The 72,089-nt window shown below is 38.6% G+C and overlaps 1 protein-coding gene, 1 long non-coding RNA gene and 1 other non-coding gene across 6 annotated transcripts; 1 reads left to right on the forward strand and 2 right to left on the reverse strand.

Moving 5' to 3' along the window:
- Window positions 1-277: 277 nt before the first annotated feature.
- On the reverse strand, window positions 278-30,062 carry LOC105067588 (caspase-13). Of its 3 annotated transcripts, none has more exons than XM_010953176.3 (10): window positions 29,919-30,062; window positions 28,992-29,258; window positions 26,844-26,906; window positions 23,910-24,025; window positions 23,065-23,238; window positions 22,433-22,667; window positions 21,336-21,479; window positions 18,881-18,990; window positions 18,304-18,407; window positions 17,806-17,905 (listed from the first exon to the last, which is right to left on the reverse strand). In XM_010953176.3, exons 1-9 carry the CDS (start codon window positions 29,923-29,925, stop codon window positions 18,309-18,311), a joined length of 1,215 nt encoding a protein of 404 aa, XP_010951478.1. In that variant the 5' UTR covers window positions 29,926-30,062; the 3' UTR covers window positions 17,806-17,905; window positions 18,304-18,308. The 3 variants fall into 3 exon arrangements, with proteins under 3 accessions (XP_010951479.1, XP_010951478.1, XP_074229061.1); XM_074372960.1 differs by lacking the exon at window positions 29,919-30,062 and adding an exon at window positions 29,468-29,618; XM_010953177.3 differs by lacking the exons at window positions 17,806-17,905; window positions 18,304-18,407; window positions 18,881-18,990; ... (5 more) ...; window positions 28,992-29,258; window positions 29,919-30,062 and adding exons at window positions 278-877; window positions 2,624-2,727; window positions 4,258-4,367; ... (4 more) ...; window positions 12,403-12,639; window positions 16,409-16,728.
- LOC123616335 (uncharacterized) lies at window positions 9,128-24,442 on the forward strand. Of its 2 annotated transcripts, none has more exons than XR_006724308.2 (5): window positions 9,128-9,954; window positions 14,868-15,009; window positions 16,341-16,417; window positions 21,186-21,274; window positions 22,122-24,442. It is a non-coding gene; the product is annotated as an uncharacterized LOC123616335 (long non-coding RNA). The 2 variants fall into 2 exon arrangements; XR_006724307.2 differs by having other exon boundaries at window positions 9,131-9,954; window positions 14,868-14,949.
- Window positions 30,063-44,183: 14,121 nt separating the features above from the next.
- LOC123616337 (U6 spliceosomal RNA) lies at window positions 44,184-44,290 on the reverse strand. The gene has a single exon (XR_006724313.1). It is a non-coding gene; the product is annotated as a U6 spliceosomal RNA (small nuclear RNA).
- Window positions 44,291-72,089: the final 27,799 nt, after the last annotated feature.

Here is a 72,089-nt window from a genome sequence, read left to right on the forward strand (position 1 = left end):
TGATTTATGTTTGACAACTGGAGCATCTTTAATTTTTTTAATTCAGTTCAGTGTGCACTAAAATATTTATTCAGCATTCTGTGTGTATGTAGCAAAAGTGGTATATCCCCTTACTTCGTAGCTCAGATGTGTATGTTGGCAAAATTCCTTTACCAACATTCATCCTTCCAGAAATTTTAACATTCATTCTTCCAATGCTGACACTCCCCATTCTCTCTGTTGTGCTTTTTCTAATGACATTTTTATTTATATACAAATACACTCAAGTTACACCATCTTAAACCAAAATCTCAATTTATTTTAAACAATAACCAAGTGTTTGTTAAATAATACAATTTTGCTGAAGCTTGGAAATCTAAAGAGATAATCATCAAGAAAATGAATTAACTTATAGGCAAGAAGAAAGAAAGATACATAGGTACAATTTGCTAAAATCATAATAACTTGCTGAAGAAAAATAAATGAGTTCATTATGATTTGGGCTAAAGGATAAATTAGAAAGCTTATTCTGGACCATTCTAGAGTCAGGATTTGATGGATGTGCAAAAAAGAAGCTGACCAGTTTATAGTTCTCATATCCAGATGGGCACCAACTTTTTTCACTCTGTTGCTGACACCAAATCATGGTCAGTTTCCTTCACTCAATAAAGTGCAAATATGATATGAGTCATAAAGCTAGAAAATCCAGTTTACTTCTTCCACTTCATTTCCGCTCATCTGCCATTTGAGTTGAAATTCTATTCTCTCTTAGAAGACCCCCAAAACACAGTTCACTTGTTTTCATTTTTACTGAAAGCCAGAAGTTAAACATGTGTAATGTACTGGTAATAAATGGTGCTTCTTGAAGTTGATAAAGGGCCAGACTGCCTGTGATTTTCTGAAGAAGAGAAAAAGAACAGAAGGTTAAAGTAGTAATCTCTGGAAGCTTTCAATCCGTACCTTATCATGATGCTTCTTTGATCTTATTCTGTACACTTTTGCTGTTTCCCTTGGCATCTATCTCTTAACCTTTATACTCTATCCACCAAAAAGTACTCAGAGGGATCTTTGCAAAATCTGCATTAGATTCTGTCATTTCTCTATTTAAAAGCATTTGAAGGATTTCCTACATGACTCAGGATAAAATATTTTAAAACATTTGCCTTTTGATCACCATGGCTCATGTGATCAAGCTTCCCACCATTTTTCTGAATGTTACTCTGCCATGTTCCCCACTCTCATTCTCCTTCAGCTCACTGCCTTCTTGCAGTTCTTTAAACATCTTAAACACATTTCTTCCTCAGGGCATTTGCACATCCTATCTCCTGTGCTGAGATACTTTTCCTGCATAGAATCACAGGCTCACTCTCCTGCTCTGCCTGTTCTCTGTTCTGGTTTCATCATTTCATCACTGTAAAACAGCCTTTCCTGAATAATGTATCTATAACAATACAGTATCCACCTTTTTGTGTCCCTTTGGCCTCTTTGTTTATTTTTCTCCTTAACTCTTACCACTCTCTGACATAAAATATATTTACTTGTTGTGTATTTAGAGTCTGTCTTCACTCTCTAGAGTATGAGCTTTCTGAGAGCAAGGATTCCATTAATTTTTTTCACTGGCATATTCCAAGTATCTAGAATAGAACCTGGAACATACAAAGTGCTTGATAAATATTAGTCAAATAAATAATTCAATCCCTAAATATGGGTCTGTTGGACGAATTAGGCACTAAAAGCTGTTCGTTTGAAGTATCTTTGCACTTATGCAACCAAGGTGTCAGAAACCAGGGGTAGCAGATGGTGGGTACATATTTAAAGTATTGAGATAGAGTTTACTATGATGTACAATTTAATTATGCTTCTGAGAGGGAAATTCACAATATTCTTATAAGATCATGTGATATAAAGCAGTTACCAGTGAGTAAAGTAATTGTTGGGTCAAAACTTGACATACTCATTCTAAAATATTTTGACCAAAAAGTTGTTTAAATGTTAACATGGGTGATTGAAAAGGTTTCTGGGTGGTAATTAAGAATCTGAGAACTGACACTGAATGTTCTGTGGGCTACACTGTGAGAAGAGTCAGAGAACCAGAGTTAGCACTGACACAAAATTTTCAGCCCAGGATGTGTTTGATATTGTATGGTTATGGTAGTCAGTGTCAGTAATGTGACACCTGTACTCAGAGGACCGCAGTCCTGCTTTCTCTGGAGTCTTCTCCTCTGGTTTCTGTATTTTTAGGATCTGAGGCAATATTTGGTAACTCAGTGTGTGTGTGTGTGTGTGTGTGTGAGAGAGAGAGAGAGAGATGAATATAAGTAATATAAGAAGTCTGAGTACCTTTCCATTTTAATAGTTGCTACCCTTGTCCTTCATTGTTTATTACTTCCTATCTTGGTTTGGCTTGCCTGACTGATTGATTGATTGACTGATTGATAATTATGGAGAAGGAGAGATATCCAAATGCATGTAAGTAGAGTAAAAAATAGCAACTAATCACCCAACTACATCAACAAGGAACACAAATCTGACCACGCGAGAAATGGGCTGTCATTGGCCATTGGACCTCCGACCTCATCCTTAATATATATTATATTAAATCTCCCATTTATTTTACCTGCCAGCAACAACGTTTGATACTTACTATTTTCAATTGCCAGGAAAGAGGTAGAAATATCTTGTCATAGACAGTCGTTCAATGGTGGGCATCTGGGCTTTAACATTTGGTTTTTCAAATGACTGTTGTACCTAGAGACAAAAAGAGGTTCTAGATGACACATACTTCGTATGCACTCTCAGAAAACATTCTGCACAATGAGCCAGAAAATTATTGGAATGAAAGATGTTCCTAATATTGATGGAACCAAGCTCATGGACGTTCGAACTCCCTGTCACTGCTACCTTACCTATTAGAAGTGACACTGAATGTCAGAATATGTTCTTTATCTCAGAATGGATGCATTTTATGCCTAATCCAATCTTTTCCAACTGCATTTCCTCTACTTTCCATATCTGATGACTGATTATCCATTGGTGTCCATTCTTGATAACTGGACCTCAGATTCTCTCTCTTCGACCTCCAGCAAGGCTTACTTCTCAACTCAAAAAGGCTTAAGCCCCAGGATTTTGTCCTTAAGGCCTGAACAATGAACAATTTTCACATCCCCACCAACAAGCTGACCTTGGAAATCTTTTGCCATAGACTGATCAGTAAGATCCTACTTACCCTAGATCCACTATTTCCAATATTTTTCTAAGAATTCTCTTGAAATTACAATGTCTAAATACTATTTATCCAATAGGACTAAGTTCCTACTCACAGAGACCCTGACTTCTGTTACTGTGTAATCTTCTCCAACTCCTTAAGGTATATCCCTCCTTTCCCATGGGAGTGCTACTCTTCTCTATGGTTTTAGTTTAAGAATAAACACCCTTCCCCACGTTCTTAATACTAATCCCCTCCTCTCTAAAAAAGAGAGAGGGCATCTACCCATTCATTCATGCATTTACTTAGTCAATGAATATTAATTCCCATGTGCCGGCATATTGTGGTGTTGAACAAATCCCTGCTTCATGAAACTTGCATTCAAGTGAGTAAATACAAGTAAAAAACAAACAACAAGAGTATATATTGGGTGGGTGGTGGTAAAAGCCATGGAGGAAGATGAACTAGGAAGGAAGTGGGAGATAAGGGATGTCCTGAGTTGGGGCAGGAGAAGCAAGTCTTTCTTTCTGGACCACTCCATTCAAAACATGTTTTCTCCTGTACCCTCTTGCATCTGTCCTGGGTCTTTTTCTTCATGGCTCCTATCACAGTCTGCATCACACACTTTTTGTTGTTGTTGACCTACTTGGTCAGTATCCATCTCTCACAAGCATGTTGGTTCTACACAGCCTTAGGTCACATATGTCTAATTTAACCCTGCATGACTGGGATCAAAGCCATTACCAATAGACCACCCAAAATATATATTTATTTCATAAATAAATCAATGAAACTTAATTCAAGATACTTCCAATTCTTTGAATTTTAAGGACTTATAGTCCATGACATACAAGTTCATATGTTATAATATTTTGTTCTATTTTGATCTTCTGCTGTGGGGCATTGACATCATTTTTTTTCCCCCTAAATCAGAATTTGAACACCTGAATTACAGAAACCAGGTACAACTCTTCTGTTTGTCTTGCAAAGTCTGTTACTGTCACCTGAAAGGCGAATGATAGTAGAGCCATCCTGAACAAAGTAATTGATTAGAAGAGGAAAGAGAAGCTTACCTTCCTGAATACTTCCTCTAGGTGACAGCGCCAAGCGTATTTTTGGAAGCATGTGATGAGTTGTGTAATGAAGAGAGAGCCCTTTGTGATATCTCTCCAGGATACATTATCTATGAAGATAAGGAGTGATAAGCCTTGAGTTGTGGCCTTCACCATTATTTTTTTCCACCTTTTTTTTTTTTTTTTTTTTTTGTCTTTTTAAGCATAGCTTGGGAAGTTTCTTGACGTGTTTAGGGGAAGAATCTTCCATGAACTCAATTTCCATGAAGACGTTCCATGAACTAAAGGGGCAGCTCATCAAAGCTGCAGAACATTACATAGTGATTACATTGTATTTTGGGGATTGACTTTCTAGTATGTCACTAATGTTTATTCACTTTGCTCTGAAAGGAGGCTTGAGAGATAACTGTAATTATCTCATTTTACAGAGGAAGGAATAGGAGCTCAGAAGGATGAAAAAATTCCCCATGTTCACACAAGCAGTTGTTTACAGATTGCATATCATGCTGTCTTTCACAACACAGTGAACAAAATAAAAGGACAGGTCTAGACTAAACTTTTGGAGGGGAGGAATATATTTTTGGCATAGATAGTGGTAATGGTTTCACAGGTATGTACTTATCTCCAAACTCGTTAAGATACATATATATTAAATACATACAGCTTTTTATATATTACTTATACCTTTATAAAGTGGTAAAAGGACTTAAAATAAAATTTGCAAATTAGAAACACTCCAATATAAGTCTTCTTAAGATGATTACCTAGAGGTCAAGGACTAAGCACTGCTCCCCTGTTATCAGGTCTGATAACCCCGTTGTATCATTTTCTTCCTCTTTTTAAAGGGCATCTCCCTTCTTGCTGGGGCACATTATGACACTACTCTAACTGGCATCCAGATGGGAAATACGGTAAAAAAAAAATGCCTTATAGATGATAATTTTTCAGAAAGAACAATCAGTCCCTAGGTCCATACAAATTCTACTCAAAACCTTAAATGAAGTTAATAGAAAACTGATCATTTGTTTTTAACTGTTGTAATGGTGAAGGGGTTTTCTTGTATTCAGTTGTTTTAATGTTTGCTATCCCTTTGGCTCTAAAATACAACCAATGTATAATCAAAGTCAATTTTTAAAAGTGGGAAAAAAAGTAGAATATTTTGACAGCACTCAAAATTTTTACTAAATCATTGCTGCATTGAGACTATCTTGATTTTCCAGAATCAAGCAGGGGTAGCTTCAGACCCACAGATCACTGTCAGCAACTGAGAGACACACGTACGTGGGGTGGAGGAGCAGAAAGCAATGAAGTCCTTCTCCACATGCGTCTTGTAAACGGCATCTTCCTCCAGGTTGTCAGGAGGCTCTGAAGAGCTGTCTGCCAAGCGTGCTGGAGGGGCGTCACTGACCCACAATTCTCCACGATTTGCTGTAGAGACATCAACCTTCTGTGCATTGTGCCTCCCTCAGCGTGATTATTACAACTGCCTACCTCATTCTTTTACAATGTTTATTCTAACTAGTTTCATACACACACACACACACACACGTGCGCGCGCGTGGTGGCATCTCCACCCCACCCGCATCTTGCCTCTCTCTAGTGCTGTTGAGCATTGTGCCAATTCATAGTGACAGCACCATGTCAGTAAATAGTGGCAGTGTGGTAAAACTGGAAGAACCCATTTGCCGAGAATAACAAAGGAGTTAAAGCCTTATCTGCATAATCTCAGAGCATAGTTATCACTTTATAGCTGAATTATTTCTGCTTTTCCTCTTTGAACGCTGCACCAAAAAGTGAAAAGGCAACTGGGAGTCAGAAAAAAAAAGAAAAGAAAAGAAAAGAAAAATTTAACTGCAACCCCAAGTTCCCTCATCTCCCTACTCACTTCCCTTTCAATAATGTATGAGGAAAAAACAACAACAACAAAAAAAACAGTGCTGCTGTTGCATAATAGTCCCACTTTCAAATGAAATTCTTTTCAAGCCAGAGATCGTCAAAATGTCTGTAAAACATTTACAAGTTTACAAGTAAAGCTGTCAATAAGAGAACTTCATTCCAAGGTCAGCATATTTGTGTTTAACTTTGATTTGAGGATTCTGGTCTCTTCACCACTTACCTTGGATTAAACTGAATGGAAATTTCTCAGCTGTCAAGACAAATTCTTATGATACCAGCCCCCTAGATGGAATTTCCTAATAATTCAGTTGAGTTTTTTTTTTTTGCACTGGATGGGGTCTAAGATGGTTTCTCCTAGAAATGAAATATACGTTACAGTCCTCTGTGTAAGTAACTTTATGGCCTCTGAACTTTTCATCTCAGGACTCACCACCTCTGCAGGCCTGGACAATGATGACCTTGGGTTTGTCCTTCAGACTGAGGCAGTTGCGGTTGTTGAAGATGCGGAAGATGGTATCGTAAGGCAGCACATCTGGTTTCTCATCACTGTGCGTCTTTCCGCAGATGCCATCCAGGATGCCGTGAGACATGAGCACCAAGAACATGCTGTCTGAAGACTTGTGCTCTGGGCGGGCAGCAAACCTCCGCAGCACTGATTCCATGTCCTGAAAAAGCCCACAGAGTCTTACTGTAGCAGGATAAGCATTAAACCTAACCTGACCTCCTCCTCTTTATCATGAGCAGTGTCAGAGACGTCTGTGAGTTCCAATCACGATGCATCACGCAGTGGTCGCTCTTTTATTTCTCTTTCTATAATGGATCAGTGGGTTCCACTTTTTGTTCTTGATGACATGATGTAGCCCGTCCTCTTGATATATTTTACCTTTGCTTATTGTCACTAATATATTTTCCCTTCCATCTCTGTTTTTTCTCTCAATACTTAATAAGAACCTTGAATAATAAATGTATCATAATCACCTCCCTTCTAAAACACTTCCCACTGTACTTAGAATAAAATAAAACTTCTGACATATGCATACTTCTTCCTGCTGCCCTCCTTCCTCCTTCTCTAGGCTCTAGTCACACTGGTTTTTCTGTACTTTTCACACACTAGTTTCATGTGCAGTTCACACTTCTCACTTGCAGTCATCCCTGCGTGGAATGTATTTCATTCATGTCTTTCCAGAGCTAGCATGTCTCTGATAGTCATATGACAGCTCCTATATTATCTCCTCAAATCTGTTCTCACTAGCCATCCCATCAAATGCTATTACTTCCCACACACCGGTTTGTTCTTACGTTTCCTTTTTTCCTTTTCACTTGCTTTTCACTTTCTGTTCAATCTTAGAGACACATAGACACATCAAATTTCCGAAATTTTCTGTTTTGTTATAGTTTGATCACCCCTGCCGAGTGAACCTACATCAGTGTGAGCTGGGACCCTTCAGTCTCATTTACAAACCCATCCCCAACGCCAGGAATTGCCCCTGGGACACAGTCAGGACTCAGTATTTACATGGTGAGTACACTCCTGGTAACATTCATTATTCTGGAGTTTTCTGGGGAACACTGGGGCTGAATCTCAGTCATCCCACGTTAGAACTAAGAACTGTGTGGGTACACATGCCAATCACTCTTCGTCCAGCTTTATGAAATTGAGGACATTTGGAGCTGTATGAGACAGAGATATCACCTCTCCTAATAATTTTGATTTATAGCACACATTCGCACACTTAGACACACACACACACACACACACACACACACACAGAAGTGAGATCTACAGTGGTTAAAGTATTTGCTTAACATTACAAAGCATGCTTGTTAGTAAGAAGCTATGCGTTGAATTTATGTGTGTTTGGGGTGCACAAGGTGCCCTTACCTTGGCGGTGAGCCTCTCTTCCACATCCACACTGTAGCCAAGGCCCTCAAGCAGCCCCTTCATTCCTGTGATGTCAAGGGCAGCCCCGTCCCTGACAGGAAGATGCTCAAACTCTGTATTGCATATAATGAGAGCCAGACGAGTTCGATCCTTCCTCTCCTTTATTGGATAGATCTGCAGAAAGTAGATATGCAGTGAGTTTGACTTCTCTCTTAGACCTTCATACACCAACCACTGTTGCTTTTAAGGACTCACATAGTTCCCTCTCCTCTCCTGTACTAGAAGACACCGCCTCCCCTCTTTTGGTAAGGAATTGAGTTGACAGCGGAAGGGTATATTGGAAGTGGATTACTTTTCAGGAGCCCAGACAGGATCCAGATCACATTTGTGATGGCTACGCAAGAATCTAGAAGAGACCAGAACAGTTCCTACCCTCGCCTTCTCCTCTTTCTTCTCCATCTAGTCAAAACTTTCCCAACACTCAAGGTTCAGATCAAATTTAATGAAACCCATGAGACATTTACCACTGGACCCAGCTGAAAATAAATACACCAATATTCTTTGCCTTGAGGAACACTATTATTTTGGTAGCATTTTTAACACATCAACTTCTAATGCTTTGCAGTCTTTAATTTTTTTCGTTAGAATGCAAACAATTATTACTCAGCCACATTATCTTATAAATATTTTGATTCTATGACTACAGCTAGAATTCTAATAATAGTCCCAAATATATATATGAAAACAAATAAATGAAAAAAAAGAGAGAGAGAGAGAGAGATCTGCATTTTATCATAAGATTGAAAGAGGATTGGAATCTGGGTGAGACCATGTGATTTCCTACTGTTCAAAGCATCTATGAAAAAGATTACCCCTGTCCCCACCCCTGCCACTCTGTAATTAGTGCTTTAAGAAATCGTGTAATTAGTGAAAACACTTGTTTTTGCTTTCTCTATTTTGTGTACAGAGCACAGCACCTCTCCAGCCCTTTCTTTGTACAGTTTCAGGAATTCCTCATGAGGGCAAAGCTTCAGGGTAGCTTCTTCTGACTCATCCGGTCCAGCCTCAATTTCTGCAGGAGCTGCAAGACACATCACACAATATGAATTGTGGTATCTGTCCCTGCGACCCTGTTATCACCTAAGAAAACTGCCAGAGAGGAGAAATCCTGGGAAAAAAGGGTTTTAACAAGTAGGGGTCATGGTTGTAGCTGACCTCTAGTATGAGCAGATAGATGTATTTTGACAGAGAAAGAGGGAGAAATCCTTGGTGTGAAAGCAGGTCCATGCAAAAATTGCAATAATAGATTCTGATAGTTCTGAGGAAAACACCTAAATAAATATGGGGCTAAATTTAGCATTTCTGTACTCAGCAAAACTAGTCTAATTTTTCCAATTGTTTTATGTGGACTTCCTATTGTCTCTGAGCAGGAGGACCTTGAGTAAATATTCATCAGAGTGCCATCTATTAGAAATACTGTTGAGTCACACGTACAGTTTTAAATTTTCTAGTATCCATATTAAATAAAAATAGATAAATTCAATTAATTTGATGATACATTTTGTTTAACATAATATACCCAAAATATTATCATCTCACCATGTGTTGCTAGCCACAATTCAAGCACTTAAAAGCCACCTATGCCCAGTAGCTTTTATGTTGGATAGCATATCATCCCGAGTGAACTCCTAATTCCCACAACATACACAAAATTCTCAGCCCATGTTTTACAATGGGAGGAAATAATTTTTGTTTCTGACTCACCCTGACCTAATCTCTTGAGAAATGAAGTATCTGAAACAGTTTCGTTTTACTTGAGTTTGTGCAAGAGACTGGGAAAGTCCAGAGTCTTCCCGCGGAGAAGGAAGAAAGAGGAAACCACAAACAGAAATCAGAAGAGAAGTTTTCTAAGACCTAAGGTAACCAGATTTTTGTCTATTAAAGAAATAAACCTTTATGTTGTTACATGAACCAACCACTACATTGTCTGATTTTATTTTATTTAAATTAGAAAAGCAGTATTATCCTGTATAAAATTTTCAGATTTTAAATGTTATGCTTTTTTTTTCCTACTTCACTCATTTGTTTCCATTAATTTTTAAATAATTTTTTCTGATAAATGTCTTTCTAAAAAGTATGCTAAAAATCTAAGCTCTGGGGATGCGGTGAATGGTAAGTCTTTAAGAGCACCAAACTTTCTGAACATTTACTTTTGTAGATTAAGCAGTGATACATACTCTCCCTTCAGACTCCAGAACATCCTTCCAATATGGAGATGTCTGAGGTCCCGGCGTAGTCCCTGGTCAGAGGGTATGTTTTGTTATCGAAAGTCTCCTGTTTCCAGGTCATTTACAGGCTTGGCGAACTCTCCAATTTAACAAATGTCATCTCCTCCTGACCATGATGTGTTTATGTGTAGATATAGAATTTACAGACAAAACTGAGAATTAGGATGTCTATCTTCTATCTAATAGTAAAATTAGCATGAAAATAAGTCCTTTCGTTACAACATAATAAATATTAGAGTGCAGTTCTGATGAGCTCGACAGCACAGCAAAAAGAAGTAAGAAAATGAGGAGTTTAGATAAAGAAATTAATATCTAAGTTGTATCCGTTACCTAATTAAATGCTCAGGAAGCTCTTTAAACTGAAACAAAAATGATGAGACTGATACTAGATAAGACAAGGCCGTCTCCCTTGGGAGGTAGAATTCGAGTGATCATCTCTTGAATATTTTTGTGCATATTAAATAGACAGACTGCTTATTAAAATAAACAAATAGATAGCTTGCATTCTTCCCATCCCCGACTCGGTTTCCTCAGCACTATACTAGAAAGCCTCAGAATTGTATCCATGACCAAGAGGACTGGCCAGGGCTTTTACGTAAGTGTGCCCAGCTTCCTGGCCTGCTGGGCCAGTGTTCTCTGGGTGGCCTGGGAGTCCTCTGGAGATTCCACGTAAAGATAGAGCCCCAGGGGGCTGCTGGATGCTTCATGAAAGGGCCCATACCTGCCTCCTGCCTGCCGCAGACTGCTGATGGGATAGGTTATTTCAGTTTAAGGTCCATTGTGATTCCTGGAGTTGCTAAAATCATTTTGAAGTTCCCATTAATTCAGTTCTGATTCCTACTTGCTGAATTATCCCTGATTTTGGTTTTAAATCCAAATTAGTTTCATCCCATGTCAAGTTTAAGAGACAGTAATGAACCTGCACAAGGACGCATCGCAGACATCTATCAGACGAGCATGTGCTTCCTCCATAGAGAAGGGCTTGTTGGAAAAGCTCACTTGAGCAAGTGAGGTCTCTATAGTTATGTTGCATTTTGTTCATCATTGCTTATTATTATTGATGAACTCTAGTATTCAAGACTGGGGTTTCAGGTTAAACTCTATAGCGAATTGAGCCCATCACTGGTGAACTTGGGTCTGAGGCTATTACAGACTCTAATAATGTTTATAATTCAATCCAAGTCAAAAGTTTTGAAAGATTTTAGTATATCGGACACCTGATGGATGTTCTCTTGATCACATTTTGTAACTCACACAAATAAGTAAGCACTGGAAAGATCTAAATATTATAAGCCAAATAATAATTACGGTAACTAATCTTCATTGGGTGAGTGTTTTCCATTTGTCTTCTCATTCTGTATTTATTGTGTGTCTGCTCTGTGCTTGGCACTCTGCTAAGAGCTATGACTCTTTGGTGAAGACACAGTTGTGCTCCGGATTGGGAAACTCAGTGGATTATAGTCCTGTCTAATGAGATGGGAAGGCGATCAAAGTGGAATAGATTTGATAAGGGAATCGAGTGTTTCATTTCCTATATCTTAGTTCTGTGAAGACAGGGGAATATTCAGGTGGAATTGTTGACCGCGTAGCTACAGCTAAAGGTATTTAGAGCTCGGAGGAGAGTTCTGAATGAGAGCTAAAATCTTGGGAATTGCTAGCTTACGCCTGCCATTTACAACCCTAGCCTTACAAAGATGGTGACAAAGTTCCTGAAGGTGTCCCCATGTCACAGATGCTCATGCTGATGCCTAGGGAGCGTTGAGCAACTCGGATGAAGTCACATAGTGTTGAGTGACAGACATCTGATTTCAGTTCAGGTACCCCTTACTGCAAAGTGTCTGCAGCCAGCTATTACGATGAGTTGAGTCCTATGAAGGACTCAGCTTCTCAGCTAATTGGAAACTGGATCCCTTCCCACAAATGACAAGGCGGCCTCTAATAAAACCAGAGATAGGTTTAGTGAAAATTGTACGTTAGTAATGAAAGGAGGAAGGGATTATGAAGAACAGCGGAGTGGCCTTAGAGTCAAGTAGATTCTGAAAAATTTAAGACATTCCTTGTAAATGAGTCCAGTCTTACCTTCTACACTGGTGGCATTTTTGTCTGTGTTAAGGAAGGTTTGGAGTAAGATTTGACCTGCCTCATGGCGTCTCTGTCGTATAGAATCCACCAAGAATTTTAAATCGTGAATCTTTTTCTTCTCCGCTTCCTCCAATTTCACATCATTTTTTTCCATGAAGTCCTCTACGAAGCCAGTGAGGAACTCTTTGCCCGCCGACTCCAGAAACTTCAGTGGATTTTTTTTGTGTTTGTGTTCTGTCAGAAATACAAAGTTTCCTTTGATTTGATCTTGTCTCAGTAAAAATTCAGAATTGAAAATAATCTGATGACTCACTTTTCAATATTGGTAGATTAATACGACACCAGGTTAATTTATTACCCTCTGGATAATCTGAATTTTTGTAGGGGAGTATTGAAGTCAAATTAAGAAGCATTTTATTGTAATACCACAGATATTATTTGAACAGATAGTGCATGGGAAGGCAGGATAAATCATCAATTCTTAATTAAATCACTAATGATAATTATACAGTCCATCTAGATGTAAAAATAATCTTGACACAAAACGACATATTCTAAAAAAAAAAAACGAAATGTGAAAAGACATTGAACAAGAACTTTGGCCCAGAAACACCAGCCTCATTGCTCATGTTATGGTGAAATATTCTCCCAATAAATATTTATTAAGCAACTATTATGAGAAAGAAACATGGAAATTACAAATCATAACGAAAACGTTACCAAATATCAGTCTGTTTAATAAGAGCTAACATCTCTTACACATTTACGATTAAAAAAGAAATACATACAAAGTAATGTAAATCATTATTATTATTGTTGCTTTTGTTATTATTTACAAGTCTCTGTACAAAATAGTTTACAAATATTAATATGCTGGACCCTCACAATAATTCAATGTGATGGTTAATATTTTCCTTATTGTAAAGCTCATTTAAATTAAATGTCCAGATCATACAAATTAGGATTCAAATCGTGCTCTTCCACCATATTCTATACAGTTAACCATAGCACAGCTTCAGTAATAATAGTTAATATTCATTGACTCCCCATCGTTCTCGAATGCTTCGCACAAATCGTCTCACTAAAATTCATTTCAAGCTCCGTATAACAGATAGACCAATATTTCTGTGATATAGTTAAGGAAACAGACACAGAGAAGTTAGTTAAGCATTTCATCCAGGTTATGTGAATAGTGCACATAGTTTAGTAAGGGGGCGGGAAGGAATTCAAACTCAGAACGCAGAGTCCCCACTTTCAAACTACATTGCATGTGACTTGGTGAAAAGTTACCTAAGAGAATGGACAGCGATCCAGGGACTCAGAAAAGACTCGGCTAATTCTTGCAGGTGACATCACAAAAGACCTCTTAGAAAAGGTGACAAAAAACACTGGTCTTACAGCAGAGTATAGAGCTAGAACAGAGGGTTTGAAGACTTACAGACAACATGCAGGTTAGTGTCTAAAGTATTCACTCTATCCGAGTCCTGGGTTTCTATTTTATTGATTTCTGCCCTCAACAAGGGTGAGTGTTGCCTGAATGAGTGGTATGGGGAGAAATATGGTGGAAAACAATAAAAGCAAATATTTACATGTTCTCATGGCTTCAATTATTCACTTTAAAATAATAAATTATTCCCAGGTTTATAGATTCAGCTCCAAGGTGGATCCTAAAATTGAGGCTCATGTATCCATCCCTTCTCAGTGTTCCACACACTCATTAAACTCATTTTGTAAAAATCCGAACTGCTCATTTTTTCATCCGTCTGCTGCATTCCCTATGCTGACAAATGATACCTTACCGTTAAGTACACCAACGCAGGAAAAGCTGGTGCTGCTAAACCTCTTCTTCCTTCTTTATATCTAATTTTCCATCTCACTTCAAATTATCTGCAAAATACTTGCAGAATCTGACCACTTCTCTCATTTCTAACTGCTCGTTACTCCAGTTTACGCCAACATCCTTTCTTCCTTAATGACTCTAAGAATCTGATAAATATACTCCTGTCCCCTTCGAAGCCAGTCTTTACAATGAAGCAGAGTCAGGGTTCTGAAATCTAGTTTTAACCATGAGATGTCTCAGCTTAATCTAATCGAGGTCTTCTCATTCAGCCCCATCCTTTCCAACTATACCCACCTTGCTCACTACATTTTAAACACTTTGCCCTTCTTTCAGCTTCTAGAAAGCCTAATAAAGGCTCTTAGGTGTGCAATTTCCCGCACACAGCATTCCTTTCATTCCCAACTGCTGACTGTTCACGTCTCAGATGACACGCCACTTCCTTTAGGGAATTGCCCGTGATGCTGAAGACAGAGTGTCAGAGGTCTGTGCCCTCAGGGAAGCTTGTTTCTCCCTAAGCTAGCACGTTTTCCCTTATTTGTGTTAATTAGTTAGCAATGGCAACTGAACTCATGAGTTTATGTTTATCGGGTCTCTTTACATTGTTTTGTCTACTGTTTTTCAGTTTCTCAAATCTGTTATCTAATGATGCCCTGATTTCAATTCAGTAACCACGGAGGTCATCCTGCCTGGCTGAAGAGGCAGTCGTGAGTGTGAATTTAATTTATTACTCCCCAGCCAAATGCTGTATTAGTATCATGAAGAAGGTAAGAAAACAGTCAATCTTTACATCATTTTAGGAGCTTAAATTAAATGTGTAAGGTGAGACATAAACCCTGGAAAGAATTCTACTACAGGGAAAATGAAAGAAATAAAGAACCACAACAGAAAGGAAGTATGAGTGGAGTGAATACAGTAAATATATTTTTTTAATGAAGCTGAAATCATGCTTCAGAAGGATTAATGGAAAGTGAATAAATATATTTTGAAAGGTAAGAAAATTGTCTGACAAGTTTAGACTTTTTTTTTTAAACGGCAATACAGAGCCATTGCATAGTCCTAATTAAGAAGATTGCACTAGTAGCTACTAGATTGTGAGAAATGAAAGATAGCCAACTGGTCATCATGCCTAATTATGACAATCTGAAGGCAAACCCAGACCAGCTACATAAGAATGATCTATAGATCTTTAAAGACTACGAACGCTTATGGTCTATTTATGGTTGGGTAATCTGGGATTAGGGAAGGGGAAATAACCCATTTTGTTTTGTCTGTTTTCGGTTTTGTTTTTTTTGTTAATGGAGGTGCCGGGGATTGAACCCAGTACCCTGATGCACACTAAGAATGTGCTCTACCACTGAGCTCTACCCACCCTCTAAGTTTGTTTAATGTCTACAGATTATCCAGATACGTTTTAAAATTTAGAAACCACTGATCTAGTTGACCCTTTTCCTTTTCAAATGAGTGAGATGAAGCCAGAGAAGTGCTGTGACATGCCTGAATACTAGCTGCATACACAGCTCATGACTCCATCCCTAATGCTTTTCAGCTTCTCTCTGTAAGCTGTGCGACCTGAAGGCGGCATGCAGGATGGACTGGAGCTTAAATCCCGGAGCAAGGGAGACCAGTTTAAAAACCGTGATAGCAGTCCAAGAAGTACTGCACTAGAGCACTTAGCACCAGGGCTGGAAAGGAGGGGAAAATGGGGAGTTATTTTATAGAGCCCAAGAGTACAATTCAGTAGAGGAGATGGCAAGGAAGGTGGGAATTCCAAGGCTCGCTGATCTGATTTGGGGACCAATGTTGATGGAATCAAGAGGAAGCTGAGAAGACTTCAGAGTACATTTAGACATTTTCAGAGTTTTCTCAAACACAAATAACTTACTCTGTTTGTCTTTACCAACCCCCTACTTTGATTCCCAGAAGCTGCAAAAAAGGAATTAACTTCCTCCTGGCTCTGAGATATCCGGAGACCATACTGTCTTAAGTGTCTCTAAGGTGGTGTCCCCCAATTCAAGCTACCCAGAGCTAAGAGGGAGACAGATTCAGCTTGCACGGGGTTGGCTCACTTCCCTTTTGATATCTCTGCCTGTTACAGAGCAATGGATACACTGTCTTCTGAGACCCAAGCTCCTGACCCCTGGCAAGAAAAGGACCCCTACTTACCAGCCATAGGTAACAGCCCGAGTCCCTTTCTGCTGTCTTGAGAGGAGCACAGGCTTGAAAATAAAAGTCACTGAACATTTCCTTAGTTGGGGGTGGGGTAGGGGGTGGGGCGAGGACTTCTAATCATAGGCTGGGAAAGTGTTGCTCAGAATTTCTGGGTTCACTGTCGGGAAGTCCCCTGTAGTCAGCAAGTGGATTTTCCAGCCCTTTGGGAAGAAACATTTCTTCCTTTTGGAAGGAAAAAATGAAATGACAAAACATTGTTTAACCTATGTTGGCACCTCTGACTGCTTTTTCCCTCTGTTTCGTTTTCTTTCCTGATGGCTCCACATCTCCTTTTCTCTGTCCTTCTCTTTCTGATCGCTCAGTATTTCTCCTCTGTTCACCTAAAAGTGCAAATCATGAAGGAGTTAAAACTAACAAGTCCCCTGTCGTTTCCGGATAAGGGCTTCCCAAAAAACTTATTTCCTGTTTTAACTGTGCTGATCACGGCAGTATCGTCCCCTCCCCACTTCCCTATTATCTTCAACTTGTATTGAAGTAAGTTCTGAACCTTCGGCTCCACTCCTTTCATGTTTTCACTTTAACTGCCTAAGCTTCCTTTTAAGATTTAATTTTTACCGAAGGTGAACAGACTATGAAAATAGTTTCAGGCTGCAGTAGAACTATTATGTGATAGTACAAAAGAGATATATCCAGAAGTACAGTTAGTGAAAGGAAAAAAAAAAAAAAAAAGGACTGTGGCATGCTCAACTTTGAAGGTGTTCAAAAGGTCAGAAACTCGCTTTCACTGTTAATGGGTTAGCGTTAGAAAAGGCTCATATTTGCCAAGTGAAACAGTAGTAAGTCTAACCTTGCTAAGTGAAAAATTTCACCCAAAATTCATTATCACTGCACTACACAGGGACATTATTTTGCCTACAGCTCACCCTGCCACTTATTCATAGGGTGTCAGGTTCTGTCTGCTAATTTGGTTTCATGTTTATTGACTGTCTTGTCTTCTCAATGAAACTGTAAACTATTAGGCATCTGGAGTTGAATCAAAATACTTTGTATTCCTGAAATGCCTTAAGGAAGGGCTAGAATTATGTAAACAGTAGTCATGGCTTTGTCAGTGGTAAACCTGGGGATTTCAGGTAAGTTACAGACCACATTACCTTTTCTGAATCTCTCCTGTTGAGCTTCAAATTCTTTGAAGTCAGGTATCTACTGTAATTTGCATCTCTGTCCCTAAAGCAGAAAGTTTAGCAAATCATTTCTAGAAAGAAAGAATGTTGCTATTAGCCAGTTCAGTTCATATGAAGTCTGAAGACTCGAAATCCATTGCTTGCTCCAAATTCCACCCTCTGCTTTCTCAGAGTGGTGAAGGGGGAAAAAAAAGAACACAACAGACAGCCTTTCATGTTTATTTCAGATTTATTGAAATGTTTAAAGAAATGTCTGCTTTCTGCATACATGATTCCAAAACAGGTACAGAATGACAGGAGTCCTGGCTTTCTGTAGGAAAAGGATACATAAAAAAAATAAAAAATAGAGTTCCACTAAAAGAAATGCAAGTTGTAAAATCACTCCACTGAGGGGTTACAAACACTCATAAAAGGAAAGTCTATCATATGCCTAAATCTCGGCCTTCTGAGGTGAAAGGGAGGAACATTTAAACTGAGGCCACTTCTCAATCTAATCAGGTAACTTTGAGAAAAGGCCCCCTAACTCTGCTTAACTCTGAGAGAAATGCAACGTGCCCTGCACTGCACAGCAGAAAGGCATCCTTTCATTGCCCTCTGTTTCTTATATTAAACCTTGAGACCTGAACCAGGGAGAAGTTCAGCACTCTTCACCCAGCCTCACCTCAACCTCATCACACACATCCGCCCACAGACGCTGATGTAACTTACGAATTTTAATATCCTGGAAAGAGGTAGAAACATCTTGTCAACGTCACTCTTTCAGTGGTGGGCATCTGTGCCTTGCCATCCGGCAGCTCAAATGAGAATCGAACCTAAAAGGAAAAGAAAGTCTGTAGATTTTTTTTTTTTTTCTGAGTGGGGGGATTTTCATTTAAGCTGGAAAAATTGCAAAAAATGAAATAGCAAAATAAGTGATTAAAAAAAAAAAGGTGTGCATCTGTCAAACTCATAGCAATAGGCATATCTAAGAATGGAATGACCACACTTTTAAAACCTGCTGCAGACTCCAATCGTTATGGACACAAGCAACTTAGACACCACTCACTAGTCTATTCAGGGCAAGAAGGGAGTTAAAATAAATGACTGCTTTCTGGGGGTTGTTTTCTAGATTATAACAGCTTGGAACTAGCTTCCAGATTTGCTGACTCAGCAAAGAACCTCAAAACCCATTTGCGAAGAAGGGCATTTTTAGAAGATAGACATATCCAGAGCTGCTCCCTCGGTTTCCCACTAGAACAGTCAAACAGGGAAGGAAGGAAAGTGTGAGGAGTATTAAGGGTCTTACCTTTCGGAAAATTTCCTCCAGGTCGCAGGACCAGGCATGTTCTTGCAGGATTTTGATGAGTTTAATAATAAAGAGAGAGCCCAACATGGGATGTCGCCAAGAAACATTATCTGTGAAGAAAGCACATTCCAAACTTCATGCACGGTCTTGCCTGCCCACAGCGACGAAGGCTAAAGATTTCTGTTCCAGCTGAGGCAGGCTGTTGAGTCCATGCTGTTCCCTACATATTGCATGTCATTTTTTAGTGATTATAATCAACATTCGGTGTGTATATTTTCACTGATACTTGACAATTGTTAAAGTCAAACAAACTACGGTGTATACAGTACAGATGTTAAGTGGCATGGTCTCTGAGTTCAGGGGTCCCCAAACCTGATAGAGAGGGAGAGAGAGGCAGAATGGGGTGGAGGGAAGTGATTGGGCTTTGAGGAAGAAGTACCTGAGCGTGGATCCCAAGAGTGCTACCTACTGACTTCGGTGATTTTTACACTCCAAAATGCAATGGACTTGACTGCAAAGGGGAGGGTAATCTTTTCTGCCCCAAAGAGATACTTTAAGATTAGATGCAATGCATCACAGGAGTCTGGGAGAATGTGAAATGTGTAATACCCAGTCTACACAAGGTAATTACATTAATAGTGTTTCAATTCATCTACTTGATAAATAATTTAATTAAAATCAAGTAACATTGACCATGAGGTATTTAGACAAAGAAAATGTTCACTAAATATGAAAATGGTACCAACAGAAAAGAATTACACACCTAGGAAAGATTTAAGGGGGAAAGATAATATTCTATTGTTCTATTGGAGAATAAAGTCTTATGGAGAAGACATAATGAAAAAGAATAATTATACAAAATAGAACAGACACAGAAGTCATGAAGCCATTTTAAAATTATGCCAAGAAACATATAACAAAAAGTATTAACAGCTGTGTGCATTTAACCATGGACATATGCTTTAACCAAAACTTTTAGCCAATAAAATGGTAATAAAATGTATAATAATAATTGATTAAAATCCTACCTAAAACTACAGCTGTCTTAGGAGGCTAGTTCCAGTTAAAGGAAGTGGGTGGCGGAGAGTTGCAGGCAGGTATCTGCAAGTTCTTTGTAAAATTAAGGGAGTGGATGGTCACTTTTCTTCAGGAGAGAACTACAATGTCACTGAGATTAATGGTAGAGAATGCGAAGCTAGGTTTACTAGCGGAAACTGAAGACAACTGAATTGGAGATTCTAAGAATCACCTGGAAAGGAAGGGTGGGGAAAGTGAATGAAGGGAGACAGAAATCAGCAAGATGGATGTCAAGAAGCCAGGGGCCAATGAAGGGCTAATGGCCAGAGGTAAATCTCTTGTGGAAGGCTAGGATCAAAGGCTTTTAAACAATAGTTAAGCCTAATTTTGTTAACATCTGTTAAATATAGTCAAGCTGTAAATGTGTGGGAATTTTGCCTAGTGTCACTGTTTTTGATGGTTGAAAAAAACTAATTGATTTCTACATCAAGACATGGTCAACACAATGCAAAAGCAAACTATCTCCGGAGAGATGGTACCTCAATATAGAAAATAATCTGTAAATTAAACTATGTGATCAGAGGCAAGGCCTTAAAGCCAGAGGTAATCAAGAGAATATTAATGCCTAAGAAATTCCAAAACATAGTGGGTGAAAGAACTCCAAAAAGTTTTCTTTAAACCTTGAGATGGAAAGTAACTCAAGGTGAAATCTTGAACTGAGTTACGTCTTTAATAACAGCAGTCAGTTAATGTGTGCTTTACTCTGTCATGCTTAATATTTCATACTTTTATCTCATGTGATTCTTACAACAATAATATTTGTATCCACATATATTAGTGAGAAATTCAAAGGAAGCCAAGAGAGGCTAAATAATTAAAACTGGTTTACAAAGTACTAAATGGCAAAGTCAGAATATAATTGATAGTCCTCTTAATCCAAAATCTAGATTTAGAATCAGGTAGGTTTCTTCTGTTTCATGCACTCCAAACTTCTAGTTGAAGCAACTTTAATTTAGGGATTCAATACACCTTGTCTGCTTTTCTGCCTCCCCCTACACCATCTGTAAATACCATTATTCTATAAAGACAAGTCTAGGCAAATTGAACCACGGAATTATCCCAACACTGCAGACCTTTTTGTATGTGGAGTCAGTTTCTAATTTATTTCGGTATAGATACATTTCTGTTTACCCCTCACAGTTCCAGGAAAACATTTTGCACTGCATGACTTTACTAAGTACTAAGTTAATAAAAATATATGTACATTTATTTTGTCTCTATGGATAAGGGGAACTGAAAGGAAAACTGAGAGGAAGGCTTGACTTATTCTTCAAAAGTCTCATAAAAAGCTCAGCACAGTTATCCACACTCTAACAGGTAAGTGTGAGTTTCTGCATTGGTAATGACCAGAAAGATATCTTACACAGATACTGATTACCTGGTGTTGAAGAGCAGAAGGCAATAAAATCCTTCTCCACATGGGCTTTCTTAATGGCATCCTCCTCAAAATCTTTTGGATCCAGTAAGTTACTTTGTCCGGAAGCTTCTGCTGAATCTTTTAACCATACCACCCCTTCCCTATCTGGAAAGACAAGATTTGGTTTCTTGTAACTTCCAATAGCCAAAAGAACTACTTTCTCCCCTAAACATCTAGTCAACTACATTTATTTATTTTTATTTATTTTTATTTTCATTTTTAAAAATTTTTATTGAGTTATAGTCAACTTACAATGTTGTGTCAACTTCTGGTGTACAGCACAATTTTTCAGTCATACATGAATACACATATATTCATTTTCATATTCTTTTTCACTGTGAGCTACTACAAGATCTTGTATATATTTCCTGTGCTATACAGTATAAACTCATTTATCTATTCTATATATACCTGTCAGTATCTACAAAGCTCAAACTCCCAGTCTGTCCCGTCCCACCCCCTTCCCCCTGGGCAACCACAAATTCATATTCTATGTCTGTGAGTCTGTTTCTGTTTTATATTTAAGTTCATTTGTCTTTTTTTTTTTTTTTTTTTTTTTAGATTCCACATATGAATGATATCATATGGTATTTTTCTTTCTCTTTCTGGTTTACTTCACTTAGAATGACCAGGGACATCCATGTTGCTGCAAATGGCATTATGTTGTCATTTTTATGGCTGTATAGTATTCCATTTATTCAACTATATTTATTAATTCACTTATCACTATCTTTCATTCACATGCAGATACACACAGGCATCTCAAAAGCTATCTTCAATAACTCTTAACTCTCCTAAACTTCCAATGAATTCCAACAACATCCCACCCCAGTATCAAAGTCTGAAGATTAAAAATGTTCTCTCTTTGGTTGGAAATGGAACAAATATCTACAAATGAATCATACAATTCAAGGAAACTACAATCTTGTTTGGTGACAGTAGGCATTCTTTGACATGAAGGAGCAAACTCAAAGAAAAACTGAAAAATACTGGATGCATACAGACGATGAGATCAACACTGGAATTCATCTTGTGTTCTAACAGACGTCAACACTCACCACCGCGGCAGGCCTGGATAATGATCACCTTAGGCTTGTCCTTCAAACTTGGACAATTCATGGTGTTCAAAGTTTGGAATATCGTGTTGACATCTAATACATCTGGGACTTCTTCAGAGTATTTCTTCCCACAAATGCCACTCCGGATTCCATGAGACATGAGCACCAGGAAAGTACTATCAGAGGTCCGGTGTTCTGGGCGGGCAGCAAACACTTTCAGCTCTTTCCTCATGTCCTGGAAGAGACCATACCACTGAGTTTGGACCATGCGATTCATTATCATGGCCCCTTGGAATCCAATGAAGACACACTTAAGGAATTCATGATATGAAATGATGAGATACAAAAAGAAAATTTAACTTTTGATTCCCAGAAAGGTGAAAAAGTTTATGGGATGTCATTCAGGGACTCCTAGTAAAGAGAAAGGGCATTATTGAGTTACTAGAACACTTCCCAGTCAAAAATTCCATCAGCCTCTTGCTAAAAGTTAGAATCATTAAGTACTGATTAAGAGTAAATTTAGATTTTAGATTATCAAGAGATTTAGTTTCTGGTGTTACAACCAATCTTTCTAACATTCTTTAGAAATGTAAAGGGCATGACCATTGCCTCCACATTACGGCAGACTTTACCAAAGCAGTGAGATTTTCTTTCACATCCACGCTGTACCCCAGGCCTTCCAGGAGCGTCTTCATGTCTCTGATATCAACATGAGCTCCATCTCTCCTGGGAAGACTGTCAAACTCTGTGTTGCAGATGATAAGGGCAAGACGTGTGCGGACCGACCTTTCCATTATTGGGTAAATCTGTAAGAAATGCAGATTGTGTCAATAGTCTTGTTCTCTTTAATTTAATATCCATCTTGAGGATTAAAGACAGCTTCCCCTCCCTTCGTCCACTGCAGAAACCTAACCTCTTGGAACACAGATTAAAAACAGGGAGGGGGAGTGAGTCCCATCATAGGAGAGGGAACGTAATTTGTAATCGCCCAGATAGCAGCCAAGCGCTTGACTGAATTACTTCTTACTGGGAGAGATGAGCAGGCTTTGAAGCCGTAGTGACTCAGTTCTAAAACCGAGTCACTGACTTACTGGTTTAGCCAAAATATTTGATAATTCCTACCTCAGTTTTCTGATCTCTAAAATGAGCCATTTTCAGAGTTCAAGGTGTTATTACATAGAACATCCTTAGAATAATGTCTGATTCATATCAAGCATTAAAGAGATGCTCTCGGTGTTATTATTATAATTGTTTACTCAGAGAATTGGACCAAATGTGGAAGTCTCTACATAAGCCTGGAATTCTAGAAAATAGGAATCCTTTATGCAATGGAAGCAGCAGGATGGTATTCCAGAACCTCTCAAGGAAATTAGCTCTAAGAAAGAACCAATACAAGAAAGAAAGAAAGACAATTCTAAAGTCTGGAGTTGTCTCCAGTGTGTCTTTCACCCCAGTCCTTGTGTTCTGAGCTCAGCACCTCCGCTGACTTCTCGTTCCATATCTTCTCGGCTGTTTCCGCGGGGCAAAGCTTGAGGCTCCCTTCTGGTCCTGAAGATGCAAACCTAACCGGGTTGTCCTGTACTGCCTGAGGCCCTGCAAGAGACCAGAGTCATTATGAATAGGGTCCCGTTTAATGTTCCTTCTAGGATCATCTGTGTGTGAAGCCACAGACAAGGAAGTTAAATTCTTCAGAGAACTATCCTGAGCTAGTTGATAACACTGTTGAATGCATCACTGCTAATACACACTGGGATACATTCCAGACCAGAGGAGATGCCCAGGGGTGTGATAACAGGGACCCACCTTCGTCTCTTAGACTTGGCATTTTACAAATATTTTTGATTTAAACATTGAAAGGGGTTGTTCAAGAACATGCAAAGTAAAACTCTCTGAAAACAATATGTTAGATAAACAGTTAAGATACAATTGTATTTCGAATAATTTAAAGCTTAGGATAAAATTTAATGGAGGTAAGCCTTAATAAATAGATTTCAATGCTTTTTAAATATATGTTTATATGTCTGTTTATTTACTTGCTTAAAAGGCATGATAGTGGGCATTAGAGATTTGAGAGAAAGAAAGAAGGAAAAAGAAAGAAAAAGAAAGAAAGAAAGAAAGAAAGAAAGAAAGAAAGAAAGAAAGAAAGAAAGAAAGAAGGAAAGAAGGAAAGAAAGAAAAAGAAAGGAAGAAAGAAAAAGAACGAACCTTTGGCCTATCCTTTAACATCTCTCTACTGTGTGTACATATGAAGAGGAGGATGTTAAATATATGAACTAGAATGAACATGATATAGAGTGATAAGTGCTAAAATAAAGGTGCATACTTAGAAGGATTCATAGCACTAAACACTGATTGCACAAGTATATGAGGAGAGGTTTTCACAGTGGTTTACATGAGAAAAGCCTTGCAGATTTATTTGATCCCAAGTTCAACACCATCCAACAATGTGGTGTAACTGCAAAAGAAATTAATAAAATCTTTGTCTGTTTCAAAGCAGAAATGCATTTTTCTCAGTATTTGGGGGATCCTTTAGAAACGAAACTATTCAAAAAAAGAATATGATATTCAATTTTGAAGGGGGAATTGGAAGAAACTGTAGTATATGCAGCTAGGTAAACCAAGGTAGTGTGAAGTGTGTTAACTGTAGAAAAAGAATGGATCTATTTGAGAAAACTATAGCGATCATTATTATGAGGAAGAAATGTTCTATTTCTTCATAAAAGAGTCTGAAGAATAATAGAAAAAATTAAATATAAATATTTGGATTATATTAGAACTAATTTTTCTTAGGGCATTTGGCTGTATAGTAAGAGTCCCATCCCATGAAGTTTCTGAGAAAACATGTACCCTTAATGGATTCACTAGAGTAATTTCTAAACGTGGTGGAATATTTTCTTCCCTGGCCTCTAAATTTCTTACAAATATATTTTTATTCTAAAAGAAAAGGGTCACTTTAGGATTAGTCCACAATTGTGGATGAAATACTGTTTCAGGGCAAGTAAAACACTGATTATTTTGGTAAGCAAGAGGATGAGTTTGGACAAAAATAAGGTTTGCTAATAAGAAATCTAACACATGTTAACCTTCTCGAGATTCAGTAAAGCTGAGACCACCATTGACAGGCCAGAGCACCGAAATGTTTTTAAAACTTCCTTGTCGCCTGGGACCCAGGTACTTCCTATGCTACTTTCAATATTGTGTGCAATGAAAAGCTTTGTGTTCACATTTTGTGGCAGAGACTGGCTAGCCATTCAGGATACGTTTTCTTTTTCCTGGTCACACAGCTAATCTATATTGCCAACCAGTCCGGCAGTTAAGTGTTGCCAAGTTCTAGACCATGGGATGCAGGCAGAAATATGGTATGATGCACTCGGGTCCAGCACAGCAAAATCGCTCACAAATGATCTTCCACATTCACTCCAATACCATTAACTGGGTGGTTATTACCACAGTTATTCTGGCATCACGTGCCACAGATATCAGAGCCATCGGATGGCAGAGGCTTAGGTATCTGAGTTAGCACTTGGAGGAGAACCACATTCTGATGGAAAATGCCCATTTTATAATCTTCATGAATTTGAAAAAGATTTCTGTCATAACTGAGCCACTATAAATGTTTGACCGTGTTAACAGCATTCCATATCATGTTAAGGGATGCAGACATGTGTCATGTCATCTCCATCCCTAAATTTTTGGCTGGCTTTAATTTGACGGTGGAGCGCCTTAAATACCTATTCATGTATGATTCACATACTCACGAAAGCACGATAAAGGCAGGAGCCTTGTCTGTTTTGTTCATTACTCTCTAAACAGTCCACAGAACAGGCTCTATAATACCGCTGGTATGTATAAATGTTTTTCTAATTGAATAGTAAATAATAGTAATTCTGGCCAAAGAATTTAGTGGAAAAGTCTTAACAAGTATTTGTTGCATGTACATTGTAAGTCAACTATTAGGTGTGATCTATAAATAAATCAGACATGTTCAACTTCCTCATAAAGTATAAAGTCTTATGAGGGGAAAGGATACATTTAGTTTTTAAAAAATTACAAGAAAAATGTAGTAAGCATTATGGCTGCAGAATTATGCAACAGTGCAGAATGGGGGTTCCGAAGTCTAGTAGTAAAGGCAGAAATGGAGAGATAGATATAAATTTGAGATAATGAAGTGTGGCACGCAAGTGGTTAGTCAGGATTTGAATACAGATTCGGAATTTGTTAATATAAACATGATAATGAAGCTGGAGGAACAGCATCTGCTAAGCAGAATAGATTAAAAGGAGAAAAAGGTACAGAATCACTCCATGAGAATTATCCATAGCCCCTCAGCCTGGGTCCATCCCATTACTCTGTCATTAAGGTCAAGGAAGGTAGGGTTCAAAGAATGATATTGCTATGAAAATACCATTACCTGGGAAAGAACGAACCACTGGTTGAGGTCTTAGTGGAGTAGGAATGTTTCCAGAATGGGAATCTGAGGAAAGATGAAGGACATTGAAATAGTCACTTACAACCTCTGAGCATGCTTACCCCGATGTGCTGGACACTCTCTGCGGAAGACACTTTCCATGGGCCTGGATGTTGTTCACGATGTGACTTTCCTGAGCCACACTCATCGCTGGGAAACAAAAGCCTCCACACATGAACAGTCAGACTTGTAACACCAGAGGCAGAACGGAAGCGTCTGCAAGTGCCTCCCTTGATTTCGACTTTCGACGATGAAAATAGCATTAAAACAGCTTCAGCTCTATAACCACGCCTGTTTCAAGGAGGCTCCTGAGGTGACTGCCACCGCCTGACAGATGGGCATGCAGAGTGACGCGGTCCAGCTCGGAGCTGGCCTGGACCTCAGAGGAAACTAAGAAGAAAAGGTATCTCTGCTGGGACCCTTAGCCATGCCAAGACTTTTCACAGCAGAAAATGAGGTGCGGGGACACACTACCTGCCCCCAACCAGTGCTAAGTAAGTTTCCTGCTCAAGATCTGCATATACTAACTAATATACGTAAAAAGATAAACAACAAGTTTATACTGTACAGCACAGGGAACTATATTCAATATCTTGTAGTAACTTATGGTGAAAAAGAATATGAAAACGAATATATGTATGCTCCTATATGACTGAAGCATTGTGCTACACACCAGAAATTGACATAACGTTGTAAACAGACTATAACAATCAAAATACATATATGGAATATATAAATGTATATATAGAATCAGAAAATACATATATAGAATCAATATATATATAGAATAAATAAATCAAAATATATCTAGAATAAAATCAATCAAAAAATAGAGAATAAAAAATATAAGCAAAATATATAGAGAATATATAGAGAGTAAATCAAATATATATATCAAATATATATAGAATAAGTCAGATCAAAAAATATATAGAATAAAATATAGAGAGTGTATATATATAATCAAAATATATATCTATATATAGCAACATATTTATCAGAAATATATATAATATTAATCAAAAAATATATAGAATGAAATAAAAAAGAACAAACTCTATCTATATATATAGAATCAAAATATAATAAAAATATATATAGAATCAAAATATACAGATAGAATAAATCAAAAAAAAAAATAGAAAAAAATACATGTAATAGGACAGGAAAGTGACAGATCCAGGCTGTGAACATGAATGTCTTGGCTGTCAGTGCTGGTCGGTCCATCACTAAGCCACTCTGCCAGCCCACAGAAGGTTCTGTGCAACTCTGCACGTGACGGGAGCCCCAGCCACCATCTATGATCGGCATTTGCCCTACTCACTCAAACCTATTAGTATTTTCTCTGGGGTATTAGTATGTCCATTATGATTGCTAATCCCAAGGACAAGAATTGAACTTAAATGGAGTTAAGGTGTTATAAGGATCTCAATGTAGCAACACCCACCTGAGAAGCTTATTCCAGAAACCTTAAGGACTGTCATGAGCCAGCAAATGACAACTACTCTGAGCCTTTATCTCATAGCACCTGTTGAGCACTGAATTTCTTCTCCGAGTGTTCCACTCTCACTGAAATATATTTTTATTCCTTCTGGAGAGCAAAATTTTAGAGGATGTTGCACAAAATATTGCATGATAGATCTTAAATCTTTGTATCTGCTGACTACATATATTGCTAGCAATTTCTAGACTCCAACTAACTAACTAAATAAATAAATAAATACATACATACAGACATAAAGCAATAAAGTGCCTTGCCAAGAGAACTGGAGAATATAGCATGAAGATTTTCAAGACGGTTTCCATGAACTTCACAAACAAGCTAAAACATACTCAGAGTAGGAAATGAGCTTTAATCAAAAGAAGGTCACTGAAGCCAAAAAAAAAAAAAAAAAAAAAACAGGAACAAAGAAGAAAAAAGACACAGGGGGCCTGCAGGATAGCCACCGATACAGAAATGGGGCCTTGAATCCAGAGGTAAGGAAGCCGTCTGCCAATGGAGTCGTCTGCTAACATGGCCAATGGAGAAGTCGGCTGGTGGGCTTAAGAGACAGGGACTCCGTGAACTCGAGCCTGCGCCGCGGACCTCACCTGGGAGGAGCTGCAGCACGTCTGCGAGGTGGGCGTCGTCCTCACAAATGTGATTGACACAGACCTGGCAGGCCCGGGGCCCCTTGCGAATGACCGCATCCATCAGAGCTCGGGCCTTGTCCATAACGGTAGGGTTTTCGTCTCTGACTTTTTCCATCTCCTCCTGGCTCAGCACTTTCTTCTCCAGCAGCGCATCCAGCAAGCCATTCATGGTGCCCGCGCCCACGGAGCGGACAAACAGCCTCCTCTTCTCCTTCAGGACCTTGTCTGTTGGAAGCACAAGGATGACTCACGCTGGGAAAAGCAGCCTCATTTTCCCCTCATCTCAGCAACAGCGAGTAGCGTCCTTCAGGGTTACTGGGCAGAGCGCCCCTCCGCACACAGTGCGGTGACCCCGAGGACGCCCACGTCTCCCGCTCTTCCCTCACTATTCCTCACAGATGCTCAGTGAGCGGTCTCAAGGCGGGATTTACTACCTCCAAGTTACTGCCGGGAGCCGGGGATCATCCTAAACACACCTCATGTCTATTCAGCTGTGCACGATAAAGAATAAAACAGTGACAGTTTATTTCCTTTGGGGACAACAGCTCGTGGTTCCCATTCTGTGACAGTTCTGCACCCTCTGTCCGATCAGGACGTGAAGAATTCAGTTAAGATTGCAAAATGACAGCGATGTAGCAGGGAAGCCCAGTTCCTTTTTGACTCTCGCCTTTCCTTTCTAGAGACTGTGGGACCTCTGGGCCCCTGCCCTCCTTCCCTTTACCCCCATCCCGCCCCCTCTCTTTGCACCCCCTCTGTTCTGCTCACTTATATAGTCACAGAACTTAATTATGGCTTTCACAAAACAACAGCCCTTCCAAAACTACTTCTTCCCCAAGACGTGTCCTTTTAGACAGTAAAAAAAAAAAAAAAAAAAACCAAACTCACCAGCCATGGCTTTTCTCTTTTAGCCTTGTGTGGTATGAAACTGAAAGCGTGTTCCACCTTCCTTTTCAGCAGGGTGTGTACGCGTTTAGAAACACCCACTGCGCATGCATATATATGACTTTATTATTTTTTTTTCCAAAGAAATAATCAGATTGCTGAAAGTTAGATTGCATTAGGGAGAGTATACTTGGGAGATTTCCTTCACCAGAATTTGAATCAGCTCACTGCAGGAAGAGAGTGGGGCTTAGAGAATAAGAAAAGAAAGAGAAACTGTTCATACAGTTAAACTCACACAGTAATGACCCTCCTATTCATTAGGAAGTGTGGTCCGTAAAAGTAACTAGTCCTTCGGTATCTCCACCCACCAAAACACCACAGACAGGTTGGCTTATAAACAAAGGAAATGTGTTTTTCACAGTTCTGGAGGCTGAAGTCCAAGATCAGGGTGCCAGCACGGTTGGGTTGTGGTGAAATTCCTTTTTTGTGTTGCAGACTGCCAACTTCTCACCATGCCCTCACACGGCAGAAAGGGTGAGGTGTCTCTCTGGGATCTCTGTTATAAGGGCACCAGTCCTGTTCACGATCTGCAATCACGATCAGTTCAACGCCCGGAGCCCCCACCTCCACATGCTGTCACCTTGGGCTTTAGGCTTTCAACATGTGACTTTGGCGGGGACACACAGACACTTGATTTCTAGCATTGGGAGAAGTTGAACCACTGGGACCCATGCCCCCCATCCCATGGCTCTGGACCATGTCCTGGGAACTATGTGTCCCTGTGCTAGGAAGGGAACTTCCTGAAAGTTCTACTAAAAGAACTTCCTAAAATTTTAGGAAGGAAACATTTTTCTCCACAGCCAAATCTAACACTCTTCCTTTTCAGGTGGTTCTGCTTTGAGGGACACGATAGATGCTAAAAGCACAGACTCTGGACTCAGAAGGTCAAATTTAGCATTTTAGCTATCCATTCTTGGATAGTTAAATTTTTTCTTGCTTTGGTTCCTCTATCCGTAAAACACTTTCATTAGTAGTACATACCTACTGAATTTTGAGTGTTTAGTGAGTGAAAATGTGGAAATTGCACAAAACATTGCCTGACACATGGTAAGGACCTGATAAGTGGTGTGATTATTTTTAATATAAATATTTCACACCAGAAAAAGAGCCAAAGTTAATTCCCCATTTGAGTGTATCTTTTGTGTATCTTAATCTATTTATTTATTTAGCAAATATGTGTGGATGACCTGCTCCATACCTCTGTGCTAAGGGCCAGGACTCAGCCAAGCGAGACAGTGGTCTCCTAACCCCATGGCCTCACCTTCAAAAATGAAAACACAAACATGAAATTTAATATGTGTAACGGGGATATTCAGAACATCAGATGGGGTGAGTGCTGAGGAAAATAAATTAATTACAGAAGTAGGTTATAAAATATTGGAATACTAATTAATACTGAAGATGGAGGAATGCAAGAAGGCACAGGAGGTCACTGCTTTTTGTAAACACATGTGCAATCAGTTATCCGAGAAATAAACTCAAGGTGACCAATTTATCTTTCAGATTTATTTGAGGAAAAATAGGCTAGTAACAAAATACAGATATCAGAACTTCATGTTTATTAATTTATTACTGAAAATACCATGGGGATTATTACCTTATTATCTTAAGAGAATGAGGACCCAGAGTTACTAAAATGCTCAGTGATGTGTGTATACGTGTGTGTGTGCATACATACACACGGGCATGAAATATCTAAATTAAATATTGACAGCTCTATTACTATTGTTTTAAAACTATGCAATTAGAAACAGACTTGCCTTTGGGCCTGTGGGTACCAGTTTTGCTCCCTGCACTCTAGGCCACGTGTGTGAAATTATTTTATTTAGAATAAAATGCACTGTGTTGATTTGAATCTAAGCGTTTTCTCCGGGTGTCTTTATCTTTACTCCTTTGCTGTAATTACTCAGTCCAGTTTGCAGCACCGTCTTGTGCTCCTTGCCACAGGGAGACACTGTACACTTCTTCCTTTCCATTTTTATATTTATTTGTTGATCCCAAACGCCTTAAGGATTTCACCCGAGGGTTCCTCCACCAGCCAGGGCCACACGCCACTGAACTGAGGCATGCTGAGGCGGTATTCGGGCTACAGGGGATGGCCTGGGAATGTAAAACCATAATTACATGATTAATTGATTATCCCATTGATTCTGGGAGGCTCAGCAGAGAGCCGCTACAGAGCAAGGGTTCACTGTTTCCTCAAAAATGAAGATGTTAAAAACCAGAAACATCCCAAATATCCATTATAGGTGCATGGCATGAGTAAATAAATTGTGTTAAATGCAGATGCTGGCATGCGACTCAGCAATTAAAAAAGGAACAAAGTATGCATACATGCAGAAACACGGATGAAAACATTATGACTATTGTGAGTGAAATACGCCACGTACTCTTATACAATAGAATGCTTGCCCTATGATGCCAATTATATGAAGTTCTAGAATAGGAAAAATCATGTACTGTGATAGAAATAGGATCACTAACTGCCTGAGGAGAGGTGGAGGGCCATTCAATGCAAAGAGCACAAGGGGACTTTCTGGGGTGATGGGTGGTATACCACGACGTACATTTGCCGTTGATAATCCAACGCTGTCCTTAAAAGAGACATATTTTATTTTACATAAATTGTACCCCAGTAATGTATTGAATTTTAAAAACTGAAATCTATTGTAGCGATAGACTAAAAAGGGTTTTCTTTCCGTTTTGTGTTTTTCTTGACGTAATCAAGCTCAAATCAGTCAAAACCCTGGTAAAAGGAAGAGGATCCTATAATGACTGAAATGGAATTATCTGCAGTTGGATGAGGATTTGTAGACAGAAGGCAAATAAGTTATAGGGATGATGTATAAAGATGACCAATTTATCAACTAATATATGGAACCAGAAAATAGTAATACATACCTAGAGTGTTACATAGGGATAAACTGGGAGTTCGAGGTTTGCAGATACTGACAGGTATATATAAAATACATGAATAAGTTTATACTGTATAGCACAGGGAAGTATATTCAAGATCTTGTCTCAGCTCACGGTGAAAAAGAATATGAAAATGAACATACGTATATTCATGTATGACTGAAGCATTGTGCTGTACACCAGAAATGGACACAACATTGTAAACCGACTATACCTCAATAAAAAAAATTAATGCAGCAGTACAATTTTAAGCAGTGTTTTCAAGGAAGCATAGTAATTTTTTTAAAAAGCCCTTGCACGGAAAGTAAAAAGATCCCTCTGCTTGTGTTATAGATGTGTCATTTTTATCCGTTAGACATCCACTTACCCCTACAATTTATCTATTTCTTATTCTTCTTTATGTTTTTAGGACATTTGTGATAATGCATCTTAATGAGAGTACTAACCAGCTGTAACAGGTTGTTTTATCTGTTTCTTATTTAAAACCTTCCCTTTCGTACAGCTTATCCAGGTGGACTTTGAGATTCAATAGCTCTAAGATCAACTTGCGTTTACTAGCTGAAGATCTTGGACAATTTATTTAACATTTCTAAATTTCGGTTTTCTCATCTGTATGGGGGAACTCATAATCATTCTTATTTTGTAGGATGGCAGGGTGTGTGCAAAGACCATACCACAGTGTCTCCCTGTAGTAGCCATGTGCTATATTCCAAAAACAAGGTAATGTCAAAGTATACCTTGTAAAATGCTTCTCAATTTTTCATGTGACTTAGCCTGCCATAACAACTGTGCAAGTGAGGTTAAATGAACATTGATTCTATTCTACGAATAAGATCAGGTAAACAGTTCAGAGACTCGGAAGCCCAAGTTTTGCAACTTGGGTGAGAAGCCCGCTTTCGTCCCCATCTACTGCTTGCTCTGTGTGATGCGCCACTCCCCAGCTGGGCACTGCTCAGGAAACATGGAAGATAAAAGCAGAGAACTGAACTATGGACTTGTCTTTATGGAACTGAAGATAATTTAGGAAGATAAAATATAAGCATTGGTAAGAGTTATAGCGGTGATAAATGAGGGCATAGGCAAACGTGCTGTGAGGCATCAGGAAGGAGCCACACTTAAACATGACCTGAAACAATCGAGGAAGCGCGCACAGGCTCGCAGAGCAGCAAGCAAGAGGCGTGGTGCTCGGATTGGTAACGGGGGAGAGAGAACGTAACTCACTCACTGATGCATCTCTGCGTTCTAGGTACAGTGAGGTCCTTTCACCCACTCAATACTGCTGAACAGTTATTACTAGTATCTGAGTTTTAAAGACCAGAAAACGAGATTCACCGTGGAGAGCTCCTCTTGTCAAAAGCAGAGTCCATGACCGCAAAGTATAATTTGATTGCTTTACTCTAAAGTCCATGATTTAAAAAAAAAAAAATAAACGAAAAACAAAACAGCTATAGAGAATAGAAATGTGAGACCAGAGCAATCCAATGAGAAGAATAAAAAAACCTTTTTTTTAAGCCAAAGCCAGAGTCAAAGAAGAGGGAAAGTTTATTTTATTTTTTTTAAATTTTTGTTTGAATCAAAGGATGTTTGTTTGGGATCAGCAGAAAGTGTGGTTTGAGAGAGAGATTGGATCTAGATTAAGATGATTTATCACAAACAGCCTCAGTGTGGAATTTTAAACTGATGTGAAAGGAATATGGAGCCAATGTAGCTTCTTGAGAAGGAGAGTCAAATGAACATGCCTCTAAAGTCGCTCATTTATATTCAATATTTAAGGAGAACTAGACATTGAAATAAGTACTTAATCTACATTGGTCCTGCTAGTGGAAATGCTTGAAAATATTGATATTTAAGTTGACTCCAGATTATTGACTCAGAAGCTCCAAGGGTGATGCTCCAGGTTTGAATATACAAACATAATTCTAGGTGTTTTTTTGATACATATCTTCTATTAAGCATCACTGCTGGATGTCCTCATCTAGTACCAGAGATAACTGGGAGCTCTCTGAAACCCACATCCACCACCGCATTGAGAATTTAACAGCACATGTTCTTTGAGGTATTGAAACAGGAACTGGCCCTCGAGTAGCCAGGGCACTCAGGCCCACGGATGGGATTGGAGCCCCTGGGAGCTAGGGTTGGCTGGGAAGAGAAGCTGCAGACATCGTGAGCTGGAGAGGAGCAGCAGCCGGGAGGGGCGTGGTCTCCTGGCATCAGATTTCTATTACAGCAGTATCATAAAAATGCTGACCTATGGAAGCTGCACAAGGTGGAAGGTGGACCTGGGAATCGCACTGGGGCCAAATCCCTGGGGAGAAAATGTATGAGGTCTTGAATCTGGTCCTGTCACCTGGCAGCAAAAGCAGAAGGAATTATTTCCCAAGTTTGGCCCCCAGGTCTTTCACTCAGAATAGGAGCTGTACTAGCAGACAACGTTTATAAACACACTAGAAAGCAAACCACTGTGAGAATATATCAGCGGAAACAAGAAACTCCAAATTTATGTCCCCGACGACATGTGGATGCTGGACTAATCAAACACAGAGTATAGAATGGCAGTGTCTGAGGGATTCAAATAAAGGAAACAAAAATCAGTTATTTTATAATGGAGAACGATCAGAACAACTTAACGAAAGTAGAACGTGTATAAAGGACATATATCAAATGCAATTAACAACAGACAGGTTATAAGGAAGATACAACATTTGTGAGAGCATAGGTGATCTGGAGACACACAAACAATTTATCTAGAATGCAATAAACAGAGATGAGGAGCTGGAAATTGTGAAAGATGGATTCAGACATATGAAGGATGGAATGAGGAATTTTAATATATATCTGATTCAAATCCCAGAAAGATATAATTGAGAAAATGGAAGAGAGACAAAATTTTACAAGGAATTTTCCAGAACAAAGGAAGAATGAGTCCGCTGAATGGGGAAACATGACGTAACTCAGACAGGACAAATCCAAATGATGACTGCCTTATAACAGCCCTCTGAGTTAGGCATTCTTCTGGGTTGAATTCTCTACCACAAAAATATATGCTGAAGTCCTAACCCACTGTAACTCAGAATGTGCTCTTACTCGGAAAAAGAGTTCCTGCACATGAGATGAGGTCATATTGGAGTAGGGTGAACCCTTAACTCAGTATGACCAGTGACGTTTTAAAAAGAAAAGAGACTCAGAAACAGAAAGACAGCACCACATGTGAATATAAAGACACACAGATGGAAAGCAGCAAGATGATATTGAAAGCGGAAATTAGAGTTATGCGCTGTGAGCCAAGAAACATCAAGAATTGTCAGGGACAAAGCCAGAAGCTGTCAGAGAGAGCATGGCCCTGCTGAAACCTTGGTTTAGGACTTCTAGGCTCCAGAAGCATAAGAGAATACATTTCTGTTTTAAGCCTCCCAATTCGTGCTGCTCTGTTCCAGCTGTCCTACGAAAGGAGCACAGGCGTTGTTGCTTCCATTTTGCAGATGAGAAAAGGCTCAGAGAGATGAACTGCTTGGTGTCATGAGTGAGGAGCAATCTCAGCTCAGGGATGTATAATCTAATAATAGAGCTGAGATCATATGAGTTATAACAGAAGTCAAAAATCGGTGGTCCACAGACTCCATCATGAGCAAAGATGTGTTTTTGTTGAGCCTCACAGATATGATTTCTTTTGGCATTGATTATTTAACAGACATTAAAAATTAACAGATTTCAAATCAAATTTTGGAAGGCAGTTCTCTCTTACCTGAATTTCCACATGACAATAATTACCTGGAACCACGTTCGTAATGCTGCATTCATACACTCTCCCGTTTTCCCTGTACCTACTTAACCTCATTATCTTAATTTGTGTTTCTTACCAAGCTATGGACTGTTTACATTTTCAACCTCTGATGCAGGGATCAAAGGCCAGATTTTGGACTCAGCCATTTCCTAATAATATTAACACTTAACATCGGTGTAATAATTGGTGTGATGATTATCCAACTCAAGTCTCAGTTTCTCTACCTGTAAACTTTCTGCCTTTGAGAAGTTGTTGGATGGGTTAAATCTAATGCTTGAAAACCAGTATCACCTGTTGAACAGTGAACATTCAGCAACGTAATTATTACCTTAATATAATTCTTCAAGTATCTGTAATGCTAGTAGAAAATGAGAAGTGCCGTAAGAGAAAAGTTTGCACAAGAGAAAAACTGTGTGTTTTTGCAAGGAGTTCAAAAGAGTGAAAAATTACAGCTGTTACAAGGGTGGAGGAGGGAGGTGTGGAGAGACATGGAGATTATATTGATTGAAAAAAGAAAAGAAATTTAAAGGCCAAATAGTATTGCATAACTTTCACAAGCAATGTTGTACGTGATGCTAATTTGCACTATGAATTTAAGGAAATCACTGTCATCACATGCCACTGCCCCTTTGCCCATCTGATTTGAATGGTGCAGTGGTGGAGAGTTCCGTGCATGTGGCTAGCCGTTGTGCCTCAGGTTTTTTCCTGCTTTGCTTCTGGAGTTGTTCATCAAAATACTGAGGGATGCTCAGGTGTGATGATACACACCCAGAAATTTGGGCTCGGTTAGGGCCTGCCTCTGTCAAACATCAACTGATGGAGGACAGTAGCCAGTTGATAAACATCCTCCAATTTCCCGCCTTCTCAGATGGTAGATTCTACAGTGTCCCAGAGGTTCCCCCAGGAAGAACCTGGTTCTCCTTCTCTGGTTGCTCCGAGTAGTAATGAATTCATTGATGCAATTTTTTGAGGTGATTTTCTCTTTTTCATTGCTGTTTCCCACTCCCTCACTGCTGTTTTCAGGTAAAGCCTCCAAATAAGCTACCTGCACACAAATCCCTGACACTGTATCTGCTTCCAGGGGCATTTGAATTGAGACAATATCTAAATCACCATCACTAACATCATCATCACTACCATCATCATCACCATCACCACCACCATCATCACCACCATCACCACCATCATCATCACCATCACCACCACCATCATCACCACCATCACCACCATCATCATCACCACCACCACCATCATCATCATCACCACCACCACCATCATCATCATCACCACCACTATCATCATCACCACCATCATCATCACCATCACCACCATTATCATCACCATCACCACCACCATCATCATCATCACCATCATTATCTTCATCATCATTCTTGTTGTTATCATCATTTTAACTGAGCACTTTCTGTGTGGAAAGTATTATGTTTCATTTTCTACATATACTATCTCATGTAATCCTTACTACACTGAGATTGGTAGTGTTAACTCTCCTTACAGATGAAAATCTCTAGCTAGGGTTAATTACACATATAATCATACATTTAATAACAAGATGGATTTGAATACATATCCAAATTATTTTAACTCCCTAAATCCAACCTAGACAGATTGATGATGGATCTGGGATACTAGATGGATGCTAGGTTCATTTATTTATTTTTTAAATAGACTTTGCTTTTTTAGAGCAGTTTCAGATTTACAGCAGAATTGAGCAGAAATACAGAGCTCCCACATAGCCCTCCCGAACCACACATACCACAAAACCACCCCTACCCTCAACATCCCTCATCAGTGTGGCATATCTGGTACAATCAATGTAAGTTTACTTATTTTTAATAGCCTGTGCAACAACTTTTTACCTTAGCTTTTAAAGCCTGAAAATATGTTTCTAACGTGTCTCATCAGAGTTATTCCCCACTGCCCTCCACAATATTCATTCACTAACTTTAGGCAAACCAAGCTGCCAAATAATCCCTAAAGTATTTGTCTCGTCTGCTTAGTCAGACTGAAAGCTTCCTGTTTGTTTATTTATTTATTTATTTATTTATTTATTTATTTATTTATTTTTGAGTTTTGATTTGTTTTGCTTGAGGGATCTCTACATATTCCTCTGTGATCTTTCACTACTCCTTGAAGAGGTCATTAAATGATAAGTGAACTGAGTGTGGCAGGAATGTGTAGGCTTATTTTCTGTGAATAAGTGGTATTGGAGATAACTCAGGAAGGAATACATAAAACAATATGGAAAAAGAAATCACTGTAAAAACGAAGACACTCATTTCAGCTGTCTAAATGTCTTCACTTGGGTCTTCATATTGCTTGGCCTCCTGCTCCTTCTTTTTTTGGATTTATTGAAGTCTGGGTATTGGTGACCTCAACTCATAAAAACTGTCTAGAAATCTTAAGTCCTTGAGACTGAAGGGTAGAAAGCAAGAAAAACCTTCCTCCCCTGGGCTTTGTTAATGGAGTCATCTGGGTCCAGCAAGGAAGTAATCCCAGGTAGCCTAGTGACTTCTTCACCCATACATATTCTTTCACAGAGAAGAGTGCATTTACTGAAAAATAGATGCACTGCAGTTTCACTGAAAAAATCAAGAAAACGTCAGTGTAGACATCCTTACACATTTTCTCTCAGTTTCTCCTTTTCTTTCCGTCATTATCCCCCACATCTCTGTCTTTCTCTTTTTCTTTCTCTCTCTCTCTCTCACACACACACAAACACACACACACACACACTTTATTCACTCACAACCCACTTCCTCCAACCTCCCACAAACAGTCAAAGCTTTATTTCGCTTCTCCTTAAAAAAGAATACTCCTTAAAACAAAACCAATTTATCCCAATAGGCTTTGAAAACAGATTAAAAAAGACTAATTGTTAAACATTAAAATATTTATTAAATATTCATCTCCTACTTGCTCAGTGACTTAACAGCAAGATAAAAGCAATAAGAAAGTAAGTTCACAAGAGGCACTGAATACAGTTTTTGACCTTTATCAGTCTAAGTACCATTGAGTCCGGTGAGAAATACTGGATGATAACAAGATATTTGAAATTCTGCCCTCTTAACTAAAGCAACACAACAGTTACTCAGTAGTAGGTCTAAATGATGATCTTCAGTTTGTCCTTAAAATTGTCCTTAGAAAGTTCCTTTTGTTTCATATTTGGAAGGCTGTGATACAGGCATCAGGTAGATCCCTGATGGTGAGTCTGTGCTCATGCTGGCAGTACTAGAATTACCTGTGGCTCATAAGAAATGCAGAATCTCAGGCCCCACCCAGACTTGCTGAATTTGAGTTTGCATTTTGACAAGATCACCAGGTAACTACCTTAAATGTATTTGTACATTTAAGTTTTGAAACAGTGCTCAAAGGGCTTCTTCCCAGTGACCCTCTCTCAGCTATTACAAGATATAAATACAAGAAAAGTTGCCAGCAGAAATCCAAGGTTCTGTGCAGGCAGCAAAAAACTTAAACTGAAGTCATATCTTGAAAACATTCCAAGGCTACTGAATTTGAATTCAGTTGAAGTACAGCCTACTCATTAGCACAAATTGAATGAACAATAAATAATCTTAAATTAACAAATCCTTTCCTTTATTCTCAAGTTTCCTCTTTTCCATTTTCTCATTGACAATCAATTGCATTTCCCATTAAAGAACTCAATAGACAAAGAGTTAATTTGTTTTAGAATATACTGGGATACAGCAGGAAATAACATAAACTTGGAGGACTGGGAATTTTTTTTTTCTAGTCTAGGAAATTGCAGAAAATAAGGGAGAGAGGAACAGTTTGGCAAAAGCTACCTTAAGCCATTTCCTGAAATAATAATAGACTATTAGTCTCCAGTGTCAACAGTATATACATCCTAGGATACTTCATGATGATTTCAGGTCAGAGTCACATAAAGATACTGGTGCATTCAATTAATCCAAGACTTGATTTCTCCATATTTGATCACCTCTGCTAAATCAGAGTCTGATCATTCCCAGCGATAGACAACAATGTGTGGGGGTTTGTCAAATGGCTCTGTATGACTACATAACAGTCTGAATGTAATATCCTTTTCATCACAAAATTACCCATGCTTTATTTTTTTAAACAAATGTGAGGAGAACACACACACACACACACATACACACACACACACACACACACACACACACAGACAAACCAGAAGCTAAATGCAGTTACCATCGTACTGTGGTCCTTTAGGACCCAGGTTATCATGAACTGCATCTTGTACTCTAGCCATTTATGTAAGTTGCCAACCACAGCTATTGCTACCAAAGAGGCTTTATGAAATCTCTAGAAATCAGTTAAGAAGTTATAATAACCCAAGTGAGTGCAAAGTCAAGAATAGCTACCTTGAAATGGGTAAGGGAGCTGTGGCATTTTATTCATGATAGCCCTTTCCTCAAGCTGACGTGCCTCAGTGTGATAGGAAGAAAACACCCAGCTCACAGACTGGAGTCTCTCCCAGAGGTGAGAGAGGAGTGGAATGTGTAACTAATATTAAAGGTTTTCTGGGGACCTCCCAAGGGACCAGCTGCTGTCTTGTCTGACTTGGAGCACTGACAGGGAAATAGAATACTTTGGATGCTTGAGGGCCCTTGAGAATAAAGGAAAGCTCAGTGACTTTTTACAGCACCAGAGAACCTGCAGTGCTGCAGACGGACACTAGAGAGAAGAAGAGATTATGACCTCTTGAAAAAAGAAGGCCGCAAACTCCTCTAATTCAGAAATTACACACATAATTCCAAAGAAAACACATCCCGAAAAAGGTTAGTGATGCCCCTAGAATTTCTAGTGGGGCTGATTGGTGAAGGCCTTCTCCTATCCAATCCTAGGCCGTAAAAGCTGAGAGCAGTGGTTGTATTTTGCAAATGCCCAAATCCCAAGGGAAAAAATAAGGCATACAAAGAAACACGGAAACATGGCCCAATCAAAGGAATGAAATAAATTTCCAAAAACTGACACTGGAAAAGGGAGATCTTTGAATTACCTGACAAACAGTTCAAAATAGTTGTCTTAAAGAAGCTCAATTAGCTAAAATAAAACAGATTGAAAACTAAAGAAAATCCGGAAAATGATGCAAGAACATAATGAGAATATCAACAGATAGAAACTATTAAAAAGAATCAAACAAATTATGGAGCTAAAAAATGCAATAACTGAGTTGAAAAATTCATTCAAGGAGTTCAACAGCAGACTTGATTAAAGAGAAGAAGGAATTAAACTCAAAGATAAGTCATCTGAAATTCTTAAGTCACAGGAACTCAAAGGTAAAAAGAAGAAGGAGAAAAAGAAGAAAAATGAAGAAAATCTCAAGGACTTACAGAAAATCATCAAGCAGATCAATATACACATTATGGGAGTCTCAGAAGAGAGAGACAAAGGGCAGATAGTTTATTTGAAGAAATATGGCTGAAAATTCCCATATCTGAAGAAGGAATAGACATCTAAATTCAAAAAGCTCAGAGGATTTTAACTAGGATAAGTCCAAAGAGACCCACACCAAAAATTCTGTGGCACTAAATACTTTTTCAGTTTTATACAACAGCACCACTATCTAGACTCAAAAATTTTATCATCCCCAACAAAATCTCTCTACCCAAGTTAAACAATAACTCTGCCTTACACTCTTCTTGCAACCCTTGACAACCTCCATTCTACTTTCTCTATGAATTTGCATATTCTAGATACACCATATAAATGGAGTCATACAATAGTTGTCCTTCTGTGCCTGATTTATTTTAGTAAACATAATGTTTTAAGGCCCATTCATCTTGTAGCATATATCAAAATATCATTCCTTTTTATGACTGAATAATATTCCATTTGTGTTTATACCATCTGTTGTTTACCCATTCATTTGTTGGTAAACACTTGGATTATTTCTACCTTTTAGCTTTTGCGAATAATGCTGCTATAAACATTAGTGTACAAATGTATATTAAAATCCCTATCTTTCAATTATTTTGGACATATACCTAGAAGTGGAATTGGTAAATTATATAGTAGCATAACATTTTGAGAAAAAACTGAACCATTTTCCACAGTGGCTGTACCATTTTACCACCCACAAAGCACAGGGTTCCAATTTATCCTGTGCCAGTATCTGTTATTTTTCATGTGTGTGTGTTTCTGTTTTAATAACCTACCTATTTTTGTTTTAGTTGAGTTTTAGAAGTTATTTATATAATCTGAATATTAGTCCTTTATCAGATATAAGATTTGCAGCCATTTTCTCCCATTATTTAGATTTTTTTCACTTTGTAGATTGTATTCTTCAAGGCATAAAACTTCTTAATTTTGATGAAGTCCAGTTTATTGTTTTCCTTTTACTGCCTGGTCTTCTGGTAACATGAAGTTGTTTCCAAATGCAGTGTCATGAACATTTTCTCCAGTGTTTTCTTTTGAGTTTTATAGCATTATCTGTTAAGTTTATTTTAATTCATTTTGAGTTAGTTTTATATATGGTATAAGGTCATATGGAATAAGTCCAACTTTATTCTTTTGCATGTGAATATCCAATTTTCCCAGTACCGTTTGTCCTTTCCCCTTTGAAAAGTCTTGGCACCCTTCTAGAAAATTAATTAACCATACATATAAAGATTTATTTCTGATTGTTCTATTCTATTCCATTGATCTGTCCTTATGTCAGTACCATATTGTTTTAAGTTACTATCGCATTATAGTACATTTCAAAGTAGGGAAGTATTAGTCTTCCAACTTTATTTTTCTTTTTCAAGATGTTTTGGCTATTTGGGGCCCCATGTAATTCCATATGAATTTGAGGATTGTTTTCTCCATTCACTTCTGTAAATAAAAGGCTACTGGAATTCTGATAAGGATTGTATTGCATTTATAGAACACTTTGGGTATTATTGAAATTTAACACTATTAAGTCATGAAGATGGGCTGTGTTTCTCCTTACTTAGACCCTCCTTAATTTCTTTCATCATTGTTTTATAGTTTTCAGTGTACAAGTCTTCATTTCCTTGGTTAGATTTATTCCTAAGTATTTCATTATTTTAGATAGTATTTTATATGAAATTGCTTTCCTGATTTTTCTTTTCATGTGTTCATTGCTGGTATACAGAAATATAACTAAATTTTGTGTGTGTTCCTCTTGAACCCTGCAATTCTGCTGAATTTGTTTATTAGTTTTAGTAGATTTCTTGTGAATAATTTGGGATTTCCTATACATAGGATATGTCATCTGTGAACAGGGATAATTTTACCTTTTCATTTTCAGTTTGAATGTCTTTGCTTTTTTTAACATTTTTCATTGAGTTATAGTCAGTTTATAATGTTGTGTCAATTTCCAGAGTAGAGCACAACTTTTCAGTTATACATGAACACACATGTATTCATAGTCATATTTTTTTTAGCTGTGAGCCACCAGAAGATCTTGTATGTATTTCCCTGTGCTGTACAGTATAATCTTGTTTATCTATTCTACATATGCCTGTCAGCATGTAAAATTTCAAAATATGGAACTCTTCATGTATTTGTATGTCATCCTTGTGCAGGGGCCATGCTAATCTACTCTGTATCACTCCAATTTTAGTATATGTGCTGCCGAAGCAAGCAAAAACTGATATCTTTTTTTAAAAAAAATTTTTTTATTGAGTTATAGTCATTTTAAAATGTTGTGTCAAGTTCCAATATAGAGCACAATTTTTCAGTTAAACATGAGCATACATATATTCATTGTCACATCTTTTTTTGCTGTGAGCTACCACAAGATGTTGTATATATTTCCCTGTGCTATACAGAATAATCTTGTTTACCTATCCTGCATATGCCTGTCAGTATCTACAAATTTTGAACTCCCAGTCTATCCCTTCCCACCCCCCTCCCCCTTGGCAACCACAAGTTTGTATTCTATGTCTATGGGTCTGTTTCTGTTTGATTTCACATATGAGTGATCTCATATGGTATTTTTCTTTCTCTTTCTGGCTTACTTCACTTAGAATGACATTCTCCAGGAACATCCATTTTGCTGCAAATGGCGTTATGTTGTCGGTTTTGATGGCTGAATAGTATTCCATTGTATAAATATACCACAGCTTCTTCAGCCAGTCATCTGTTGATGGACATTTAGGCTGTTTCCTTGTCTTGGCTATTGTCAATAGTGCTGCTATGAACTTTGGGGAGCAGGTGTCTTTTTGAAGTAGGTTTCCTTCTGTGTATATGCCCGGGAGTGGGATTCCTGGGTCATATGGTAAGTCTATTCCTAGTCTTTTGTTTTCCACAGTGGCTGCACCAAACTGCATTCCCACCAGCAGTGTAGGAGGGTTCCCTTTTCTCCACAGCATTTGTCATTGGTGGACTTTTGAATGATGGCCATTCTGACTGGTGTGAGGTGATACCTCATGGTAGTTTTGATTTGCATTTCTCTGATAATTAGTGATACTGAGCATTTTTTCATGTACCTATTGATCATTTGTATTTCTTCCTTGGAGAATTGCTTGTTTAGGTCTTCTGCCCATTTTTGGATTGGGTTGTTTGTATTTTTCTTATTAAGTCATATGAGCTGGTTATATATTCTGGAGATCAAGCCTTTGTTGGTTTCATCATTTGTAAAAATTTTCTCCCATTCCGTAGGTTGTCGTTTTGTTTTACTTATGGTTTCCTTTGCTGTGCAGAAGCTTGTAAGTTTAATTAGGTCCCATTTGTTTATTCTTGCTTTTATTTCTATTGCTTGGGTAGACTGCCCTAGGAGAACATTTTTGAGATGTATGTCAGATAATGCTCTGCCTATGTTTTCTTCTAGGAGATTTATTGTATCTTGTCTTATGTTTAAGTCTTTGATCCATTTTGAGTTTATTTTTGTGTATGGTGTAAGGGAGTGTTCTAGCTTTGTTGATTTACATGCTGCTGTCCAGTTTTCCCAACACCATTTGCTGAAGAGACTGTCTTTATTCCATTGTATATTCTTGCCTCCTTTGTCGAAGACTAGTTGACCAAAAGTTTGTGGGTTCATTTCTGGGCTCTCTATTCTGTTCCATTGGTCTATATGTCTGTTTTTGTACCAATACCATGTTGTTTTGATGACTATAGCTCTATAGTATTGTCTGAAGTCTGGGAGAGTTATTCCTCCAGCCCCTTTATTTTTCTTCAGTAATGTTTTGGCAATTCTAGGTCTTTTATGGTTCCATATAATTTTACCTCTTCATTTTCAGTTTGGATGTGGTTTTTTTTTTTTTTTTTTTCTGTCTGATAGCTGAAGCTAGAACTTCCATTATAATGTTGAATAGCAGAATGAAAGTTATACACTTCCATTTTTCCTGAGCTCAGTGGGAAAGCTTTCAGTCTTTCTTTGACTTTGATGTTAGCTGTGGATTTTCCATAAATATACTTCATCATACTGAGAAATTTTCCCTTTATTTCTAGTTTTCTGAAGAGTTTTTTAAAATCATAAAAGGATATTGGATTTTTTTCATATGCCACTTTCTGTATCAGTTAGGATTATCATGTTTTTCTCCATTCATTCCATTAATATGGTATATTATATTGATCAATTATTTTTTTATGTTGAAACATTCTTACATTCTCGGGATAAATCCCTCTTGGTCAAGGTGAATATCATTTTAATATGTTGTTGAATTCCATTTAATACTATTTTGTTGAGGATTTTTACATCTGTATGAACAAGGGATATTGCTCTCTAATGTATTTAATGATGTCTTTATTTAGCACTAGTATTAGAATAATTCTGGTCTCATAGAATATGTTAAGAAGTGTTCCTTCCTCTTTAATTTTTTGAAGAGATTGGTGTTAATTCTTTTTTAACTGCTTAGTGGAATTCATCAGTAAATACATGTGGTCCAAGGCTTTTCTTTGTTGTGAATGTTTTTCACTGTTAATACAATCTCCTCACTAGTGTAGGTTTATTCTGAATTTCTGTATCTTCATGATTCAGAGTTATTGGGTTGTGTTTTTCTAAGAACGTGTCCATTTCATAAGTTATCCAGCTTGCTGTTGTACAATTGTTCACAGTGCTCTTTAATAAAACTTTTTTGGTCTCTGTAAGTTATATGCTCACTTTAATTTTAATTTTTTTAATTTGTGCCTTCTTTCTGTTTTGTCAGTGTAGTTAAAGATTTGTCAATTTTGCTGATCTTTTCAAAGAACCAAGGTTTTTCATTGATTTCCTCTCTTGACTTTCTACTCTACTCAGTTATCATACTATTCAGCTCCAAAATTTCTTTTTTGGTTCCAGTTTTTATAATTTCTATCTCTTTTTTTAATATTGTCATTATGTTCATCTGTCTTATTTATGTCTTTTCCCATGTCTTTCTTTAGTATCTGTGCATCTTTAAAACAATCCTTTAAAGTCTTTGTCTAATAAGTCTGCCATCTGGGCTTCTTCAAGGATTTTTTTTCCATTTATTTTGTTCCTTTGAATGGCCTGTGCTTCCATGTTTCTTCATGTTCCTTGTGATATTTTGTTAAAAATTGGATATTTGAATTTTATAATGTAATGACATTAGGAATCTGATTATCTCCTTATCCCAGCATTCGCAGTTGTTGACAGTGTTGTTGTTATTATTGCTATGATTATTTATTATCCATTATTATTGCTCTTGTTTAAATCTATCTTTGTGTCTGAGATCAGCCTGAGGTGAAATGCTTAAGGTCTTCTCTGGTATTTTGGGGCCCTGGGAACAGGTGGTGGCTTTCTAAATTCCTTCATATTTGAAGTTGCTTTTTAATGTCCAAAAAATAATAAGTGCAACCCCTTTAAATCTGGAAGCCACCTCAATCCATGGGGATTGAAACAGTAACATCGAGCTTCTGTGCCCACTGCTCAATGGTCCAAAACAGGGATGCACAGTGAGACCACAGAACACTGATGTTTGGAGGGCAAGGTGAAGTTTGCCTATGGGTTCTGTGGGTGTTGCCTTTGTTATTCTGGAAAGAATTTCTGCAAAAGCTGTAAAAATCATGGCATAGAGTTGTAATGCCTAGTATACTGGCTGTCTTGCTGGTCCCAATATCCTATATCACCCTAGAAACCATCACAGAGAAGAGTCATTATTCTTTTGAAAGATAGAAGAAAACTTTGTAAGAAGATAACTTAGCTTTTAAGAGTTGCAGTTTTGTTCAACACCTTGTTAACAGGGATGAATTGTCAGGCAAGAGACAGCTCCTTTGTCAGGGAAGTTATCTGATTATGAGATCTACACACGATTCCAAAATGCATGCATGTGACTCTTTGGTGAAGACTAGAAGGAAAGGGTCCAATAATAATCTATTGATCTACCTCAATTCTTGGAATTCACTAAGAATCCCCTTTAAATCTAGTCTCTGATTTATAAGGATTGTCTGGCTAGTTGCTGAGAATAATGGGGGAATTGAGTTTTGTTTTGGATAAGTACCTTGCTCCCGGAGCTTACTGAGATCATCCTGGTGCCTTGCCATTGGTTCCTTTTTTACTTTATATCTCATTGTGATCTTGTCAATTCCCATGATGTTAACTGATAGCTTCCAACATTCTGTTTCCAATTCTGATGTCCAGACTTCTGTAATCCACCATCTTCTTAATAACTACTCTTGTATACATAATAGACATCTTAAAATTTAATGCATCAAAACCCTTGATATCTTCAACCATCCTAGCTGATTTTCTCTCATGTTTGCTTCTTAATAAATGACACCACTATCCCTTCATTTGCCCAAGTTGAAAACCTAGGGGTCTTCTTTGATTCCACTATTTTCCTCAACCTCTACCCATTTCACCCACCCCCACCCAGATCCATTCTAACAGCATATCCTGTTAACTGTACCACCAAAATATACACTATAGATCAGTTCTCACCTTCCCAGTGCTACCCTCCCACTCCCAGCACCTATAGTCTCCCATACAGATCACTGAAATAGCCTGAAAACCGATCTCTCTGCACCTGCTCTCATCCTACTGTATTCCACTGCCCTAGTAGTAATGAGAATGGCTTTTTTCAAAAAATTTATTTAATTTTTCTTTTAATAGTGGTACTGGAAATTGAACCCAGGACCTTGTGCATGCGCTTTATCACTGAGCTATTTCCCTCCTCGAGAATGGCTTTTTAAAAGCTATGTAGACTCTCTTCCCTCAGTTCTGATGCCCATTCAGTGTACTTCTGCCCTTGGTTCAATATCTTTGAGAACAAAGATCCTACAAAAATACCAGTATAAATATACTCAAGAATGCATCTTAGATCATAATCATAGGTGTCTATCAGATGATTTTATGATTCCTTCTCTAAGGAGAAGCTTACGATATCAGGGATTTCTCTGTTCTCACAATTAAATTTACCATCTGGTCAATTATATTGGCACTGAATGAAACAGTCCAATCGCTTCTCACTCCACTTAAAATTATATCCACATGCTTTAACATGTCATTTGAGGAACTGTATGATCAAGTCCCTACCTAAACTTTGACTTTATTTCATTCTTGCTTGACATATATGATTTTTCTGTGCATTTCTCAAACACCTCATGCCTGTTGCTACCTTGAGACTTTGTACTTACTGTCCTCTGTGTTTATGTTTCTTTTTTCATAGATCTATGTAAGATTGAATTTTATTACTCACATTATTTGCAAGACTTTAAGTGACTACTAATCCAGGAAGCCTTCCAGTCATTTTCTATCCTAACCTATCCCATTATCATCTGTTTTTTATAACTTTTACCCTTCTCTGAAAATATATTTTTTTAACTTCTAATTGCCATCCCATCTCCCCTAGAGTCTAAAATCCATCTGAGTCTTATTTTAAAGTTACATTTGCTCAAGGTGAAAAATAGTGTTTGGCAGTAGTTACTCAAAGCTTCTGTCGAGCGACATGAACAAATGAATTAACTGATAAGCTCAAGAAATTCAGGTTAAATTTTGACCTAAATTGTTTTACAAAACCGAGTCTCCCACTGGCAAGGTACGTTGCAAGCCATCTGGGTCTTAGTATCGATTTAGTACAAGGCCCTTGAGATGAGAGTAAATGTGTTCTCCCAGAAGAATCCCAGAGCAACTGAAGCATCTGGAGTTGTGCAAAGTGGGATGGAAGTTGAGACTGGAGAGGTAGAATGTGGACCAGGTTAGGAGCCGTGGGATGTGGAAAATAGAAAGGAACAGTGTTTTAAGTTGTGGAAAGCTATTGTACCGAGCACCCTGTTTTACACCTGTCACCCTGACTACTGCCGGTAGTATTTAGTATCTTTCATGAAGCAAAACGTCTTTGGGTTTGGCACAGTGAAGACCATGAGAAACATTTCCAAGATTTTTAATTTTAAAAGGCAGGAAAAAGAATGACAATTTGCTTATGCAGAAGGTGAAGTGGGAGGAAAGGGGGCAGGGCACAACCACTGAAGGAATGACACAGCCATTGAGGAAGGAGACACTGGTTAGAACCAAGACGGCAGAAGTTCTGACTTCCTGTAGACCTTGAGTCTCATTGTGCTCCCACAGGCGCCATGACAGTTCCCAGGCTGACCATAAAAGATCAAAAAGTGGACAGGGAGCATTTCTTGGAAATTCTCACCCTTTCCCTGAAGTAGTTGGAACAATCCTCCTACCCATTAGCATGTGAAATTACCGGGCCCATAAAACCTAACCACGCCCACACCTCGTGGTCCTCCTCTGTAGCTCTCACCTTCTGAGAGTGTGTTATCTCTCGAATAAACTTACTTTCACTTTACCATGGCTTACTTTTGAATTCTTTCCTGCGCGAGGCAAGAACCTATTCTTTCCCAACAAACGGATGGCAAGTTGGTTCTCTCATTACTGAAAAATTTGAGTTGTATATTTGGGGGGAGGTGGGCATGTTGCCGGAGAAATGGTTTAAAACATATCTAAATCAAGCAAGTAGAGAGAAGGGGAGGGAGAAAGCACTTCTAATTTCTTTTCAAGAGCCTTCATGACCCACGAAGGGCTACTGTTGTAAACAGCTCTTCGCAAGAAACCACCTTCAGCAGGAAATCATTTTTGCCTGTCACTTTAACAACATTGTAACTAACTTTTAAATCAGCCCACCCCACTTTCAACTCTTTTGATCACACGGTGCTTTGCCTAATTGGTAGGTTTTTGTTTGTTTGTTTGTTGTTTTTTTTTGTAGATCAAAGAAGTAGGAAAGAAGAATAAGTAATTAACAGATGACCAGACTTCTTCCCTACCTTCTCCCTCAGTAATCTCAAGAACGAACAGTGTACAATCTATTCAACTACTGATGTGCACTTAGGATGCTTCCATATCTTGGCAATTATAAATAATGTTGCTGTTAATAGCAGGGTGTATGTATTTTTTTGAATTAATTTTTGTTTTGTGATTGGCTTTATTCCTTCAATAACTATGTAAGTAAAAAAGCTAAAGCGCTAAACGTTCTTAGAAACAATGAACAGTACACATATGTAAATTTTAAAATACATGTGCAGTGGAAAAAGATCTATCAAGCTATGAAAGACACAGAAGAAACTTAAAAGACATATTACTGAATGAAAGAAGCCAGTCTAAAAAGGCTACAAACTGTACGATTACAACCAAATGACGTTCTGGAAAAGGCACAGCTACAGAAACAATCAAAAGATCGTATTTTCCAAGGGTTTGGGGAGAGGCAGGGAGGGAGGAATGAACAGATGGAGCACAAAGGAGTTTTAGGGCAATGAGATTATTCTGTATGATACTATAGTGGTGGCTACATGTCATTATGCATTTGTCAACGCTCACAGAATGTACAACATCAAGAATCAACTCTAATGTAAACTACAGACTTTGGCTGATAATAATGTGCCCATGTTGGTTCATCAATTTTACTAAATATGCCACACTGATGAGGGATGCTGAGGGTGAGGGAGTACACACGTGTGGGTGGGGAGGGCTATGTGGGAACTCTGTATTTTTTGCTCAATTCTGTTGTAAACCTGAAACTGCTCTAAAAAATTGTCTATTAAAAAAAAAGTCATGAGAGATTGACCAGCCTGCGTACAGTGGAGGATGGCAAGGACTCTGACGTCCTATCTCAATCATCAAGTGAGATTACTTCTCCTTTCTCCTTTAAAGCTTTCACAGCTGAGCTGAATCTTCAGAGATAGTCTTCGGAGGACACTGAGTCCACCATCTCCCCGGATAGCCAGCATTCTGATTAAAAGCAAGTTCAGGGAGATTAGAAAAAAGCCTTTCAAATTATTTCTGTGGGACTGAGTTATTATACTCTAATATCCTCTTCGATCAAACCGTGAGATATGGTCGAAACAGGAAGCAGAAACCTGGAAGAATTTTGCAAGGACAAAGCAAAGGAGAACAGAGAGGACAGGCCAGCATGATCTGTGGTGAATGAAAGGAGACAGAGGTTAAGGCTGATGAGTCATCTATTAGCTGGCAAGTAAACAAGAAAGCAGATTTTGGGTACAAAGTTACAAGGGCGGGATGGGACGTCCTTTAAACAGAATTGAATAATCTTACCTGAAGAATTGAATAATGCTGTAAGCAAAGGTGGAGGTTTCTTTCGCAGATAAAGTCAACAAATATTTGACCGGCATAGGACCCTTTGTGAATCACAAAGCCCATCAAAGTCAGGGGCCTTGGTTATAGTTGTAACATTTCCCTTTTTCACTAATTCAGTCTCCTCTTGGCTCAGCACCTTTTCACTCTGTACATGATTTTACTACGTTATTAAATTTGTCCTTATATACCGAGTTAACAAATATTTTTATTTTCTCCATTAGCCTCTTACCTGTTGGAAACACAGAAATGTTGAGACTTACAACCATCTTAAGAGTAGCACTCCATCACCTCAATAACTGGGTTCTCTTTCTTCTATATTACTTCTTTAATCACTAGGAGGCGCAAGGAATGACTTATTTACTGAATCCAAGATTCTTTTCACTTTTTCTAAGTCCATGGATGCCCATTCCCATAATTCTAACCCAACTAAGTCAAAACAAGGCTGTACTTAACCAATCCATTCTTCCGCTTTGATGAGTCACCAGGCAGGGTCCAGGGAGCTTCACTTGTGCTTTGATGCATATGTCCATAAAATCAGGATCAATAATGGTTACATCCATGTCATTTTTATTTATCTTATTTAGGGTCAGCAGCCCTTGGCAATCCTGCCAATGCAGGTTCCGAACTTCAGTCATGCATGGACATTTGAGCATTCGGGAAGACCCACAAAAAAACCTCCTTAGACAATGAGGTCACAAACCTTTCTGGCATTTTCCCTCTGAAGTGCCAGGAAAATCCAGCTGAGCACCCAGGTTATGGTTTCTCATACCTCATAGCCTGAAAGAATATAGGTCAGGGAAGAATGCTCCCTTTTTTCTCCTCTAGCTAAATATTGCTCACACGGACAACAGGGTCCAGTAAAAAATTAAATGAGTCAGTATCATCCCCCAAATATCTCTCCTAAAGACAACCTGATAAAACAAAACAAAACCAAACTTCCCCAACTGCTGTAGCTCTCTTCTTATAAGTCAGAAAAATAGCAAAGAAAAATTTCTCAGAGCAATCAGGATCTTCCTGTTAAGACAAGGCGCGCTCATGTCTTGGAACATAACTACTGCATTGTACACGTGTATGGCTATCTATAGGCATGCCTTTTTCAAAAAATGAGATTGTTTTTATGTCTCGAGATTTCTTCTTATGAAAGAATGAAGTCGCATTTCGTAGGTTGCTTTTCACTTTTGTGATTCTTCCTTTTGTCGTGCAGAAGATTTTCTGTTTGATGTAGTCCCACTTAATCATTTTTGTCTCTGCTTGTCTTTTGCTTTTGGTGTTGTGTTCAAAAAGTCATCGCCAGTGCCCAAATCAAGGAACTTTCTCTTTGTTTTCTTGTAGGAGTTTTATGTCTTACATTGAAGTCTACCCATTGTAAGTTAGTTCTTGTGAGTGGTTTAAGATAGAAACCTCATTTCATTCTTTTGTATATGAATGTTCAGCTTTTCCAACAGCATTTATGGAAGAGCATATACTAATCCCATTTAGCATCCTTGACTCCCTTGTCAAATATTACTTGACTGTATATGCACAGGTTTATTTCTGGGCTCCTGACTCTGGCTAGTACCGTTAAGTTTGGATTACTATAGCTTTATAATATAGTTTGAAATCAGAAAGTGCCATCTTTACAGCTTTGTTTTTCTCAAGGTTGTTTTTGCTACTTGGAGTCTTTTGTGGATACATATGAATTAAAGGGGTTAATATCCAAAATATATAAGGAACTCATGCAACTCAATAGCAAAAACACAGGTAAATCTTGTTGTGGGTGATAGGTTCTTCCCTTGTCACAGAAAGAATTCAGAAACAAGACACAGAAGTCAAGAAAGCAAAGCAAGGACTTATTAAGGGATAGATATATGCTCTCAAGGAAAAAGCAGGCAGACCCAGGTGGGTAGCCGCCCCGAGTATCTTTGGCAAGCTCGTTATATGGGTGTAAAAATGAATGCGCAGAATATTCACTGGTGGGGAGGGGTCTGGGGTCGACTTTCCTGATCCTCATCCCAGCTCCACCTTCCCAGGTAGGGAGGAGGGATTTTTCGTCCTTATTTAGTCTTGATTGGGAATTTGGATGAGGTCATAATAAACAAGAGGTTACATTTGGACAGAGGTCATAATGACTAAAAGGTTACATTCAGATGATGGGGATTCCTGTCTTGTCCCACTCTTCTGCCTCCAGGACACTTGCTAACCCAGAAGGTATGTTTTGGGGTTTTGTTTTTTGTTTTTTGTTTATCAGTCCAGAGGCTCCTGTTTTTCTTGGTCTGTCCAATGACCGCTGTTGTCCACAAGATGTATGGTTTTTGGCCTTTTGGCCCGTGTAACCCTTTCTTGGCTCATATCTAGCTACCTGCCTTCTCTAACATTTCCCCCTCAAGGAGTCTGGACATTTAGAACCTTTTAATAGGAAAAGGATTGATGGTCAGTCTTTGGTAACTACTTCAAGCTGAGCATAGGCATTGTCCCTACCTGTGAGTCCAGATCTCTTGCTTTCCGTCAGAGATAGGGGTCTCAGGGTGGTTCACAGTGGTGGGGTCGGAGTGAAGGGATTAAAAGGAGGAAGCAGCCACGTCCAGTCCAGTGGATGCTGAAAGTCTCCATCTTCAGGTGGGATGGGTTGAAATCCTTGCCATAGTATCACCTGGAGATGTAATTTTTGGAGTGTGGAAGAGACAAACTTAACAAGCAGGCTAGATAAGCATAGGCCAAAAATAAATAATAGGATTATCGCCACTAAAGGGCAAAGGAGTGATAGAAGCCAAGTTAAAGATGGGAGGAGCCCCTCGACTGCATTCCAGATTGAATGGGGAGTGGCTCCCTGTCCAAAGTCATGTAGCCATTTGGCCTGGTCGTATATTTTGGCTATATCCACTCCAGTTTCTCTGGTTAGATTTACCCATGTGCAGTATGTTCTATTAATAACACCACATAGCCCACCTTGTTCGGCTAAGAGGTCGTTTAGAACTGGTCTGTCATCCATAACCACATTAGCCAACGAGGCTAAGGTCTTTAGCTTATCAATTGCATCCCCAGTTGGGAAAGCCAGTTGGCTTACTGCAGCAGAGAGATTTTTTTACAGCGGACTCATGATAGATGAATCCTCCCCGAGGGGCAGGGTCTGCTATAGTAGCCCCAGTTCCAACCAAAGTAAGTCCAATTGCTCATTTTTGTTAATGAGTGAGTTCTGATAGTTTATAGAGAATGATCACAGTGGGGATCACAGGTAACCAAAGGAGCATTCCCCTTGATGCCAGGGGTTTTCTAAACAGGGGCAGGCTCGTGTCAGTCAAGACGTGGGGCCGGAGGGGTGTCCACGTTTAAGAACACACCCTAGTGGGGCACAGTCTTTTGGGCATTGAGGTGTTAAAAGGTAGGAGTTGTTGAGCCCAGCGAAGTGAGGACTCCTTCGGCTTTTGACATAAGGCCATTTAGTCTGCCACTGATAAGAGGAAACCAACTTGACCTAGAAGACATTGACTGAGAAGGAGGAAAAGGGGAAGAGATGCTGGCTCCCAGCAGAGAGCTGGTGGCTGGAATTTGACCAGCCCAATAGGCACATTTTCCCTGACTGTTTAAGGTGATGGGGCACCAGAAATCTCCTTCTGTATCAAAGAACATGGAGAGTGCAATTGCTTTGGGGATATGGGTTTTGGTTTAGCCGTGGTTGGACCCACTCAGGTGCCTTGATTTGTCTTTTTCTTAGAACAGATAAGTCTCAAGAGAAGCATGGTTTGTTCAGTTCCGGGAGTTCGGGAGATATTAAGGTGTTCCCCTCCCAGCACTGAAGTGTAAAACAGGGTCTGTAAGTGTAGAAAGGATAAGGTAAATCAAAGGTAATCTCATTATGACACCCATAAAGGGATTAAAAGTGGAGGGAGAGGTATGTGCAAAGGTGAGGATGCCTGCTTATCTGGGGAGGTAAACTTAAGCCTTCTAATTGGTTCACAGGGGTGCTATCAAAACCAGTACAGAGATTCCCCTCAGGTAAAGGTACGGAGCTAGGATGACACTTGTAAAAGATTTTGAGAGCAAGAAGGAGGGTGAGGAGGACAATACAAACCCAAGTCCACCAGAGCATTTCACTTAGTTTGAGGGGGGCTCGGGTACCAGAAGGCAAAGGGGAAATGGTGGCTGTCCGTACTAAGCCTTGGATAAAGTTTCTTTGTCCTTCCTGGAATAAGAGCATCAGGTCTTGAAGAGGCTCACTCATCCACCTGGACTCTTCTGGTTGTCCAAGGTCTTCTGTGTCCTGGGAAGACTCCGGGGGAGGGGTAGTTTTAATTCTAGGAAGGTGCACTCGATTAGTGATGCCCTGAAATTCCACTGCAGCTGGAGTGATGAGGAGGACCTGGTAAGGCCCCCCTCTGCCTGGGCAGTCATTGATCAGAGGGGGACCCTTCTCCCCATGTTTTTAGGAGGACAAAGTCTCCCAGCTGAACCTGAATACGGACTGTTTCTTGGCTGGGGGCTGGCCAAAACTGATCTCCATATTCTGAAGTCGCCTTTTGGCTGTGTCCCAGAATAACTGGGTACTTAATGAGCCCGCTGGTTTCAGAGTCCACCAATAAAGCAGAAGATAAAAAGGGTCTACCAAAGTCATTTCAAAGGGGCCGTAGTCCTTTTGAGGTGCCACCCTGATTCTCAGGAGGGCTATGGGTAAAAGTTTTGTCCATTGTCTCTTGACAAAGGATTCTTTTCAAAGCCTGGTTTGCCCTTTCCACTCTCCCAGATGCTTGAGGTCTCTAGGCAGCAAAGAGGTGGCAGCAAATGCCTAGGGCAGCTGAGATTTGTTGCATAATCCTAGCCACAAAAGACGGGCCATTATCATTTTGTAAAGACCGAGGGAGTCCGAACCGAGGAATTATTTCTTTTAATAATGCCTTGATAACCTCCTGAGATTGCTCTGTCCTTGCTGGAAAGGCTTCCACCCACCTGGTGAAAGTGTCAGGAAAAACCGGAAGGTATTTACATCCCTGGAGGATGGCGTCTGGGTAAAGTGAGCCTCCCTGGGTAAGTTCCTCTCCTCTGGGTGGGCTGGAGGAGGGGTGGGGGCCTAAGTGTCCCCCTGGGTTGTCACGGTAGCACGCATTACAGGCACTTGTAACTTCTAAGACCGTCTGAGGGAGGCCTATGGCAGGGAGAACTTCCTCCACTCGCCTAGTCAAAGCACCCCTCCCCAGATGAGAAGAGTCATGGAGTGACTTCAAAATTTTCCGATGTAGTGCCCTGGACGGCGTTACTGTTTGTTCCTTAGTCCAGCAGCCGTCAGGGCCCTTTGGCGTCCCCTATTCCTACCCCATTTTACCTCCTTGTCTGTACACTGAGCTGGTGAAAGCAGGCTAGGGGGTGGCATATGGGGGAGCAGGCGGCTTGGGTTGAAGGGGTTTTAAGAGCTGAGCTCTTTGCTTCTTGGCCAGATTATTTCCTATTATTAAGTCCGAGTTTCCCTTCTGATGTCCCTGGCGGTGGGTCACTGCCACCACCTCGGGGTCCTGTATTGGGTCTAGGAGCTCTAAGACCCCCTGGCAGTGCTGGACTGGGGAGCCCCGTGCAGTCAGGTGTCCCCTGTGTTTCCAGGTGGCAGCGTGCACATGTGGCACCAAAGGTGCATGCTTGGAATCTGTATGGATGTTGAGCCTCTTGTCTTTTCCTAGTCTTAGAGCTTGAGCTAGGGCTATAAGCTCAGCTTTTTGTGCCAAGATCTGGGGTGGCAGGGCATCTTTGATCTTATGTAAGTCTAGCTACAGCATACCCAGCTTTCTGAACACCATCTGTGTGTAGTTACTTCCATCAGTAAACCAGACAGCATCGGGGTCTTTGAGGGGCTGGTCCCTAAGGTCTGGTCTGCTAGAGTATGCATGTTTGATGGTCTCAGTGCAAAAATGAGCCAAATCTTAAGGACTTTCTATTGGCATAAGTGTGGGTGGCTAGATTTAAAGTCTGACATATTTTAAGAGTTACTTCAGGAAAGTCAAGAAGGAGGGCCTGGTATTTTGTGAGGCATCCCGCCGTCAGCCATTTAATTTGCCCTTTAATTTCTTTTTTTTTTTAACTTTTTTTTATTGATTTATAATCATTTTACAATGTTGTGTCAAATTCCAGTGTAGAGCACAATTTTTCAGTTATACATAAACGTATATATATTCATTGTCACATTGTTTTCTCTGGGAGCTACCATAAGATCTTGTGTATATTCCCCTGTGCTATACAGTATAATCTTATCTATTCTACAATTCTGAAATCCCGTCTATCCCTTCCCACCCCCACCCCCTGCCCCCTTGGCAACCACAAGTTTGTGTCCTATGTCTATGAGTCTGTTTTTGTTTTGTATTTATGCCCTTTAATTTCTAATACTCCCTGTACCTCATGTGGGGTTAGCACTTCCAGGGACTGGCCCATGGTGACTTTTGCAGCCTCTTCAACCAGCAGGGCTACGGCTCCCAGGCAGCCTTGCCAGCCTGAGCCGCTGGGTCCGGTTGCTTGCAGAAGCAGGCCACCAGTCATGGACTCGGCCCCACCTTCTGCGCGAGGATGCCCAGGGCTATTCCCTGTTTTTCTGAGGCAAGCAGAGTAAGGGGCTTGTTAAGATCTGGGATCCCCAGGGCTGGGGAACTAGTCTTAAGCTGATCAAAGGCTTTTTGTAAACTCCCTGTCCAGTCTAGAGGTTCTGTGTCTGCTCCCTTTAAGGCTTCAAATAATGGTTTTGCCATGAGATCAAACCCGGGGATCGAAATCCTACAAAACCCAGCCATTTCTAAGAAAGTCCTAAGCTGTTTCTTAGTATGTGGTGGCTGTAAGTGGAGGCTTGCCTCCTTTTGCTTGTAAGGGCACATTTTCCTGGGCTTAGAATATGTCCCAGGGAGGTAGGTAACTCTCAGCGAGGAAATTTGGGCTTTCTGTGGAGATGCTCTGTATCCCCCATAACTCGGGGAGCTGAGGACCTGTGCAGTGTCTTTGTCTGAAGCTTCTTTTGAGGGGCTGCAGATAAGGAGGTCATCTACATATTGTAGTAATGACCCCGTCTCTAATTTTAGTTCCTTTCCTAGGGAATTACCAAACAGGTGTGGGCTGTCCCAGAATCCCTGAGAAAGGACAGTCCAGGCATATTGTTGGGTTTCATTGGTGTCTGAGTCAAACTATTACAAAGTAAATAGGTATTGGGACTCAGGGTGAACAGGTGTAAGATCAAGGACTGTAAACCGGGCTGTGTCCTCAGGGATCTGAGTAAGGATTGTATATGGGTTGGGAACAACTGGATGAAGAGGAATTACACCTTCAATTATAATTCGAAGATCTTGGGCCATTCTGTATTCCTTGTTTGGTCTGAGGACAGGTGGGATTGGACTGTAACAAGGAAGCTGGCATGGCACCAAAAGCCCGTATTTGATGAACTTTGAGATTAGGGGTTGGAGGAGTCATCAAGTGTCTGGTTTTATGGGATAATGGCACCTGCAAGGGATGTTATTAGCTTCTTTTATGGCAATTTTTACAGGAGTGACAAACTTTGCCTTTCCTGGAATTCCCTGATCCCAGATCCGTGGATTTATAAGTTTTCTAATTTCTGGGGAAATATTTTGGCCTGGACGGTTTGTGTCTTCTCATATGTGGAAGCTAAAAAAAGAAAAAGAAAAAGAAGACACTAATGAAACTATCTACAAAACAGAAACAGACACACAGACATAGTAAACAAACTTGTGGTTACCAAGGGGAAAGGGGGTGGGAAGGGATAAATTGGGGGCTTGAGATTTGCAAATATTAACTACTTTATATAAAATAGATTTTAAAAATTCTGTACAGCACAGGGAACTATATTAAATAACTTGTGGTAATCTCTAATGAAAAAAAACATGAAAAGGAATATATATATATGACTGAAACATTATGCTGTACCCCAGAAATTGACACATTGTAACTGACTATACTTCAATTAAAAAAAAAAAAAAAACTTCTTTACTCTTGTATTTGTTTTCAAGTGTGTTATTGAGGTAAAAGTTACCATCTTACCTAACTACTACCTAAATATTTTGTTAAGATATCTCATGGTCTTTTACAAAGATAGGACTAAAATAAGATTCATGGAAATTCCTCTGAAAACCTTGGCCTTGAGCCAACCCAAGTCTCACAAAGAATGTAAATGAGTCAGCCTGTGCCTTATAACTGAGATCCAGAAATAGCTTTGAAACTTACAATGAACCAAAGGCATACAGTCTCCAGCAGACAATGGACAACACTGAGATTCCAGTGAACCGTACGGAAATAGAGAATCATGCAATATTTTAGCTTGTTTTAAATTATAAATGATTCTCAAAATACAAATTATGTTTCTGCTTAATTTATCATTATTCAGTGATCTTTCTAAATCTCTTCCTAGAGATGCTATATTCTGATTTATGTTTCATGTTAAAAAGAAAGGGATTTTTTTTTTCTAGCAAAAAAAGTCATGTGTCTTACATAGTACAGGAATGACATGAAGAGAGTCATTGGGAAAGTACGCATTATAGAAACATATATTTCTGCAACTCTTGAGTAAGAGAAATTGAAGCCAGTCAGCAAGTAACCCTTGTCAGGATCCTGGCATTCTGGGAATTATTCCGTGTGCCTCCTGGATATCGTTTGAGTCTGCACACAAATAACATTATCAGTTGTGGTTTTCTGACTTCTCTGAGCAGAAAGGGAATAAGGCAAACCAAATTATGTTGCTACAATGCTGGTTGACTTTGAAATTATTTTGAAACCAAACCTGCTTATGATGAAGACCTAATCTGATACTAGTGTGCAAAATGCAGGCATTTTGTGTTTAACAAGGACTATTATTTAAGAGTCAGAATGCCTATAGTTATGGTTGTAGAGATTAGAAGAGCTGATTGCCTTGCAAACTGGATTAAATGCACAGAAAGGAAGTGGCCAGTGTTGAAAGGAGAATTAAAAAGATATAACTAAAGCCTTCAAAAGAAAATCACTATCTTCTTTTGTTGACATGTCAGCAAGGTGTAAGGTTGCCATGACTTTAAATCAGGATAAGATTTCAATGAAAATAATGTATACATCAACCCTTGTTCTCGAATTTTCTTCTTCTCTGGAAAGTGCCAACTTTAACGTGAATATCACTTGAGCTGAAATATGAAAATTAAAGGGTTATGCTTAAAGCCCCTATCCTTCTAATGAAAATTTGAAAAGTGAACTGTTTAGAAATACTTTTATTGTTTTAAGCTTTGATAATTTTGAAAATAATTATCTTTACCTAATAGTCATGGCAAAAAAAAATACATACATTAATCACAGTATTTTTTCTTTTTCCATAGTGCAATCTGAGAACACAACAATATTACATTATTAAGTTTTATTTACTGCTTCTCAGCAGCATTATTACTGTTCTCCAATCTTTAAGAAAAGCACACTGTGAACAAAAATTGTTCCCAGGAGAGAACAGGCAGAGCTCTGACATTTAAGTAATTTTCAAACATCCAGAACCAAGTATATTTTCCATTTAGTACAGTTTGACATTTACAAATCTGTTTAGAATTTTTTGTTTGCATTATTTATTTCCATTTTTATATTTATTTTTCTAGCATGTGCCGTATTTTACCTGCTGTTCTCAGGGAACTGAGTTTGCAGACATGGGTTATTACACCCATGTCTTGGATGCAACACGACGACTTTTCTGTGTTTAAACCAGATTGAATATGCTACAGAATAGCTAGTATACAGTAGGAATTCAATTAATGTTTGTAGATATGGGAAAATCTATATATAAACTTGACTTTGAAATGCATTAATTTATGATTTTGCCATTCCTTTTGGAATTCTTCAAATCATTTGAAAGAGTACAGTGGAATGATTCTTCCTCATGGCACTTCGTTTATACATCATTTCTCTTTACAGTTGTAGCATTCACAAAATTTCTCTCTGAAGAAATTTCTTGAATCTGTCTTCATTGCTCGTGTATTTCTAGACAAAAATTTATAAACTCATGTTATACCTTTTAGTCACTACCAGTTCACTTCTCTAAGAATCCCCCTTTTCCTCACCTGGCCTCACGGTGTACGTACACAACAACACACTCTTGACCCCTTTCTCTCTTTGAAAAGTTGACTGCAGTACGATTTGGATTTGAATCAGGAGTTAACATCAGTACAGTAGTGGTTTCTTTCCTTTATCTCTAGCTACACTAGCCAATATAGCTATGGTCCTAAGTCTATGAGGAAATACCAAAGAGAGAAAATGAAACGGAAATAGAGAAAGACAAATGAATAGGCATAAAACAAAGAGAAAGTCAGGAAAGAGAAGTGTGTTTAGAAAGGCAGAAGTAGAGGGACCAAGACAGTGAAAGCATCAGAGACATGGAAGAGAAGCAGCAGTCAATTTTATTTTTAAATTGAGATTTTCCTGAGCAATTATGAAATTTCCCATGTAAGGACGTTCATAGGGAGCTTGGTAGCCAGATACAGAGAAACAGGTAATATTTCCCTCCAGTTATATACTTGGGTATTTGGCCTAATTAGTAGTGGATTGATGAAGGCCCCCCTCAAAAAAACCCCGCATTCTAATCCCTGAAAACTGTGACTGTGACCTTATTGGGGCGGGGGAGGGGGGTGGTCTTTGCAGATATAACTGAGTTAATGATTTTGAGCTAAAATCATCCTGAATTACCCTGGTGGGCCTTAAATGTAATGGTGCATGTCCTTGTAAGAGACAGAAGAAGGGAAAAAGCCCCCGTGAAAATGAAAGATTCCCTGTGTGGGGAGGTTTCACTCCCCGACACACACCCACACATGCACACGCACACGTGCACACACACACACTCACACACACGCTCACACACACACACTCTCTCACACACACACACACACCCAGAAACAAAGTCCACAAGGACGGAAGATAACTGAGACTGAGGAGGTGTCTGTAATCTAGAATGCAGACACCACTGCATAATCTTTGCAACCATTTGATATGAACCAATTTAAAGTGGCAACTTCTTGAAGACAATTTGTTCTCTGTTAAATCTGAAAGATCATTTATGAACGATGCATGGGTTCTTCATACACTAAACTAAGTCACTTTATACATTTCTGCCTGAAAAGAAATACGACCATTAATGCTATACAAGATGAGATAATGATAAGTAATACTCGAATTCATAAAGGTGGCACTGAGAATACCTTCCGATATTCTCTTTAGTTCATCAGCTACTTTCACGACAGTTGAGAGCGTTACTGCGAAGTTCGTTTTGAGCCTGACAAAATATATTGTGGTATCGAGAGAATATTTTTTTTAAATGAACAAAACTGGAGTTCTTATTTTCCCTTTGAATTCTGTGTCCAGATTTGACCAGAATCAGTTTGGCTACAGCTGGAAGCGATGAGGAATATGAAGGAAGAGTTAAAACCCTGGGAAATCGTCTTTATCTCTCACTGATTGCAGGAGAGTTAAATTGTGAATTGGCCACAAGAGAGATCTTGTCATGACGACTTACGAATTACAGAAACAGTTTCAGTTTGGGAAATAGACCTCATTAGTCCTAGATTTTACTTGATGTTTTTCCAAGTAACCAAATATCACACTTACACTAAAATGAAGCTCTTGATATTTCTTTCAATAAAAATATATACAAGCACATTACTTTGATTGTAACTGAAAGCTGACAAAAAATATAAGGAAAACAAATGGTCACATTTTTACCTCTTAATCACTGAGTCATAATTAAAGGTATATTCATGGATGATGTTAACTGTGTCAGGATGTTCAGCCTGACTCTCTGCTTCTGCCTCTTGGACCCAGGTCTTTTAGCTCTTTGAGGGGAAAGAAAAACCCTCATTTGCTATTAATATCCATGACTAATTTTTTTATAAGTTTCCAGAAGGCTTTTTTCAAATAGCAAGTTACATATCCTTAGAACTTATAGAAAGTGTTTTAATGTTCATTTATTACAATTTCCTCATTACTGGAGAGCTGGATGGTTGAATTAATGTCTCCAAACCCAAGTTCCAAAACAGAATCTACCTTATCTAAATTAGCATTAAGCCATAACTTCATTATAAGTTAGAATGCAGTAGCATTTTCCATGGCTGTAAAAGCATGTGTATTTGCAAAACAGAAATTCTCTACTCGAAAATATATATGAGAGCAAAATATTTGAAAGAAAAGCATAAGGTAAATAACACAAAGCTTTAAAAAAATTGCCTGGTAATTCAGCAAAAGCTTTATTTTAGCCCACTATTTTCCTGGTACCTCATTAGATTCTGAAGCTCTGCCAGTGAATAAGACATTGTTTCTTCCTTTAAGAAATGTAAAACATCATAGTATATACCGGTGAACATACTTTGTAAACAGACAGAGTTAGATGATGCTATGAAAGAAGAATAAAAGACCATTCATTTCATTCTTGGGAGTTTAGGAAGACAGTCTAGATTTGGCAGCTACATCAAGTCTAGATGAAATGTAGAAGCTAGCTAGAGATACGTAGGAGGGTATTCTCGCAAAGGATGCAAGGTATAAAAAAACAAATACATTGCATATGAAAAGAGTAACAAGTTTACAAGAAACTGCAAGTAAAATTCATCCACTGGAGTTAAATCAAGAAAAAAAAAAACATGTCTTGGCTATTTTAAATAGTGCTGCTATGAACATTGGGGTGCAGGTGTCATTCTGAAGTAGGGTTCCTTCTGGACACATGCCCAGGAGCGGGATTCCTGGGTCATATGGCCAAGTCTATTCCTAGTCTTTTGAGGAATCTCCATACTGTTTTCCACAGTGGCTGCACCAAACTGCATTCCCACCAGCAGTGTAGGAGGGTTGCCTTTTCTCCATGGCCTCTCCAGCATTTGTCATTTGTAGACTTTTGAATCATGGCCATTATGGCTGGTGTGGAGTGATACTTCATTGTAGTTTTGATTTACGTTTCTCTGATAATTAGTGATATTGAGCATTTTTTCATGTGCCTATTGATCATTTGTATTTCTTCCTTGGAGAATTGCTTGTTTAGGTCTCCTGCCCATTTTTGAATTGGGTTGTTTGTTTCTTTCTTATTAAGTCATATGAGCTGCTTATATATTCTGGAGATGAAGCCTTTGTCAATTTCATTGTTTGCAAAATTTTTCTCCCATTCCATAGGTTGTCTTTTTGTTTTACTTATGGTTTCCTTTGCTGTGCAGAAGCTTGTAAGTTTCATTAGGTTCCATTTGTTTATTCTTGCTTTTATTTCTATTGCTTGGGTAGTCTGCCCTAGGAGAACATTTATGAGGTGTATGTGAGATAATGTTTTGCCTATATTTTCTTCTAGGAGGTTTATTATATCTTTTCTTATGTTTAAGTTGTGGTATATTTATACAATGGAATACTTTTCAGCCGTAAAAAAACAACAACATAACACCATTTGCAGCAACATGGATGTTCCTGGAGAATGTCATTCTAAGTGAAGTAAGCCAGAAAGAGAAAGAAAAACACCATATGAGCCATCTCTAAAAAATCTAAAAAAAAAAAAGAACGTAAATACAAAACAGAAACAGACTCATAGACATAGAATACTAACTTGTGGTTGCCAAGGCGGTGGAGGGTGGGAAGGAACAGACTGGGACTTCAAAATTTGTAGACACTGACAGGCATATGCAGAATAGATAAACAAGATTATACTGTATAGCACAGGGAAATATATACAAGATCTTGTGGTAGCTCATGGTGAAAAAAAATGTGACAATGAATAATGTATGCTCATGTATAATTGAAAAATTGTGCTCTACACTGGAATTTGACACAACATTGTAAAATGAATATAACTCAATAAAAAATGTTAAAAAAAAAAAAAAAAACCATGGTGGGTATTTTCATGGGCAAAAACAACCACAAACCCACGTGGCAAGCTGCCCCTTTTGTTTCTGTATCATTCAGAGACATATAATTTCCTTTTTCCAGGAGTTTCCACTAACCTTGTTTTGCTATTCCTCTCATTCTTTTCTTTCTTTTTAAAAACATTTTAGATAAGAAAAATCCAATGTTAAAATGGGTTCCAAAAAATTAAAAGAGTACTGAAAGAAAAGAAAAAAGAAAAAAAATTCATAGGAAGTGAGGCTCCAGAGGCAGTGGCTAGTAAGCATGGTTCTTGCATGCTGTTCTAGGAAGTGTGACCTCTGTAGGGTGCAGGTAATGGGTAGCACCGTGCAATCAGAGGGAGGCAGTAAAGTTATCAGTTTTAACTTTTAGGCAGTTCATTTTAAGCAACAATCAATATGAATTCAAAGGAAAAGAGACATTATCAAATAAACCTAAAAATTAGATTAGAATGAATGGGCTTAAGGTAAGGGAAAACTTAGAAAAAAATTAAATATTAAGTCATAAACAATTTAGTGGACATATAGTAAAAGAGAAAGGGAAATTTTGGGTTAATTTCCTCTTTTCTTAACTTGAATAAATGAGTAGTGCCATCAACTGAAGACTATTAAGAAGGAACAGGAGATGATGAATTCATTATTGACACCAAAATTGAAATGTTTAGCAAGATTGAAATGTCTATCACATAAGAGGGTATATGCGTATGAAGCTTGGGAATTCAATCAGGGATGGAGATTTCTGTTTGGCGGGTCATCATTATACAAGGGTAGTGAAAATAATTAGAGAATTGGGATTACTCAAGATGTGGGATGAGATTAGGACTGACTGAAGTCAGAATTTCAGTGAACACCAGAGACTAATGGAAAGGCAAAGAAACTCGAAGACAGAACCGAGACACAGAAAAAAAAAAAAAATGAGTAAGAAAGAGTTGGAGAATGGGAGATGCTTAAAGAGACAGTCGGGTCACAAAAATCAATCACGCAGAATTTTTGGAAAGTGGTGCATGGTCATCAAGGAAGCATCACTGGAAATAATCCATTGGATTTGGCAGAAGGATGTTTATCGTTGACTTGCCAAGAGCAGTTTCAATGGAGCAAAACAAATATAAAACATATTGTTAGAAAATAAGTGAAGACTTTAATTTTATAAGCGGTGAATTGACACCATTTCTGATCCTGCTGCAAATTCAGGCAAAATAATACTAAGTATTTTTGAGAGCTATAAGACCAAAAAGACAAAGGGGAAAAAAAGACGATAGTACACACAATGTTAATTTTAGAATGTGGAAAGCATGCATGTAAATAGTAATTGACTGTATGTAAGAAAGCCAGAACATGACAGCCTAAAGGATGGCAATAAAAAGCACGATCACTTGTGTTGCAGAACTATTGTAAGTTTCAAGAACTGGCAGTGCAGTAACCTCTGAGTGTACGAGTAACTCTGGGTGTGAAGAAAGGCTAAAAGCAAAAGACCTGTTAAAAGTTTGTTTTCAGCAGTAGGTAGCTTCTGAGATATTTTCCATCAGTCCAAGCAAACAGGCAATTGCTCTTCCTTGAGCTTCTGCAGAATGAAATAAGTTTAATCTCTGGAGGTGTTGAATCACAGATACTGCACAGTGGAGATAAATTTGAACAGTTGAGGTCAAAGATGAGACACACTCCTGAACACCTGAGATACAGTGATTGATAAAGTATGAGTGGTCATACTCCTGCCCCAGTGTTGCCTGGCTCCTTTGCCCTTACTCTGTGGGCAAATGATTGGAGGACCACTTCCCAGGGAAACCTCCCTGAAGAAGAATAGAAAACCATTAATCCTATCTAAAAGAACTTATAATCCACCCCAAATAAACAAAACAAATGTAAGGTTCATGATTTTATATATATATATATAAAATATATAATATATAAATATATATAATGAAGTGTTTCATTATCACTTTAAAAATAGCAAAACATATGTAATATATCTCTCAGATAATAGCAGAAATTTTCAAAAGTTTAAGTCAGAATGACAAAACATTGACTTTATTGCAATTGTCACAAAATCAGAATATCAATAAATGCTGAAATTAATGCTCCCTTTAAATAATATAAAACATTACCTCCCATAGTTCAGACAGCTAAATCTATTTTATTTCACCTAGGAAACGCCTTTCTCTTTTGCCCTTCAGAGCTGGTTCTCCTCAAAGGCAGAGCAGAGTAACCATGCCCTATGATCTATTCTCTAATTTTTCTTTAACAATAGAATCTCTGATTTTTATCTAAGGATCTAACTTTCCATTATATAGACCAAATTTACCATCCTTTTTTCGTCACTAAGGTCTGGCCAATAGGCTGAAAACAGGAGGCTTTGGGGATGGTTAATTTTGTGTGTCAACTTGACTGGTCCACACGTTGCTCAATATTTGATTAAGTATCATTCTGTTGGGTCTGTGAGGGTGTTTCTGCATGAGATTAACATTTGAATTGGTAGACTGTGTAAACAGATTTTCTTTCCCAGTGTAGGTGAACCTCATCTAATCCACTGAAGTCCTGAATCCAGCAAAAGACTGACAAGAAGCAAGAAAGAATTCTGTCTCTGCCTAATGGCCTTCCAGCTGGGACATCGGTCTTCACTAGTCTTCTGCCTTCAGATTCAAATCCCCATTTACACCATCAGCTCTTCTGGTCTTAGATCCTCAGATAACAGATTTGAAACTTCAGCCTCCATAACAGCATGAGCTCATATAGTAAATCTTATAATAAATCTCTTTTATTCATCTATCTATCTATCTATCTATCTATCTATCTATCTATCTATCTATCTATCTATCTATCTATCTCTTTCTGTGTGTGTGTGTGTGTACATCCTATTGTTTCTTTCCTCTGGAGAACTGTGACTAATAACAGGCCTTACAGAGCTATAGAAACAAATCTTTAGGAAGAAAAAAAGTCCCACCTTCTCTGTGCTTTATATGGACATGATGGATACAGCTCAAGCAGCCAATCTTTATGTGTTTCAGGCAAGACAAATGCCAAGACAAGTCAGAAGGAATTCGGTAGCTGGTACCCACGAGTGGTACGCCAGCTGGGCTCCTGACCCTAGGGCTTATTTTATGTGGGAGAAAAGTAAAATTCTATCTTATTTAAGACACTGTTATTTTTTTCACCACCCATAAAGAAACCTCATTCTGATATATGTCCCCCAAAATAATCTCATAAAAGCTACTGTTTTTAAATACTTGGTTCAATTATAGTCAAATTCTCTAGGGTATACCTTCCTTAATATGTTCTTTCCAGGCTCCTGGAGGCAGGCTTATTTTCCAATATAAAAGAAAGTGTTAACAAAGCTGCATGATTCACTGAGAGCATAGACTTCATGCCAATGAACTAATTTTTATACTTACAAACAATAAGTAAGTATAAAGATGTAAGGATAAATCAATGATATTTTAAAGTTTGTTTTTTTTAATCTAAAAAATATATTCTCTCTGTGTGTGTATATATGTATATTTGTGTAAGGTGGCTTTTAACCACAACATGAAAAGAAAAGAAAAAGTCACATTTATGTACACACATATTCATATATTCTTGTTTGTTCTTTGTAGATCACCAACATTATATATGGGTCCATTACATTAATGATTGAGTCTAGCTCCTAGGTGTGCAAATTATGTAACATAATGCATCACAGGAAAGGATTCACAGTGGTGACCAAACCAAATGAAAGGAACCCTAGAGCATGGTGATTTAGACAGTGGGGTCTTTGGTCAAGTAGTCAGGATTCAAATCTCAGAAATACCAATTATCTCTGAGCAACTACTGCTTTAACCTCTGTAAGCCTACTTTCAAATGTGTAAAATGGGGGTAAAGACAGTAACCACTAAGCTTGGTTGTCTTGATTGCAAGAGATGATTCATGTAAATAGTTTAGCACAATGCCTGGAATATGATGAGCAGCTAATTATTGTCATCATTAATATCAGTAATGGGATATGTGGCAGACATTTATGTGGACACTTAATACTATGGACCAGAAAGATTGAAAGTCACAGCTAATATTTTTAAAAGTCTGTAGCTAAAGCTCATAAACTTGAGAACCTGATTTGTTCAGCCTTACAAAATCCCAGAAGCCTATGTGATGTGTTCCTACAATTTCTATCATCCTCTCAAGGATTAACTACAAGAAGACAGAGCCACTTACAGAGCAATAGACACAGACGGGGGAGGGACAATAGAATGGAATCTCAAGACTACGTTTTGGAGGCAGATGCTTTCCTATGGGAAATGTTGCTGGGGAGACTGGAGCAGTGACCCAGTTACATGAAAATCACCCAGCAGAAGAGGTCAAGGAGGGTGTCAACCGGAGTTTTTCAAGTAGGTTGAAGAGCTCAAGTTGAATCAGCCTATATACTGCAATGCCCTCACAGCAATGGCCTCTGCAAGAGCTGAATGATGTTTTGGGAAAAGGCCTAAACAGTAACGGTGTAGGACAGGAGTACCAGGGCACCATTCAAGTCTTTATGAGCAGCAAAGGTAGCCACCAAATGCCCTCCACTTCTTTGGGTGGCTTCCCAGCAGTTAAAAATGTTCACTTCTTCCCTTTTTGCTTTATAAATTCGAGCACATTATCACTTACTGTTGAAAACACATGGTAAACCCATTAGGGGAATACCTTCAAATGAACAAAGTATTAGTCCTAACATTAGAATTACAAGAGTGACCCTTATAAATTTGCTAATTACTTTCCCTTCTGTACATATTAGCAATGCCTTTTGTCTACATTTGCATTTACATATGCTTACAACGCACTCGTTTGTGTTATCTGCATTTATAAATGGTTACTTCATGACAGACGTCCTAAATAATTGACAGGTCTCACTCCAGAGAGTACAAACCAACCTATTCACAACCTCTCCCACATGCCACTGAGATGCACGTGACAAAAACAGATCAACTCAAAGATGTGATTCAGGAAGCCAATTGTCAGTTCATATCTGCTGTCGTAAACAGATTTGTCTGGGCAACTTGCCATATGTTTATTCAATCTTCCGTCCTGGTATTCAGTTCTGATTTTCTATTTCTATCATTCAAAGGTGTTGATTCTGTTGTAACTCTGGAACAAACTTGCATATGCTCCACTGTTTAAAAAGTAAATAGGTTGTTTTTCTCTAGGGAAGGACTCTAAGAAGCAAAAATTTAAATAATATTTTGTTCTAATAATAACTGGGGACCAAGAGTGCTGACCATGCTGATCAAAGGCTTAGAGATAAAAAATAACCTTTAATGTTTTCTTTTGATACAACCATAAATGTCATCTCTGATTATTTATTTAATAAATATTTATTAAGAATTCAATAAATTGCTAGACCTTAGGGCTTCTTCAGTGAGCAAGTTACTATATATAATTTATGCCAGGATCTAAATTAATAGATTTCTGAATTAATAGTATATTGAACAGAAATTTTGGGGTTATCCACTAAATGACAAAGTACAGTCTGGGATTCAACAATAAGTAAGGTCATGCCTGTATTCAAGGAGCTAGCAGTGCTGACAGACACTTAGAATGGTAACTGGCAACCGCTATAACAACTTTATGAACAAAGTGACTGAAAACACGTGGGAGGAGGTTTTAACCCCGTATAAGCCAAGGACATTTCCTTGGAGGAGGCAATGCCTAGAATGTGTTCAAAAGCTGAACACAAAACACAGAATTTCTTATTCAGAAATGCCAAATAAGAACACAGAATAAGAAATAATGAAGAGTAGATGGAAGGCCATTGCAAGTAGCAACAGCACATGTGAGGGCCAGAGCTGATGGAGAGCTTGGCTCTTTTCCACACATGGCTGGTCTATGAGGGTGAAGGTGAGGCTGGAGAGGGGACGTGGGGACAAAAGAAGGTTGGTCAACTCCTTCTCAAGGGGCTCTACCTGAGTGGAGAAGCTGAGAATCCCACGCTAAACAGCACACTGAGGACAGCTCATCTTCTCAAAGATACCCTTCCTCCACCTCAATTAATCAAACACAAAGCTGACATGTAAACACTGAGTTAATTGACTGGTTTATAAAGGAAAGTAACTTTCCCAGGGGTCCGCACACTTACACAAGTAAGAACATTG

Source organism: Camelus bactrianus, chromosome 10 (genome assembly GCF_048773025.1).
Source record: "Camelus bactrianus isolate YW-2024 breed Bactrian camel chromosome 10, ASM4877302v1, whole genome shotgun sequence".
Taxonomy (NCBI): domain Eukaryota; kingdom Metazoa; phylum Chordata; class Mammalia; order Artiodactyla; family Camelidae; genus Camelus; species Camelus bactrianus.

Coding starts and splice junctions, on each gene's coding strand:
- LOC105067588 (XM_010953176.3), bottom strand. Junction 24,026..26,843: donor AGTGGTTCGTTCTTTCCCAG/GTAATGGTATTT, acceptor GGTCTCTTGCAG/GGCCTCAGGCAGTACAGGAC. Junction 22,668..23,064: donor AAGAAAATCTCACTGCTTTG/GTAAAGTCTGCC, acceptor GGTCTCTTCCAG/GACATGAGGAAAGAGCTGAA.